Source organism: Opisthocomus hoazin, chromosome 4 (assembly GCF_030867145.1).
Source record: "Opisthocomus hoazin isolate bOpiHoa1 chromosome 4, bOpiHoa1.hap1, whole genome shotgun sequence".
In the NCBI taxonomy this organism is placed as follows: domain Eukaryota; kingdom Metazoa; phylum Chordata; class Aves; order Opisthocomiformes; family Opisthocomidae; genus Opisthocomus; species Opisthocomus hoazin.
The window spans coordinates 58,662,972-58,726,157 of record NC_134417.1 but is presented as its reverse complement, the minus strand read 5'-3'; the positions used below and the strand labels follow the sequence as shown (position 1 = coordinate 58,726,157).

The following is a 63,186-nucleotide window of genomic DNA, read 5'->3' as shown; positions in this document are numbered from 1 at the left end:
GTCACGATGACATCTACTGGAGGGGATAGGGTTGAACACAGAATTCTCTGTCCAAGTCTCAACGCTTCTAACATCATCAGGGTTGGTGCAAATTCACACACTGAGAACAACTACAACTACTTGAAATGTGTGGAAAGCAACGGGACGTTAGTGTTCTAGATATCTTAAAGTGCAACCCCCTCAAGAGACACATGATAAAAAAGGATTAAAGGAAATGATTCAAACCTCATCTAACATGGGTAAACAAAAATGGCCCGGCCAGATAATTTAAAATTATTACATGAAAAGGAAATAACCTTGTTAAATACCTCTTGAAAGATACAAATAAGCATTAACTTTAGAAGAATGTGTATTATTCTGGCATGCCAAAGATATGCAAATCTGAAACACAGATTTGTTAGAACAAACGAGATATTAGAAAGCAGTTATGCAAAATAGTATAAATTGAAAATATATGCAATGCTTTACATGTGAGGTTTTTAATTTTCTCCAGCAAAAAATACCATATGTTTGCACAAAAAATAGAGTATATTCTTGCTACATTTTCACTTCGTATTTGCAAATGCAAATAGGTCCTCACAATAAATGAAAAGAAGAATTGAGAATTAATATGTTTTCTGAAGCATCACATCTCACTTCTTCTGTTGGAAATTAGTTTCTGCAATTTGTTCAAATGAAACTGGAGTCACCAACCATTCGAGATGCTTTCTCAAAAATAAAATTTTGCAGGGAAGCACGCTTGTTTTCTTTTAAGACTATTCATCACTGCTAGACTATGACCGCACCTTGGCAGCCTGCTCCCAGCCTGAGGAGGTCCACTGCCTGCACAAGGAATGGCATGTGCCAAGTCTATCTATTGTCCTCTTGTCCACTGTATTCTGCTCCTTTTCAATGGAGACGAGCAGAGAATAATGATGTGGGGCAAACGCTGTGTGCTGGCAGGTGCTATCTGCAGGCTCAGTCTGTATCTGGGATGGAGAGGGTGCATGTGGATTCTGGCTGTTGCTTCTGAGTAAGTTTATAGAAGAATTTCCGGGAAATAAGTGCACACACCGGGCCAGATTTTGCCACCAAACCAAACCAACCCAGTCCTGGTCAAATAAACTTGCAGCCTAACACTACACAAATCCAGACTCACCGGAAAAAAAAAAACAACAAAAAAAGGCTTTAACAAAGGAAAGTTGTTTGCCTCCTGGAGTCTCCCTTTCCTTCTCATGCATGAAGGGAAAAAATAACAGGTGCCTGCAGACGAGCAGGTGGTCTGAAATTAATGAATTCTTCCAAGAAATCACAATATACAAAGTCAGGAAATTTTTCCACATAAAGGAAATTCACTGCAATAATGGGGAGAGGTGAGGACAGAAGAATAACATGAAGGAATCATTGCAGTTGGCACCAGTAATGAGAGAAAAGTGGTGGAAAGCAAGAGGAGAGGAAATGAGATTTGTGTGGGTATCACAGGGGGGCTTTAACGGTAAGGCCCTGGATCTTAAACCTGGCAACAGGCAAAGATACACTGGAGGATTCAAACTGCAAAAATAGCTCTTGCTACTGACAACAATGGGAGATAACGCAGGACAAATTGGAAAGAAGCAATGTCTGTGGCTGGGGGGCCGACAAGGAAGAGCACTGTGTATGATACGTGCTGAGCAGTTGCTCATGCACGGTTAGGAAGCCTGATGTGCCCTTTGTCAAACTCCCTGAGCATGTGTCACAGTTTAACCCCAGCCGGCAACTAAGCCCCAGACAGCCGCTCGCTCACCCCCTCCGGTGGGATGGGGGAGAGAACCAGAAGGGTAAAAGTGAGAAAACTCTTGGGCTGAGACAAAGACAGCTTAACAGGTGAAGCAGAAGCTGCCATGCAAGCAAAGCAACACAAGGAATCCATTCCCTGCTTCCCATGGGCAGGCCGGTGTTCAGCCATCCCCAGGAGAGCAGGGCTCCATCACACGTTACGGTTACTTGGGAAGACAAACGCCATCGCTCCGAATGTCCCCTCCTTCCTTCTCCTTCCCTCTGCTTTATACACTGACCATGACATCATATGGCATGGAACACCCTGGGGTCAGCTGGGATCAGCTGTCCCGGCCGTGTCCCCTCCCGCCTTCCCATGCAACCGGCAGGCCAGGCCAACATAGAAACTGAAAAGTCCTTGAGTGTGCAGCAACAATTAAAACCATCAGTGTGTTACCAACTTTATTTGCATCCCAAATTCAAAACACAGCACTACACCAGCCACCAGAAAGAAAATTAACTCTATCCCAGCCAAAGCCAGGACAACGTGCCTGTCCTGGATTTCAAGCTGTCTAGAAATCAGAAGAGCCTTGGCAAACTAATTTGGCAGGAGACGACTGCTGCTAAAAGCAGCCATCTACTGCCCAAGGTATTAGGGTTGGCAGACTAGAAACATGTTGTCAATGCTTGGCAGCTTAGAAACGTGCTGAAAGGTGCTAGTCACACGGCTGAAAGAAAACCAATACACCCTCAGTAAATAACGTACCTCTACTAAAAAGAAAAAAAGATGCTTCAAAAAGATTTTACAAAAGGCTTCTTCAAACAACTCCACTTAGCCAACAATTAAGTTAAATCACACTTTTAGGAAACACTAGTGCCTTTTCTTTGAAGGACAATCCCCCGCATAGCTGGAGTAGTAGTTACAAGAACTGCTAGTACATGCAACTATCGAACAAGCCCATACATGAAATATTACACTTAGGACGATTATATGTATCAAAAAAGAGGAGACAGAAAAAGTCACACATATGGAGTAGGAAGAAGACATGAAGGTAAGAATATACTCCAATTCTTTTTTAAAGGGTGAAAGCTGCTTATTAGCATTGCTATACTTGAAAAAAACCTCTGACCTCAGTCTGAGCAGGTTTCTTCCCACATCCCAAGCCTCTAGCTATCATCTTTTATTTGGCGTGTGATGAAATATCATGATGTTTCTGCTTTCTGCTGGGGCCCTGTCTGCACTTTCCAGACTATTAATTATGACTCCCCTAGTCCTTCACCCCTAACTGTACTTCCACGTTCTCTAGTATCAATGACAGAGGCAATGGATGGCCAGTTTAAATCCTATTATCTGTTACTTGCACATGAAAGATAAAGATATCTCTAAAACCGTGAAACTGTCTACAAGTACAACTGTCAGGCTTGCCATCCTCCTGGTCTAGGAAGGCTGGATGTATTTAAATTCTCTTTGCAATCTCTCTCCTTCTGTCTGTCAGTTTGTCTCCACGGAGAGCTTCCGAAAATGTTCCCCTCCTGTGTCCTCTCCAAGGGTTTATAAGTGTTTCGACTCCTTTTGATCTTCAAGGTCTCAGACTGAAGTTTGTTTCTCCTTGGAGACTGCATTTAACGTCCCTGAATCCTGCTAGTTTCACTCATTATCTTTTCAGTGTAGGATTTTCTGTTCCTGTGTGGGAACAATTACCCGTTCTTTGTTTGCTCTTCCCACAGCCTCAGCCTAAGCAAGACGAAGATGGGACACTCCGAATTCATCCTGTACATAAAAGATTTTCCCTCAGTGATTCAGACGTATTTTTCATCAAATTGTTGCATCTCAGTGCTAAGAATTTTATTACATCTCCTCACTTTTGTCAGTTACTCATTGTAAGCATCCCAAATCATAGTCATTCACACTGCTTGGATCAAAGATCAGCCTAAATGTGATCTCTGCAGAAAGAACACCATCCATAGACCCTGATTGCTCATGTTGTGTTATGCTCATGTCAGCCTTAGAAAGTCCGCCTTAGTAATCTGTAAATACTCCATTGTATAATTTAAATGAAGATTAGAACTGTGAACATGCTTACACTATCAGAATTTCTTACTCATAGAAATGTCCATACAGAAACTCATTTTGACTAAATTAAACAATAGTTTTTTCCCCCTGAAACTTGTTGTTTCCTTATCTACCATTTCAACAGAGAGAATGCAAACTCCTGAGACAGACACAGCTTCAATGGGAAGAACTGGAGTGCAACTCCCATGCAGCTACCCTGATCAGGGAACAGGATCAGCACAATCTAACCTAATGTAGACATAGTCCATCGGAAGAAATTTCTTGTGCCGAAGGTCAAACAACTTGCTCCACCATAGTTCAGGCACAGCAGTGTTGGTCTGGAAGCTGGTGCTGAAGCCACTGGGGATCATTATGCCATCCCAGCAATTTCTCCATTTCCATTTTTAGTTCCCCTTCTTCTCAGGAGAACAGAAAAATAGAAGTCCTTGCAATCATCAGTGACTGTTCTCAAGCTTGAACTTCTGCAGTGCTGCCTCTCTACTTTACTTTGATCTGTGTAACTCAAGGTCTATGTCAATGGGTCGAATGTTTTTAGACACTTTGTAAAATCAAGCCAGAGTGGACTGCATCTTCTAAGATTAGGACTATTTTGAGCAGCCCTTTGAACATTATAATCATGCTTCTTGCTGGCCATGCAGGGCCTGCACCTCTCTCGTACGCTTCACAGTTCCTGCATTCTGGGATATCGTGTTTCTTTGGCCCTTGAGATACAGAGCTTTATTTCTCCTTTTACAATCTCCTACATTTTCAAGACTCAGCTAGTTCATCCAGATGGACTCTAATTTGCTTCGTAATGCAGAGAGCTGCAAGAATCACTTACACGGCGCAAGCAGCTGCTTGACAGCACACTTCAGCACTACACAGGAGAGTGAAAAACATATCCATCTAAAGAAAAACTTGGGAGAATTTTAGATAGATTGAATGCAGTTGTCCCACTGAAATTCATCCAGAAAAACACCACAAGCCGGACTCGCTGTTTTACTGAGTGGCTACAGCTCTGCTGACGTCAGTGGATTTGCAGCTGTTCACAACAACATGAATTTGGCCTTGGATCTAACAATCTTATTGTTTGCGGGGGGCGAGAGAGAAGGGTTGTTTGATTCAGATAGAAGTGGGTCGGTAACTGTGTCATAGCCCTGCTCACCGCCCGGTGGAAACCAGTGAAGCTCCTATTACATCCCAGTTGCATATGTATTACTGGGGAGATATTGACCCATTGCCACAACTGAAGAAGTGAGATATCATAGGTCAGTGTGTCACAGGCACTGTCTGACCTTTACACACTCATAAATACCTTTATTAACTCATTTGAATTGCAGATTGTTTTCTAAAGGGATAATAAGATACTCTGTTGAAAGCAGCCATACTAATCCCTGCAACATGCACTCACTTAGCACCATCTGGGCTTGGATCCAGACAGATCTACTGCATCTTGTAACCTCCTATCTAGTGAGTCTTTCAACACTCTCTTGGTCACCTCCTCTGCCACCCCCACCCTCCCTGCCCCGGGGTTCAGCTGTCTGTGCCAAGGATTCAATTCAATATGGCCTAGATGTATAACCTTGGCTCACAGTTCTCAGAATTGCTAGGTTGTGGCCAAAAGCTGTGAGACAGTCCAGGCAAAATAAAGGAAGGGAAAATTACAGAGACAGGATTGTTGAATATGGGCATTTAAGAGCTGCAAGAGGATCCAAGAGGAAGAACATTCAAAAGGAAATGCATGAAATATTACAGGTATGGAAACAGGGAGATGCCACTGTCACTAGAGGACTGAGTGACAGACGGCAATCCAGCAACCCTCATGATCTGCTCCAGAAAGCAGTTACAATTGACTGCAGAACAGCTTCCTTGAATCATCATTAATTGTTTCTTTCAAAACCAGCTGCTTCCTACCCACAAAACAAATATGCAGCCAAATGAACATGACAAATACATCAGTGTCATTCCAAGATGATTCCTCAAAGCTAGTTACTCCCAATAACACACTCGTTACTAACACCAAGGATCACTACTCCTTCAGCAGTCATTCCAAGTCCAGGCTGCTCCCAGGCTCTCAAGGTCTCCCACCTCTGTGCTATAAAGAACCTCCAAAAAACTCAGCCTGATGGGTGACCGGGGAGAGAAGCTTTGGAGAGGCTAGGTATTTTATTTTGTTCAAGTAAATGCCAAAATGATGGAGCTTGTCTGTGTAGTCCCTTTACTTTGCTAACTAACTGGTGTTTTCTGGGTTCCCTTCTACAGCCCTTTTTATTCGTCCTAGGTCCTGTGAATTGTCTGGAGAGTGGGTGAAGTTCAGCTTATCATTTACTCTTCTGCTATCTCCATATGGCACATGCACACTATCCCAGGAACGAAGAGAGCAACAGCACCTCTTCTAGTAGTAGGATGGAACAGCAGAAACAACAGGAAAGTATCACAGCCGAGCAGGAGGCCTGCTGGCTGGACGTATGGATACCATACTCCCTGAATTTCATGCACCAGGTTCACACAAAATGATTTTGCTCCTCCTAAATAAGCCATACCATTTATTCATTATTTGTGAGACCCTCTATCCTGCCCCTGAAACAAGCAGATTCTAACATATCCTTACCTATTCTCAAACCTTTCACTCCTTGCATTAGTTCTCCCTTACCTCTCAGAGTGGGAGAACTAAAAACTAGACCCAAGGTTGGGAAACACAGCCAGCATTAAGCCCATTTATGACTGGAAATTTGTGAAAATCTGTTCTATTATAATATTTTCATAACACAGAAAGGTACACAGAAAAAAACAAACCAGTTTGTGAGTGCTGATGTCTTCCTCACCAAAATCCATAGTGAGTTCTCCACCCACCCTGAGGTTCCCATGAGAATTAACTCTCAGAAAGTATCTTTTACATTCAGACATTCAAACAAGTGTTTAATGAGGAGCAAAAATTTTGCGAGGCTTAAATCATCACAGGCTCATACTTTTCTTAACAAAATCCAGAACAAACTATCACTGAAATGGCATTTTAATCTTCATGTGATGTTATTCTAACTTTTAACTTCAACAACTCAACATTAATTCTTATTGGCATAAAAAACACAGATTGCTTCTAAGGCCATTGGGCAATTATGTGAGTAACATAATACTGTTTATAATTGGATATTTTAGCTGGATATACATGACTTTGTTCCAAAGGAGGTGCCTCAATTGCACGTCTCTTGAGGATGACTCACACATTGTTTCCTTGAAGGCATCCCATTCCAGGCAGCATTTGGAATGGAAAAATATGGTTTGTTTAAAAATGTATATATAGAACTATCATCACGTGTATTAGTGGGGTGTAGAGGCTGAGAGTTCCTTTAAATGATGATAGAATCCAGCATCACTATGAAATCAGTTCTGCTATTTCCTAGTTTGCTGCTACAAAAAAAATTAAAAATTGTGTCCCCCTAAGGGTTTTCCTTCCATGAGGGCAATCCTTTCTTCTCCTTTCTTTGGTCCTAGAACTAGAAGCAATGCATTGGCTTATTTAAGTGGAAGGGTCTCAGGAATATCCGTTGTTCACCCTGGGAAATCAGTAAAAAGCTGTGAATCGGAACTGCTGATACCAACATTTTCTGTTGATGAAATCCAACATTTGTGCACCTTCATTGATAGGTGAGATGGCATAAACTTCGCCCAACGGTTATTGTTATGCTCCTTTTCTATCCCTCAGTTTAGCTGTGGGTAAAGCTTGCAAAGTAATTCAGATAAACTCAGTCCCTGGCTTCACTGTTCCTATGTTGTCCTTTATGTTCCTACTTTAAGAAAAAAAAAAAAGAAATTTAAAGCTACTAAGTTACCAATTCATGTTGAAAACAGTAACATGCAAAGAGTTAAAATACAGATTCTTACTGGAAGGTCAGATAATATGTATTATTTGGCTGAAAATAAATCTCTGAACTGCTGAAACCTTAGTTGCAGAGAGACTGACACTCTCCTAACGCAAGGCGGCAGTTTCACCCACCGATTTGGACTTTTGCGCGAACAGCTCTACTACTCCCTGATCCTGTTGCCAGTTTGGAGGCTAACCTACTGTGAGTTTAAACAAGTTCAGACACTTAAACACATACTGCCCGAATTCCCCTACTTAGCAAGTGGATTAATTAACACTGAGAGCCATCCCCAATAGGACCTACTTAGGTGTGGGTAATCCTTTTTCTGCTAGGTTTCTCCCAAGAAAAGACCAGCTCTCAAGAGGAGAGGACAGCCCTTGAGGGACTCTGATTGCTAGAACATGCAGAAGGACAGAACGTGCTGGAAGAAGACAGGCAATATCCTACTGCATGTTGTCACTTTAAGGTTATGGCATTTCAAACTCACTAGAAAGAATGCATGTTTAAGTCTTCATCAAGTTGATGTCCAGTAACTTCATGCAATAAAATCAAGAAAGGTGCTTTTTTTTGCAATTCATTCCCCTGTGGACTTATGTTTTTTTAATCCTATGGCTATTATGACCTTGCTACAATATCTCCCCTGCTAGGGCTGCTTGCTTTTCCCTCTCATGAGCAAGGAAGCCTTGGGCTTTTGCAGTATCCAGAAACTCAGCAGTAGGTTCAGACTCCACGGGCCCGGCCCCTGGCAAGCTCCCACGGGTCAGCTCCAGAGGACAGCGGCCTGTGCTACCGGCAGACGGCGAAGCCAGCCCCACGTCCTTCTGCTTCAGAGACAGGCTCGCTACCTTCAGCTGCTCTCCTACTATGTTGTTACAACCTACACTATAGCAGTTACTGAACTGGCTTGAAGACATAGCAAATATTTTTTTCCTTGAGGAAGGGGCAGAGAAGTGGTTTGGAATCTAAGTATTGTAGACAGCCCAAATATTTATCAGAGAGGAAAAACTAAATGAAGGAAAAGGTCTGGAATTAGCTCTCAACATTACTAAAACCCAGGAGATGTATTCAGCCTGTCACAGATGTTAATGACTTTGTGCAACGCCTCCTGCGGCAGAATTAACTTCATCCCACCCACTGGCTGGGGTCAGCCAAACAGGGATCCAGGGAGTCCTCTGCTTTCCTTCCTGTCTTGTTTGCTTTATCTGTTCCCAAAAGGAGACTGTTTTCAGAATATTTACAGGCATTTGTCACAGTTCCCTCCGTCAGCTGGCTCTGGTGATAAATCATTCCACAATAAGCTAAAATGGAAGTGGCTGATGGTGAGACAGGACCACTGCCTGACAAAAGGCACGTACCAACCTGGGCTGCCAGGGTAAAGACGCACTGGCTCCTTAACCCATCATGTCCCAAGCCTCACCACTGAAATGCAGATGAGTTGTATTATAACACAACAGTGCAATTAAACAGCATGAAATGCAGCTTGGGAGAATGCCGTAGGTAGTCTTTCAAAACCAAATACATTAGGTGTTGTCTCGCTGGGAAAGCATTAGGTGTTGTCTCACTGGGAGAACCTCCCTCATCCAAACTGTCGGGGCCCTGAGCGCACGGGCAGGCTGCGGTGCCCAGACCATCTCACCCAGGACCCCCAGCCGCTGCCCCGGGCCGGAGCTCCTCATCACCTCACCTGCACCACTGACCACCAGACCTTCAGCAGATCCTGCCACTATCCCAGCCCTGCTCAAACGTGAGGGACAGCGCTCTGCCCACGAGGGCACTGGCACACCAGGCTGGGGTCACCTCAGCCGCCGGCTCCCTGCCAGGGCAGCCCTGCTCCTCCTGCTCCATGGGCACAAATGTGCTGCTTTCAGATAAGCATCACTGCCTGGGTGAACACACAGAGAAAATTAAACAGTACACATAGCAGTTACAGGGTGTGAAAAAGAATCACTTTGCCATTTGGGGATTCGCCTGTAAATTATTTCATGGTCCAAGTTTTTGAAGGGGACCTGAATCTTTAATGCAAAAAGGAAGCTAAAAACCCCCAAACTTCCTTACATCGTGAATAAGCAAATAAACTATAAATCCATTTTAGTCTCTCTTCCCTCTGCCTTCAAAGCTTTAATGCAACTGACACATCTATCAGAATAGAAAATTTGGGATGCCAGGGGATGTTGTAAGCCACAGTTCACAGTACGGTAAGAAAACGAGAGTTCTCCCTCCATTAGTTCTGAAGGCACAGGTCTAAAACATGAGCGGAAAAAAAAAGGAACAATTTCATTAAGAAAAAAGAAATAAAGCCATGTGAAAAGGATACTTGGACTCTAGAAACAAGCAGTGAGAAAGCTTTAATTCCAGGCATTAAAACAACTCTCCAAGCCAAGAGAACAGAAGGACCTCTAGTAAACTGTGCAGGAGAGAGTATCCTAGAAATACTACAAATGCGAGGAAACCTTTCAGACCAAACTCCCCCTCTGTTCTGGCACAGCTTGGAGGGACTGACGAAAGGTGCGACAAGGCGTCCTTGCTCAGAAGAGGCCACTGGCACCCAGTAAGAGCATGCTCCTAAGAAGACCAGCAACAGTTAAAAATGTGTCAGTCAAAATCAGAATATTGATTTCGGGAAGTCTAAGTTCTTCCACTGCTCTTGAGAGTACAAAGAAATGAACATTTGATCTCCTTAATGCATGCAGTAAGGCACCCTGGCTAATGTGGCAATAAACCTATTACGTCCTTGAAGTTTATGGCTCCCATGAGCATCAACGCTATGACCTGTCCTGGCGGCCCTTCTGGCATAACGCAGTTAAAATTCCTATATGTAGCTGTATGGCAAAAAATGGACTGGTCTGGGATAAATGAAGAGCAACCTTGAGGTTCTTTTTTTAAAAAAACAAAAATCTGGGATGCGCTAATATGAAAAGAATCAGAAACATTACAATTTGGAAAGTATTTTGCCACTTTGTTAGTTAACATACCCGAGACCCACACGCAGTCCACTTCAAAAAGTCAAACCTGCTGACAGTCCCTGGCTGAATACCAGTTTAATATTTTCACCTTTGATGTCATATTTCCACCAACCCAGCAGTGTCTGATCTGAGTACTTGTCATTGATCCTTTCGCTCTCTGCTGTGACACGTTGGCTTGTATTTCTCTAATCCACTGAATATGAATTGATCACAAACTCAAGAAGAGAACTGGTTTTAAAAGCGGTGTCTGTTAAATATACAACTGGGGCCTCACCTGGGCAATCTTTCTTTCGTGCCGAATGTGCCCACTCCTCTTCAGTCAATATATACTGAACAAAGCCGGTTAGCGATCCCAAGTCACAGGTTTCTGTTTGATTTCCTTGCTTCACCTGGGTTGTCGGCTCAACTCATGACAGCAGCATCTGTGCCGTTAAGTCGAGGGCACCCGACGGGCCACAAAGGCCAACCCAAAGCATTCGACTCTTTCGGTACAGTACTGCCAGAAATAGGAGCGGAATACCACTAAGTGTCACAATAGCATTAAAGCTTTCAGAGAGGATCACTGTGCCTTTGAAAGGCGGTAGTTTGGTGTGGGAAGGAGGGATTTCTCCTGGTCTCCATGGGAAGAGCACAGGGCTTCCTTGGGAACCTTCTTTTCATGGCAAAAGCTGCACTGCAAGTTGGCATGAAATGTTCTCCATGTCCAGCACAACCCTCCCCTTCTCTCTCACGTTCCTACTAGGACCCACAACTCTCCTCAGCTTCCCCATCTTCCCAAACACGTACATGTTGCCCACAGAAGGCAGAGGCACTGCTGGGAAGAGGATGGGAAAGGAAAGGGAGAGGCCTTGCAAGCAGTGTTGCTTCATCCAAATGAAGAAGAGGCATGGGGAGATGGGTGAGTAGACCCAGGCTCAAGAGAACAAGACACAAAACCAGAATAACAGATGCATCCACATTTGGCAGCAGTTTCCATATCAAGTCCATATCATTGTGACATAATGAGACATCACATACGTTCAGATTCAGAACTTCTACTCTTTCTCTCGCTTCGTGAATCAGAAAAAACAAGACACAGGTGAACTGTTATCATTTATAAACAGTAAATAACAAAGTATTGATGCCAAGGGGAATTCATCTCACCCCAATGCCAAAGTAACTGAGAAGCATTCCTCCTGCCCAAAGAAGCACATGCTGTAAATATTTTGGATGCCGTAAATATTTTCAGTCCCAGGCTAGCATTAAATGCTGAACAGGGCTGGTACCCTGTGTCATTCCGCATCTGCACTGCAGAGCCCGGCCTTGCTAATCTTCTACATTTCAGCATGATACACTTATTACTTCAGCTTCTTGATGGAAACATCTCTACCACGCGATGGATTAGAGATTATTAGATTAAGCAAACAATGTTCACTAAAACGTTTCAGGATATCCAGCCGTCCTGCACCAGCCTGTTTAGCAGCATCAGCTGATTGCTCAAAATGTAATTTGATACACTTTTGAAACCACAACGGATATGATTTTTTTTGTGCTAGGCCAATGGTTTCCCTGTCAAACTCAGAAATAAAATGCACTTTAGAGAAGAGGATAATCCTTTTCTATTTTTAATTTTAACCTCAGTTTGTGAATCGAGGGATAATATATCATTAAACTGTTAATGTTTCTAGAGTGCTTTGAGAATAACAACGTATTCAGAAGAGACATAGCACATTATGATGCTTTCATTTGTAGTAAATCTGTCATAAACTTCCAATTCATTTAAATGATTTTAATTTAATTTTTGGATTTTGAATAAGAGATATTTGTGCCTGAGATTACAGTGTTCTCTGCCATCCCTCCAATATTCTGGTATCTTGGACCTGAAATCTAGAACCCAAATATGTTCAGGGATTTTTTTCATCTTGACATGTTCTTCCTGTGTGGCTTTGTTAAATTACACATGGCAGTGCATGTATGCACACATATGTACACACACACACACAAACAATAGCTGGTTTTCATAAAAAAAGGAATATAGAATCTTAGCTAAAATTATGTCTAATCTTAAGAGCATTTAAATTTATAGTGTATCTAGAATTCTTACATAGCATGCTGGCTCCTTGCTGGTGAGGCAACTGCTCCCACCTGCCTTGGTATCATGCTCCGCTCCCGGCTGACCATCCCTGTTGGAGCAGCCAGCCCTCGCTGCTCCCTCACAAGCTGTTCATCTCGTGCTGTGGCACGGAGTAGCGACAACTCAGTGAAAGAAACTTGCTCTGTGGTATGTTGCCCCTTACAGAGTACAGAGGTTCCCCGCACCACAGGTTACCCTCAGCCTGAAATCCCACCACAGCTGCTTGCAGGGTTTGGGTACGGCTGACCCCTCCTTTGAGCCTGATCCAGATACGGACATCACGTTAGCTGCCTGCCTGTGTCACAGGCACCTCCCTGCATGTCTCCTCTAATGCTATGACTAATGCTACAGGACTACCCCACTATGCTGTATGACTAATGCTATATACTAATGCCAATCATTAGGTCAAGCAACCCAGCCCACCCCGGGGACAGGGCAGTACAAAGGAAGGTAACACACGAGTGGTATCCGTGCACCGGAGTGCTCACGTGATGTCTATCGGTGTAACAGAGAGGAAATGAGAAAGGCAAAAGCCCAGCTAGAACTCAGGCTGGCTACTGTTGTAAGGGACAACAAACAATGTTTTTACAAATACATCAACAACAAAAAGAGGGCCAAGGAGAATCTCCATCCCTTATTGGATGCGGGGGGAAATATTGCCGTGAAGGATGAGGAAAAGGCTGAGGTACTTCATGCCTTCTTTGCCTCAGTCTTTAATAGTCAGACTCGTTATTCCCAGGGTACTCAGCCCCCAGTGCTGGAAGATAGGGAGGGAGAGCAGAATAAACCTCCCATAATCCAGGAGGAAGCAGTTAACGACCTGCTATGTCACCTAGACACTTACAAGTCTATGGGGCCAAATGGGATCCACCCAAGAGTGCTGAGGGAGCTGCAGAGGAGCTGGCCAAGCCACTCTCCTGTCAGTAGTCCTGGCTAACAGGGGAGGTCCCAGATGACTGGAGGATCGCCAGTGTAACACCCATCTACAAGAAGGGTCAGAAGGAGGATCCTGGGAACTACAGGCCTGTCAGCCTGACCTCAGTGCCGGGGAAGATTATGGACTGATTCATCCTGAGTGCACTCACCAGGAACATGAAGGACAACCAGGGGCTCAGGCCCAGCCAGCATGGGTTCATGAAGTGCAGGTCCTGCTTGACCAACCCAATCTCTTTCTGTGAGCAAGTGACCCACCTATTGGATGAAGGAAAGGCTGTGGATGTCATCTACCTGGGCCTTAGTAAGGCCTTTGACACTGTGCCCCACAGCATCCTCCTGGAGAAACTAGCTGCCCATGGTTTGGATGGGTGTAGTCTCTGCCGAGGTCAATCATATGAGGTTCAACAAGGCCAAGTACCAGGTCCTGCACTTGGGTCACAACAGCCCCATGCAACGCTACAGGCTTGGGGAGGAGTGGCTGGAAAGCTGCCGGGCAGATAGCGTGGCCAGCAGGAGTAGGGAGGTGATCATGGCCCTGTACTTGGCACTGGGGAGGCCGCACCTCGAATTCTGTGTTCAGTTTTGGGCCCCTCACTACAAGAAGGACATTGAGGTGCTGGAGCGTGTCCAGAGAAGGACAATGAGGCTGGTGAGGAGTCTCGAGAACAAGTCTTATGAGGAGCAGCTGAGGGAGCTGGGATTGTTTAGTCTGGAGAAGAGAAGGCTGAGGAGAGACCTTATTGCTCTTTACAACTACCTGAAGGGAGGTTGTAGTGAGGAAGGTGTTGGTCTCTTCTCCCAAGTAACTAGCGATAGGACAAGAGGCAATGGCCTCAAGTTGCGCCAGGGGAGGTTTAGACTGGATATTAGGAAAAATTTCTTTACTGAGAGAGTGGTCAGGCATTGGAACAGGCTGCCCAGGGAGGTGGTAGAGCCACCAATCCCTGGAGGTGTTCAAAAAAACGTGTAGATGTGGCAGTTTGGGATATGGTTTAGCAGGCATGGTGGTGTTGAGGTGATGGTTGGACTTGATGATCTTAGAGGTCTTTTTCAACCTTAATGATTCTATGATTCTATAACAGGAGACAGTGGTGAACTCCCTGCTTAACAGCAGCTCCCAAGGAAAGCAGCTTTTCAGCTTCCCTCACCACAGCTCTCAGCAGCAAATGCGTTGACCTTGTGCTGAGCGAGCTGAACTCCTTAACTCGGCCAACTGAGCTCCCAGAACAGGGTAACGCACGCAGGGGCCCAATGCAGCTGGTTTTGTGCATCCCACACATAAAGCAGGCATTTTACGATTGCTTTCGACCTGAAATTAAAACTTTGTGGGTGAATTCTTTACACTGTGAAATTTGAAATTGGCCAAATGTATATTCCCAGTTTTCTCAACTCATCATCACTAAGATAGCTGCACTAAGATTTGCGATAATAGGCTGTTACTGTGGCAAGGGAAGTGTAGATTTCTCATTTTTACAGTTATGTAATAAAATCTGGGCAATGACAGCTTGAAATAACAGACAAATGTGTTAAAATTCTTGCCACTCCCATGTAGGAATGATTATTAGAAGGCAGAATCACAGCCTATCAGAGTATAAAGTCCATCTTGCTCAGGTTTACCACAAGGTACACGGTATCAGGAACAAAACTGCTCATTCCTTCCACTGACCCAAGCAAGCCGCACTCCACGCACACATCTCTCCCGTCCGCTCACGGCATCAGGCTGCTCAACGCCTCGCCATCCCCGGGACTGAAACTGCTAACAGCGCGCCAGCGCTCAAACAGCAGCTTCACGCTAAACCGCTGCTCTGGCTCTAGAACGCCGTTGAAAGACCCCGGCCCCATGGCACCGAGCACGGCGGCCGACGCCTTACTCCTGGACCAGGCGCACGGCCTCCCGCCACGGAGCGCGCGCCCGCCTGAGGTAACGAGCGGCCCCGGCACTGCGCAGGCGCGCACCCCCCCCCCCCCGCTGCGTGACGCGCCCAAGCCCCTACGCTCTTTGTTTACCCTGCGTGGGGGCCGCGCGCGGACCGATGGCGTCAGCGCGCCTCTCCCCGCCCTCAGCGCCGAGGCTGCTTCCGCCGCGGCCGGCGTCGCCCCGGTGTCGGCGGCGCGGCTGGGGCGGGCAGGCAGGGCCCGCCCCGCTCTCCTTCCCTCGCCTCCCGGTGCCGAGCGTCGGGAGCCGGTGGTCGCCGCCCGGCAGCGCATGTGCCCGGCGGGGGTGAGGGCGGGGGAGCATGGCCGCCCCCGGGTCGGAGAAGAGCAGCAAGAAGAAGACGGAGAAGAAGCTCGCCGCCCGCGAGGAGGCCAAGCTGCTGGCGAGCTTCATGGGGGTGATGAACGCCATGCGCAAGCAGGTACGGCGGCTGCGGCGGCCGCTTCCCCCCGGCCCGGCCTGGAGGGGCCTGGGGCCGCCCCGCGGCGGCCGCTCGTCGCCCGGCTCCGCCGCGCTTTGAGGCTGCCGCGGAGCGGGGGCGAGCGGATGGGCGCCCGCCGTCGTGATCTCCGAGCCCCGCCGGGTCCCGGCCGAAGGTCTGCGTGGGTTCCCCGCCCGCGGGGTTCGGCTGCGGGGAGCGACCCCGCCGAAGGGCCTCGGGAGGGCGGTGCCGCCGGGCAGCGCGGGGTGCCGGAGCCTCGCCGTAGGCCCTGGCCGCCCCGGAGCGCTGCCCTGTGCCGGCGCGGCGAGTTCGGGTGTTCCTCGGAACGGCGTCGGGTTGGTGCTGAGAGCAGAAGACGGCGGATCTGCTGCTTTGTCTAATAACACCTTGCCTAGGGTAGGGCAGAAGCTGAGCTGCGATTGATGGCCAAGTTTCTCCGGTTGCAGAATTCACCTAGCCCTTTCCAGGCAGAAACCTGAGGGGAGTCAAAAGCTGCTGATGCTGGATTTCACCCAGGAACTCTGCTCTGAGCAAGCTGACGCTGTACCCCCGTGATGAGCACTGTCAGTATAGCGAAGCTGCAGCGGGAGGAGGGGATGGCTAACCCTGGTCTGGTTTCACAGGTAGCATTTTTTCTCGTACTGCGTGCTGAATGCATCTGGCCAGCTTGTGAAGAAGCCGGTGGCAGCACAGGGGGCTGGCGGCCTCGTCTTTACAAACTCTGAACTTTTGGCTGGATCAGCTTCCTAGGCCAGTAGTCTGATAATTATTAATGATGACTCTTCTGCTTACCAGTAGAGCAAGAGTGGTAACCAAAGTTATAATCATACAAGTGTATTTTAGTCGAACTGTCCGAACTGAAAGAAATGCTGTTTTTTATTTTTTTTTCTTAAAAAGCTTAAACTTCTTGTGCAAGAGCAGAAAGATGATCCGTGTAACTCCTTGCGTATGAAGAAATCTTTCTCCTCAGAGGAGGAGCGTTAAGGGAGAAGCCGCTGCCCGAGCATTCACACACCACTCAAGGAGTCACACACATGCCACCTGAGACTTGAACTGCTGGGACCGGAGTCCCTTCACAGCGGGCGGCTCCAGTGAGCCGACGGGTGCCCCTTTTCGACTCCTTACGCACACACACTCACTCTCGGGCGCTTTTTTCATCACTCAGGCTCGACCCTAGGTGTCCCAAAGCAGAGTCTCCAACATGGTGTACGCCAGACAAAGTTATTGAGTGGTACAGCGGTGTAAAACAGCTTGAGCTAAGTGCCTCCCAAGAGGGACCCTGGACAAAGAAATCCCTGAGCAATTACACCCTTACAGTCTCAGTTCCCTCTCCGCCCCCGCCCCCCCCCCCCCCCCCCCCGGTTCTCCACGTGGTGTCCAAGTGGCAGCTGATGGTATTATTTGGGTCTGGGGTCTTCTGTCCCTCATTAGGGCCCTCTATTGTCTCTGGGCAGGCTGAAGATTCTTCCCCGATTTCCAAAGAGACCCTGCTGCTGTCAATAGATGACTTTATTTTCTTATCTTGTAGCTGCAACTGAGTCCTTGGGGCCCTCCTTCACTGAGCTTTGCAAGGGTTCAGTGAAAGTTCATGGTATTCAGGTGGCAGATTCACAGCAGGAGGCCGAAAGCTTCAGTGAAGTTGGCCACTCATGCTAAGCAAGTTAGTTACATGAACATATATGTGAGTACTATACCAAAACAAAGCAGCAACTCTTCTTACATTTTGGCTAATTTTTTCCATAACAAGGAGATGGCTTGATGATGATACTAGGGTTCATTTAAAAGCACTGATGTGGAGCTAGAATTAAAGCTGACTGAAGCCAGCTGTTGAAGAACATTTAGGTACTTTGTGCTTGGCACTGTTGTGTGTTGTATCCTCTGGGATGTAGTTGCCTGTCTGCCAGTTTCAGTCTTGCCAAAGACTCAGTCCCGCTTTTAATGCGGTGTTTGTCAGTAGTCTGGGTCCTGGCCTAGCAAGTGATGTCAGAGTGTTGGTTCTGCTATTCTCCAGCACTTCAGCCCTGTTCTTCTCTCACTAATACACAGTTGTGTTGTCTGCATAAACCATTTCATGCAACTAAGCTCCTATGTATGAAAACCAAAATTGATTTCAGTGACCTCAGGGAGTGGAGTTGGGACTTAAAGCCTATGATCTACTTTTTTGATGTAGGCTTTGTTTCTGTTCTAATTGGGTAAACATAGTCTAAGGTGTAGCTGAGTTCATAACTCGCCTCGTCACTGTTTAGCTCGTACCTCTGTCCTTGTTGACAAGAGGATGCTAGATGCTGTTATGCTTGGTAAGTAGATAGAGGAAGTACTGACCTCCCCTAGGTGTGTGTACAGCCCCTAGCACAGGGAAATCAGTGTCACTACTCCAGTGTGTGGCACCACGTTGTTATTCCATGTAAGTACCTCATATTAGTACACTGCCAACTCTCATCTAGTTACAAGTTACACTAAACAGGGAGAGAGAGGGTGAGGATTAAATGCCCTGAAATCTGTGTGTAATTCAGATTCAAATTTCAAAATCTGCTATGCCCAGAGAGGTGCAACTCTGAATTCTACCTGCTGTCAGAGTTTCCTGGAAACTTCTACTCTGACCTCAGATGGTGGCTTTGCATATCCCACTCAGTGCTGACCACTCCAGAAAGTCTTGCATAGTTCATTACTTTCATGCTTCGTTTAGGAGTTGTTTGTAGGAGGAGGTTAACTATTAGTGGAAGGGCAGGGAGAGGTGTGATTATATAGGATAAAAGTAGGAAGTCAGCAGGAGCCAGAAGAATATGTACTAATTCATCTGATTAACTATGCTAAAGTTTAAGAGGATTTATAGGCAGCTCTTTCTTCTTGTCTTTGAGAAGTCAAGGGCTATGCTGTGGTTATAAAACCTAAATATGATGTGAGTTCAAAATTTTCTGTGATGGAAATAGCAACATGCATGTAGAGCACAAGCTATTTAAATGCATTTGTTTAATACTGTAGGAAAAGGGGCTGGCTGGAAAGTACAGCTAATTTTAAAGAGTCTGCTTTTTGTGTGAGCTGGGATCTAGAGGCAGCCTCCATGAGTATGGGAGTTTAGGGTAAACGATAGACGTATCTGCCCTTAGTACTAGTAACATGTTGGGGGCAAGTATGTTTAGTGCGTGGGGGACTTCTTGCTCATCTCCAACATGAGATGGCCCACGTCTTTGTGGGTTTTACAGAGCTATTTGTCAGCATGTGCATAAATCCTGGGTTGCAACTTTGCAGCTGGGTGGAGGTCAGCCAAGAGTGAAGTAATTGAGAATGAAGCTGGGGCAGAGTTGCAAGGTGTTGCTGAACCTGTTATTTGGAAGGTGAAGCACCCTAATGCAAGCTCACGCTTGGGTGTGTCCGTTGGTTGATGTAGCACCAGTCATCTGTTGCCTCATTGAGGTGGCTTGGTGACACCAGTGGGTCCTTCTGGGAAGAAGTACAGAAATCCTCTGAAGAGCATTAGCTGAAATGTAATGGTCACACCCAGAAATGTCCCAGGGAAAGAAATGAAAATGATGGTCTGTTCTGGTTGGCAAATGTTTCTTCCCGCACCCAGAGAGGCCTTAAAATACCTGAGGCGCTTCAAATGCTAAGCTGAGGCACTAAATGTGTCTTAGAAATGCAGCGTGGAATTCAAGCAACAGTTGCAAGTCTTAGCAAAGCTTGGCCGCAGGATTTTATGGCATCTTGTACTACTAGTTTCCAATGCTTGTTTTGAACCAGATGTGCTAGGCATTTCAGCTTTAAGGAACTTCCTCTGAAACTTTTCTCAGATTATCTCTTTTTTTTGTTGTTGTTCCAATCCTAAATGGTTTAAAGCTACGGATGTACAAACGAAGCTGTATGACACCCACCCCCCATCTAACTTCTAATTAAAACATTTTTTTAAATATTATCTATGTTTTGTCCAACACATGCTTCTGAGTGTCCTTCAAGAAACTAAAAAATAGGTTTATTTGAAGGGGCTGCATATATGGATTATCAGCCCTGTTACTGTCTGTGTGTGGAAAACATTCTCACACTGTTCTAATCAAGCATATGCTTCCCACAGTAGAAATGCTCTTTTCTGGGTTTAGTGTTCGGATGGGTGTAGGTAGGTGCTTCCATGAACTTAAGGTAGCAGCCAAAAAGGAATTCCTGTTTTTAGGAAGCAGTGCTGCTCAGTTTTTCTTTCTTAATAAAGAGGATGTTATAATTAACTGTAGTATGGTGTGCGTTTATTTGAGTTAGTGTGTTCTTAGAAAGGATGCCATTTGAGAATCTATTCAAATTATGTGGGTTTACCCCAATCCCTTACTATCCTCTCATGTCTCACAACTTTGTAAGTTCTGTCACTTTCTCCTTCTAGTGCATGACAGTTCACGTGTTTGGGAGAAATTGCTTACATATAAATGAGAAACACTTTTTTTTTTTTTTGTCTGGAAGTTAGTTAGTTGCTCATCAGGTGTGACCAAACCCTTCCACAGAAGTGGTATTTTTGGGATACATTTTCTTAAATATGTTCCGTTGAATGTTTTGAACTTGTTCATCCCTTTCACTGTAGTTGGGCAATATGATGGCAGTCTTCAGGTTTCTATAAGGTTTTTTTGAAAATCAGCAGCTGAGTGGAGAAGAGAGCCACTGATGGATGAAGAGGGTGTAATGTAAATGCAGCCCCTGCTAGATGCTGCAGAGCCTACTGGAGGGTTATTGGAGCGTGATGTAAATGCCACAGGAAAAACTTTATTAAGAGTTCATATGTTATTTGTGACGATCCTTAAGGTGTAAGTTACTGGATAAACTGAACTTAGCGAGTTCTCCAGGTTACTGAACTTAACTTTGACTTTCAGAAAATATTTTTATTACATAATACTCTTAAGTTATGTGAATTAAGAAAAGCAATGAATTTCCATAAGCTGTTTTTAAAGAAATATTGTTGAGTTTTGAAAATGCTGATCTTTGTGGTTGTTTTTTGTCTTTTTTTCCTCTGATTTAGAAAACTTTATGTGATGTCATTCTTATGGTTCAAGAAAGGAAGATCCCAGCTCATCGTGTTGTGCTTGCTTCAGCCAGTCATTTTTTTAACTTGATGTTTACTAGTAAGTCTTTTCAAAATTGATTGATTATAAGCATTTGTGATGATACCCTGTTAGATTTGTGGCTGACAAGCTGTTTATTTTATGGAAGTGATTAATTTCAGGGAAGAGTGTAAACAAAGATATCCTCATTTTGTGTCCTTCTCCCATTCATCTCCATTCACTGTTCCCCTCATTTTCCCTTTAACTCTCTTGATCAAGTCAAGCGTTACTTCATGGGTAAGCTCTCTTATAAATTGGGGCCCACACACTATGTTAGAGTTGGTCTCCCTTCCTTAACCTGAAATTTGAGAGTTTTTACTCCTATGACAGAATTTGCCTGCCCTGTTGCTTCCCACCATTAGGCACTTCCACATATAAAACAGGCTTTCAGAAGTGTCAATATTCTTGCATTTATGCTGTTCTTTACAAATTCAATTATGTTGTACCAATCTTTCTTTCATATGCCTTACCTGTGAATTGTAAAATTACTGTGCTATAAAACACACATTAAAGTGAAGTAGAAGTAAAATAACCATGCTTTCCAGTGTTCAGCGTGTAACCATCTGTGGGCAAACTTACAGTGCTGTGCCTGGATGTGGGGAGCTCGGAGCTGTCTCTGTGGTTATCAACTTGAAGGTGGAAATAGCTTTTGACAGTGCATTGTGTGCCTTCTATTTTTGGTAATGCTAACTTGGCAGTCTGCACTCCACTCAACAGCATCTATGACCTTTTCTTTTTAATACAGTTTATCATAATTTACATAATACAGGCATGCACACACATCAGTTATCTTGTTTGTCCCATGGCCGCCTTTCTTTCCTGACTTGCATTAGTAATCCCGGCAAAACAGCAATCAACTGTGTGCAGTTTTTAGCAGGTTCTCACTTTGTATAATCACTTTAGTTCCTGCTGTTTGCAAAATGTACAATAACTAGAGTGGCTTATTGATGTAGTTTGTCTTTTAATCTGTTTGCAGCAAATATGCTGGAATCAAAGTCCTTTGAAGTGGAGCTAAAAGATGCAGAACCTGACATTATTGAACAGCTTGTGGAGTTTGCTTATACTGCAAGGTAGTTTTGTTATTTAAAGCTGACACTTTTTTTCCCAGGAAGCTTGCCAATTGTAAATGATAAGATCTTAAAATAATGCTTTTAAGACTCGTCAGTTTTGTTACCATTACAATTCTTTACTTTGTTTAAAGCCTATGTGACTAGACCTTCTATCCTTCTTCCCTTCTCCTTTTATTTAATCAGTAGGAAGCCCTACAGACTAAAGAGAGTGGTGGTTGTCTCCAGAAAGCAATTCAAAGCACTTCAAGCTTTTAACTTCAGTGTTGGAGTGAAATGAGATTTCCCATTGTTCTGAAATTCAGGCTCTTATTGGTATCAGCCGGGTTTCTCTTGATGCCGTGGTAGCTATCGCACAGAACCGTTTCCAGAAGTTATACCTTCCTCTCCAGACAGGCAGGGTGGATAACTGTTCTGTGAACAGCATTTCTCTCCTATCTCAGGTTGTCCATGTGTTTGTTGTTGTGTTGGTTTTTTTTAAACAGAGCTTGTGCAGATGTCTAGGATTGTAAACAGTACTTCTTAATCAGCTCTTGTGACAGATGGATGGCCAGCCTTTCATCTTTGTACTAATGGGATTAACTCTTGTTAGGAAGGCTTTCTCCTTTCTTTGAGAGGAGTCTTGTTGTGTGCTCCATCAGTGGCGGGAGACAGTGTCAGCACCCCAGCCATACGGTTGCCTCCCCGGCGCCCAAGCTCTTGTCTGTGGGCTCTGTGCCTGCTCTTGAAGCACTGCCAAGCTGGTGGTTCTGCATGTGCACCCTGGGAAAATCAGCCAGAGCAGTCTTGACAATGAGTTTAGACAGATTTTACTGATGCCTGTTTGGGAGTGGGAGGCTGTCAGAAAAAAGGTTCTGTTCAGTTTCTGTTTTGCGAAAGTGGCTAATCACACAAGTCAAAGCAATAGTGTGGTACTGCAGAGGGCCTGTGCTAAAGGCTTATTTTCCAGAATCCAGGACTGTTTACTCTTTGCCCTTCCTCAGTGAAGCAGAGGAAATGAAAGCAATTTGGAAAGATCATGAAGGGAGGTTGTGTCTTCAGACCGTGTGTGAGAGATTCCTGGGCAAATAGCAGGGGAATAATTTTGCCATTTATGTGAATTGGTGTAAGTTGCTTTTTTTTACTACAACGAAGTAGGTAACTTTAGTGATGCTAATATTAAACCTTCTGTTTTGCAGAATCTCAGTTAACAGCAATAATGTCCAGTCTTTACTAGATGCAGCAAACCAGTATCAAATTGAACCTGTGAAAAAAATGTGTGTGGACTTCTTAAAAGAACAAGTTGATGCTTCCAATTGTCTCGGTAAGAGAAATGCAAACTTAAAAGCAAACTTTTTAACTTTGCTGTTCCTGAAAAATAGGTAGTATTGTCTAAAAGACAGTAATATTTGGCTAAATACAGGCACTTAAAAATACTTTTGCTCTGAATCTGAACTGTTGTCCCTTGGCATAGACAAAACAATCTGGCAATTGTCTTGCCAGTATCCAGGTCCACTGACTCTACTAGGTCTCATCCCAGCTTGGCAGCACCCTGAAGTTGCTTGTTTGTGTAGTAAGGTGGAGATTTCAGTTGTTACTGTACTTGGAGACAGAATTTGACAGAGTTGTAATTCCTACAAAACTAGCATATCTTCAGAAAGTATGAACAGTGTAAGTTTAGGTTACTTTTGTTTTTAGTTGCTCTTCATTTTGACTGAAATCCATGACTGTCATATGGGTAGGTTTGATATTTAGTATGTTCTGTAGCCCTAATGTGAACTCAGTGCTACAGCAAAGGTAAACAAGAAGTAGAACTAAATGCTTTTTCATGCTTAAGATTTGGTGCACTTTATTTAATCAGAGGTTGTTCATAGGTTTTCTTGTTGACTTTTGTCATGTAATTCTCCTAGTAGCATTTTGATCGTGTTATAGATGTTTATAATATCAATAGTAATGTTTTGCAGAGTATCCGAATTATAATGATTCACCTGACACTTCAGTGTAGTACAGCTGTGGCTCTGAAACAACTGCTGGAAGAAAGACGTTACCTTCTAAGGAAAATGCCACTTATGCTTGCTTTGAGGCATATTCCCTCCTCTGGTTTCTGTTAACTAAGAAATTAATTATGGTCCCTAACACTTGCATATTTTGTTGCTAATTTATAGCAAAAAGGGAGAGAAAGATTAAATCAATTCCTCAAGGCATTGTTTATAAGTTGAAATGTGTTCTGAGCAGATTCATAGGCAAGTCCACAGGTCATTTGAAAGAAACCATGGCTTCTTTTGAATCTCTTGAAATTTTGTCAAGAGGTCGTACACTTGGATTTTGTCTTTCTAGTTTGCATTTTACTACTTAGAGCAGCTCAGGCTAGTTGCACCCTGTGGGTTGGTGAGCTGCTTTTACCCCACTTGCCATCTCCACAGAAGGAGGAGGAAGACCATAGCATGATGAGCAAAAGTTGCTGCTGAAAAGCTCTGTGCTTACCTGGTTACTAATCAGAAAGTTGAAAACAGTGCTTCTCAGTAGCAGCTGCCAACCTTCTGCCCTTGCGACAGCATCAACTTGACTTTGTTGTGTTGGTCTGCAGCTGACCGTGCTACCTGTAAAGAAAAGTCCCAGTTCAATGTCACTCCTGAAGGAAACTGGGCTTGGCTGGCGGCTGCTGCTGCATGAGCAGATTGAGGGAGGTCACAAAACCTGGATCCAGTTTCTTAAGCTGTTCTGGTTAGACTTTGTTGTTGTGATATGGCTCAGACCTGCTTAAGGTAGTGTTACCTGCTTTGCAATGGGGAAAGAAACAATGAGGGAATAGTGCTGAAGAAATAGTTAATACAGCAAGTGCTGCAGGTCTGACCCTCCAATTAATTTGGTAGGGAACAGGGATCAGAAGCTTATGCTTATCTTAGTTTGTCTTGTGTTCCAGATGAGTTAGAATCATAGAATGGTAAGGGTTGGAAGGGACCTTAAAGATCATCTGATTCCAACCCCTCTGCCATGAGCAGGGTCACCTTCCACTAGACCAGGTTGCTCAGAGCTCCATCCAACCTGGCCTTGAACACTTCCAGGGAGGGGGCATCCACAGCTTCTCTGGGCAACCTGTTCCAGTGTTTCACCACCCTCATGGTGAAGAATTTCTTCCTAATATCTAATCAGAATCTGCCCTCTATTGTGTTTTAAAGGAAAAAAAAAAAGAGCATGGTAATAAATATTAAACTGGGGTTGCAAGTAGCACTGAAATTACAATCATTTTATTCTATTTTAATATACTAAAGGTAATTGCAGTTCAAGTTTGGAAAGTTTTTTTTCTGAATTTTTCCTTCATAGGTATAAGTGTGTTAGCAGAATGCCTAGACTGTCCAGAACTGAAAGCCACTGCAGATGACTTTATCCATCAGCATTTCACTGAAGTTTACAAGACAGATGAGTTTCTTCAGCTTGATGTTAAGCGTGTGACACATCTCTTGAACCAAGATACCTTGACAGTGAGGGCAGAAGACCAGGTGAGATCCCTGTTTCGTACCAGCTAAGAGCACTGAACTTCAGTATATTTTGCTTAATCAAGAGCTGGTTTAAAGTGTCTGACTTCTCATATTCCTACAGTAGGTGATGCATGTAGTGCTTGCTAAATTGTAGAATAAAAGGTGCATCCTAACTTGGTCAAAACCAGATATTAATGAATATTTTAATGCTGGGTGCTTCTTGTAGCTTCTCAGTCAAATCCATTGAAACCATACTGAAATCTTTCCTTTCTAGCTATGCTGTTCTGGTGCTGGAACTAGGTAATTTAAGTTTCTTTGGGTATATTGTCATACCCCATTGTCGTGAGTTGACTCATACATTTGAAGTGCAACAGAGTGATCTCATAGTCAAGATGGTATGTGTATTCACTTAGATAGAAACGGATGTTTTCCTGACTGTGAAGTTTACCTTTCACAGAATTAATGCATTTTCTTCAATGTATCTCTTGGAGTAAAAAGCTTCAGTGAAAATAGGAATTGCTGAGAGAGGGATAATATGACTAGAATATGATAGTTGGCTATTAAGAATATGAGTATAAATATGAGATGTCATAATTCAACATTCTTAACAGGTGCTGAGAAAAGTTCACGTCACAGGGTAACGTTCTCAAAGTTGGAAGTGTTGTTTAGCTTGCAGTCAAAATGACACTTTGGAATTCACATTCTTGAAATTCTGTTGGTGAGGTAGGATGGCATGCTTTAACTTGGCAGCAGTGGCAGAAATGTTGTGTAGCCAGCATGGCATCGTTACAGTTACTTTAGGAAAGTGGCAGTGTGCAGTATGAAACAGCAAAAGTTTGCCAGCAGTACTAAAGGAATGTTATTTCTCAAGAGTACTGCTAGAACGTTGGCATTATAGTATGACTTTTGTATGGGTGTAAAGCATATTTACATTGAGCAAAAAAGGGAGGTAGCTTTAATTACTAGCTGTCCTATTTTTTCCGGTATGCAAGTAACTTTTCTTTGATAAAGGGCTACAACTTTCCTGTCCCAGTCATTCTGTTGAATTTTCTTAGCTGATGGAATTGAGCCTTAAATATATTTTTTTTTTTATTTCTTTATTCTCCCTTGCTCCCTGATCATTTTGCAGGATTACAGCTGAGGGGGTTTAGCAGTCCTTCTGAATAACTAATTCTGCCATTAAATATCTTTCCACATGTTGTATCTCAGTCACTCACCACTGATCACTGTGATCAGTTTCAGCTACAGGAGTAGGTATTGACTGTGCTATCGCTTGTAATGAAGTTAGGGCTGGCTCTGAAGTGGCAGCGTAGTAGATAAGCTTGCTGTGTCTGAGAGCAGCACTGAAGTATCTTAGTACATAGGTAGTACTGGATTTTCGTTTCATTCTTCCTGACCCAGAGGACAATCATAAATGTAGCAGATTTCTTGTTTACCTTGCCTGTTCTGCCCTCCCTGCCCCCTAAGAAAACCCATTATCTTTTCCTGTAAAGAACAGATGGAGAGGAGGCTCTCTGAATGGTAAATTTACAGTAGTCTGAAGCTAAAGCCTTTAATTTAAATGGTCTCCTAAGACACAACAATAGCAATGTATTTGGATCCCCAGTGCTGATTTGGTAACAGAAGCAGTTTGTCAGCTGAGGAGACTATATCAAATAGAAGCTATTTCAACATTTCTGGCGAAGTATTACCTGTTATGACATGGAACTTGAAGCATGTTAATCTTAACCTGGTATAGGACCCACCTGCGTAGATGTGAATTGAAGATTCATGCTTCCCATTTTTTTTGGGGGGGGGGGGAAGGTTGAATAGCAGAAGTAGTGGTTGTTTTTTCTTTTAAAATTTGTAGATGCATTTTATTCTGTGGTTGTGCATGTGATTTACTTCATGTTTGAGCTGTGTCTTTTTGGGGGTTTGTTGGTTGTTCTGGTTATGTTTTTTTTTTTGGAAGGTAGTGATGGATCCCCACGTATTAAAACATTAGTATCAGTTAACCTCCAACAGGCAGAAGAATCAATTTGGAGCATTAAGGTTTAGTTATTTGTTTTGCTGTGTGGTGATGTACCTTTATCCTTCTCTTTCCTTTTCTCTTGTTTAAGGTTTATGATGCAGCAGTCAGATGGCTGAAGTATGATGAGCCAAATCGCCAGCCGTACATGGTTGATATACTTGCTAAAGTCCGATTTCCTCTTATATCAAAGAACTTCTTAAGTAAAACAGTTCAGGCTGAACCACTTATTCAGGATAACCCAGAATGCCTTAAAATGGTGATCAGTAAGTTGACCTCTATATGAAGTCTTCTATGTTCTGTATAATTTAAAAAATGCTGTGGAATTTTTGAAAATTGTTTGCTTTAAAATGCTCTGACAACATTTTCACATTAAATTGATCTGACTGTTCCCTCTAGGATGCTGCATTTGGTTGAAGCTGGATTAGCAAATTATCATGTAAATAAAACCCAGTTTGTGTAACAGTGTGTGACTTTCATTTCTTTTCTCCTAGCAAATGACATGAACTCCATGATGAATAATGGAATGGAGATTTTGTCAATGAGTTGTTAGAGTAATTGGAAGTGTTAGTGTGCCTTTGGGACAGGGTAGTAACTTCAGTATTGTTCATGTTCATATGAATTAATAGAAGTATTTTATGTCAAAATTTTGAATATTATAAAGCTTTCCTAAGCAAATTAGAATGTTAAGCATATGTTGCACTGTTTTCATTAGTAATATATACCGACCGGTGAGCCTACAGACAGTTGCATTCTCAAGGTGCAGATGAGATGGGGAACAAGCTTCCCTTTTGTTTTTAGACATAATTTGTGAAATTTTATCATGTAAGAAAGAAAAGCCTAGATGTTGATAAATATTCTGGAAGGAATTTTTTTAATTTCAGTAGCGGTTAACTAGTTGGCTTCATTTTAGTGTAAATCTGAAAAAACAGTATGCAACTGTTTTCCTTCAGTCAATGTGCAAGATTGAAATTAACCTATATGTTGGTAAGTATTTGACTATCAACATCTCAGTCATACTTCTTGTGTGACATGGAGTTGGGTGCATTGTTTAAGAAATAGGGATTTTTGTTTGTCTGGCTTTCATGGTTTGTAATGTCACTAATATTTTTGTATTCTTGGGAATGTTTCGTAGGAGAATGGTATAACAAAAATAAGCAATTTTAACTAATGTTTTGCATTGTCAAGCTAAGAACAAGAGTGAGGGGTTTTCACGAGGTACAATGTGCTAGCAATGCCTTGCTTATTAATCAGAAACTGGGGGGTGAGGCGGGCGGGCATGATCGACTCCTCATTGCTTTCAGGTCCCTTCTTTTAATGTTAGTATTGTCCTCTTTAGGCTCCCAGTTCTGCCATTCATTTTGCCTGTTTCAATGCAACAGACTTAGTTGCTTGTTAATATTGGCTAAATAAGCAGATCGATAAATTGGTGTGTAATGTGAGTCTAATATCCATGTCCTGTTTTTACATGGAGCAGGCATTTTGAAACAGGGTGTAAACCTGGATGTATGCTCACATCCCCATGGGCTGCTGTGCATTCTTCCCTTTTAAATCAAAGCTGTGTAGGTGTAATGTAGAAACTCGATTTCCCCCTTTTCCCTCCCTTCCCTCGCACCCCTATCCCTGCCTCTGAAACATCCCTTTCCGTGTATAAGCTACACTGGATCTGCAACATTTGTTGTCTTCCTTCCAGGTGGGATGCGATACCATCTACTTTCCCCGGAAGACAGAGAAGAGCTAGTGGAAGGTACACGGCCAAGAAGAAAAAAACATGATTATCGCATTGCTTTGTTTGGAGGGTCACAGCCCCAGTCCTGCAGATACTTTAATCCAAAGGTAATCGTTACCTCAGAATGCATGAAGATACAGTGTTTGTAATCTTCTGTGTTTTGTTTGCTGATGATATTAACTAAGACATAATCATCTACAAAACAGTATTAGGAAGGATGTGTTCCCTGCCTATTGCGTGTACAGTTGGAAGAGTAAAGTATTTTCAAATCTGTGTACCTAGATGTAATACTTCATTTTGAATAGAATGATTGTGCGCTTGTTTATTGGCCGTATTAGATACGGAGTTCTGATAAATCCATCTGAGCTGAGAATTGATTGGTATGTGCATCCCACAGCTGGAAATAAATAGAAGGTCACCAAAACATCAAGCAGTCAGTTTGGACTATATGAAAATCTGTATGCATGTACATGCACATACGTGTTCAGTGAGTCACTCAAAGTAATTTCTTTTTAGCACAAGTTAAATTATTGGCTCGTATGTTAGTGTAGAACCCAGTTTTAGAGTGCAAGGTGGGTTCTAGTGCATTTATTGTAACTATGCAACCGCTTCTAAAACTTTAACAATTCACAGTTTTGTTTGTTCTTAAGAGTATTTAAGGAAAAGAATTGGGAGCCAAGTATTACATAAGTAGAAAAAAGTGAGTTTCTACAATAAAAAACTGGCTAATTTAGAGCAAGCAAGCTTTGCCTGAAATTTGTTTCTATGTTTTCTGAATAAAATTAAGCCACAGGAATGGTGTATATTTCAGCTGTGCAAACTAAATGGTCTAGTAACATCAGCTGCATGCAGAAGGATTATCCATACCCTGTTTTACCAGGCAAGCACATTCAGAAATGCAGGAAGAAGTTGCTACGTAGACATCTGGGCTCTTTAAGTTGTAAGATCACATACATGTAGTATTTTGTTGCAGAAATTCTGGTTGTTCTAACTAAGCATATGAAATGCTTGTTACAATTTGAAGAAGTTTTTTGTGTTATCTGTGTGAACTTTATAGCCAATGTGAGCCTTGTCAAATCTAATTCAGAATTAATGAGCCCTTGGAATGTGTTTTGAACTCATCGGTCACATTCCCTTATGTAAGATAAAATTGAAGCCACCCTCTTTGAGCACCATTCCAGTTTGGGGGAAAAAACCTACCAGTTTTGCCTACTTAGTTTGAGACACAGATAATATGTATTTTTACTGGGAATTCCAAACTCCTAAGTAATGACAACCTTTTTCCTTCATACACATACTCAAATAAGATAAGCAGTACTCCAGCTGGGGAGAGGAGGTGAGGGGAACAGAGCAGATCATTCTTTCGTTTCCAAGGTCTGAGCTGAGGAAGCCTCTGATCAGGGCATTCATCCTTTTCAAACAGTTACTCGGTCTTGGCATTTTAACAAGTTGTAATTCACCCAGTATGCTCTGACCTTTCTTTTATTAGAAGGAAATCAGATCAGATCTTTCTCTTAATCTCCGTTACTTATGTTTGAACAAAGTTAATTTTAGACAGGATGGAAACCAGCTTTGAGACTTACTGTCCCAGTTGTTAATTGGCAACGGTATTATCAGCATAGCATGCATGTGGTTCTTTACTAACTGGTAGGTTAAATTCCATAAGTGCCTAATGTCAATGGTGATTAGAACTCAAAAGATAGGAGTTGTTGCTTCATCAGTCTTTATAAACAAATATAACCCACCCACCCCCAGTTATCATTATATATTTTCTGAAAGCATTATCTTGTTTGAAAAATAATAATCTTAGTGCATGCTGAGTCGGAGTGACAGGCAAAGACTTACAACTAAAAGGATAATTATGTATGAAGTTAGGTGATCTTCAGTCAAACCTAAACTATAACATTACAAAGAAATCTATATTGTGGACAAAGTCACACCTATATAAGTCCACATGAAGCATAGGATAAAACAGCTTATTTTTTTTCATAGACTATTTGTCCAGGCATCAAAAAAGAATTGAGTTTGGAAGAAGTTTTGCAGAACTGCCTCTTGATCAAGCTTTATGGCCTTGCATGTTGATTGATGGGGCAGGGAGGTTGGGGGTGGGCCGGGAAGGCAAAGAAAAATGGTGGGTAATTGGAGATCTTGATTCTAACAAGCATGTCTTCCTTTAATGTTTTCCTAGTGCTTCTGTGCCTTCTTGGGTATTCTTAGCTAGCCTGTCCTGTCTTGTTGAATAGCTTTTACTTACTTCATTTCCAACACTAAGCTATTTAAAGGTCCGTTTCTGGATGTTTTGCTTGAGTATCTGAGTTTGATCTTTAATTAACTGTGACAGTAGCTGCTTAAGTGTAACAAACCAAGGATCTAGAACCCCTGTTGAATTAGCGTCGTGTCCATGCAAAATAAGTGTGGGATGTAAGGCTCCAGTGCTGCAAAGACTGTATCATGTTTAACTCACTTTAAATAGTTTCATCAAAAGATGATGGGAGTGTCACAGTGCAGAGAATTAAGGTTCTGTATGTACTCTTGCAAGGTTAGGACCTTGGGAAAGAATTTAAATTTTGTTTGTTGTCTGTTGAATTGATTGAACAGTGAGTGACCTCATCCTTCACTTTTGATTTTAATGAAATTCAATAATTTAATTACATTCTTACATGTCAGCTAAAGAAACGGTTCAAAGGTTATGTTTTTCCTGAAAATATTTTCTCAGTTTTGATATAAATTTCAATAATTCTAACACTATAAAACTAGTGGAAAAAAAAGTAATTTTGTTTGATTGCTTTGCATGCAAAATTAGTCTCTAATGTTGATCTTAATTTCCTTGTTGTCAAAAAGGGTTCTTTAAATAAGAATGGATTGGGTACTGTGTGTTATTTGTTGAGATTGTTAGCAGTATTACTTTAAGTCTGTATTTGTTGTCTTTGTCGCACTGTAACTGATATTTCTATTGATGCATGTACTTCATCAAGAGAGCAAAATGATGCAACAGGACAGATGCAGACGGGCATAAAACTTGTGGAGCAATCTGGCACTATTTTGAGTAGAGAAGTTTGTTTTCAAAATGCTACTACAAAAACTAGGTGTCCTGTTAGCAGTGGTGGGAAGCATTTTCTTGTTGAATTTTCCACAGAATACTTTTTAAAAGCTGCTGGTTTTTGGTTTTTTGGGTTTTTTCCCCCCAAGTTGGGAATAAAATTTTCTGTTTTAAGAGTTCTTGATAAAAATGTATACATTACTTCATGGGCTTTTGAGGCAGCAATGTGCTTATTCTTTTGAAATTGCTGTCTAATGACCAGAAATGGCTGAAAATGTTGGCAATGCAAAATCCAGTAATGGCAAGTGAAAAGTAACAGATGCCTAGCAATGCTATTTCTTGATTATTAAGGGAACCAGCATACCATTTATGAGGAGACAGAGCTGTAGTCAATAAGGTGTTAGTGGAGAGGTTGTCCATGTTAGGCATGTCTGCTGTTTTCCCTGACAAACTTGGTAGAGGAGATATCAACTGAAAACGAGGGAAAAGTCTTAAACAAAAGGAGGTACTTTTTCATATGGCCCATAATTGCATGTGCCACACTTGTCACAGGGTCTTGTGGCTGCTATGAATTCAGATAGCTTTAATAAGTGATTAAATAAACTAATGAAAGAGAAAAAAGCCTTTCAAAAACTATTAAATACAAAGGTACAGCTTCTGCCTCTGGTGTCCTGCATCACAATTTGTTGAAAACAAAGATCAGCAGGGAAAGTGTCACCATATACCTATCTTGGTCTTTCTTTCCCTACTCAGCCCCCCCAGAAATGAGGTTTGCCACTGCCCAGAGCTGTGTGGATCTTGACTGTGGCATACAGCAACTCTTCTGCATAATTCTTAAATGTGTAAACTGCATAAATGGACATCAGTTCTATGTGGTGCAGACTAACATAGAAGAGCATTACAAGAGAATGACCTAAATTGCCTCCTGCTGAAAGAGGAGGATACTGCTGAGTATGCTCAGGTTATGGCTTTTCATTTGGTAAAGGTGTGGATGAAATGGTAGCTATGAACTGAAGCCATAAAAGTGGGTCAGATCAAAGCCCTTTATAACAGTAAAGGAAAACAACAGGATTTTTTGTAAAAGTGCCAGAAGTTTGAGCTAGAAAGTATGTTGATCTTGCACAATGCACTAAGACATTTTCTTAAGATTTATGCAGCTATTTATTTTGCCATGCTGTAGTATGGCTTTCCTTTCTAGGATGCCCCAGGACCTGTTTCTCACCATAAAGGGCCACATGCACCTGCCAGCTCTTCTTGATATGGGGGATGCTACAAGAAAAGATTGTAAGATGTTTTGGACTATAACATGCTCTGCCTCTCTTTCTTTGAACCCCCATGTAGGAGTCGCTGTTCTTCCTCATTGACCAAGGTGTTTGAAGTATGTCCTTGATAAGAAAATGTAATGATGTAATGTCTTGTGTGAACCATTACAATGAATGAAGGTCATTCAGCAGGCTGAGCTAGACCATCCTGAGGTGGCACAGATAAGTTAAGGTCCCATACTTTCCTGTTCAGTATAGGATACAAGCAATGCTCATGGAATATGTGACATGCTATTACTCAAGAAGTGTCTCTTGTACTGTATGCTATCCTGGTCTGCCATCAGTTGCTGAGTTTGGTGTTCTTAAGGCTTTGGGTAGCATTGCTGCCCGTATTTTATACTCTGATTTTGCCAATCCATGCAAAATCAGTTTCTAGGCAAAATGACTGCCAGTATTTGTGATAGAGCATTACGCTATTTCTCACGCTATCAACTGTGGATAGCTATAGATCATTTGTGTTTTGTAAATTCTGTAAATAAGCTTCTAGTTGTCATGGTAATAAAGTATGTATCAGAGCTTTTTAACTGAGTTGCTTGTCAATTTGGATATGATCTTCTCCTTTTTCCATCGCCTTTGGTACATTCTGTATTTTTTTTTTTTAGAAAGAATCTGTTACTATATGTAAAATGTCTTTTTCTGTTCCTATAAAAGAAAATGCAATCCTGCTTTATTGATCACATGCATTATTTCTGACATGACAGCAGCAGGAGGTTAATTCTGTTGCGGAAAAAAAAAAAATCTGTTTTTCAGGGAAGCTGTATGGGGTGCACACAGGGAATGAGGAAATAGAAATTCATAATGTCATGGTTCATTGCAGCTAACTATGTCTGTGTCTAAGAGAATTTTTCAAGAGTGCGCCTGAGGAGTATTCTTCAATAAACAGTATTCATGTTTGTTTTGAAAAGGAACTTTAAAACTGACCATATCTAAATCTCTATGAAAAGCTCTGTTTGAAAAACACGCGCTGCGCAGGTAAGTGTTATAATCTATTAGACATTACCTGTTCTTTGTAATGCAGGATTACAGCTGGACAGACATCCGATGTCCCTTTGAAAAGCGCAGGGATGCAGCTTGTGTCTTCTGGGACAACGTAGTTTATATTTTGGGTGGTTCCCAGCTCTTCCCTATAAAGCGAATGGACTGCTACAATGTGGTGAAGGATAGCTGGTATTCCAAGCTAGGACCTCCAACACCTCGAGATAGCCTTGCAGCCTGTGCTGCTGAGGGCAAAATTTATACATCTGGTGGTTCAGAAGTGGGTAAGACACTAAAAATCTTTAAAACAAACCAAAAAACAAAGCACAAAGAAAGATACCTGGAAATTTTTCTGGTTTTTGCATGACTGTTGAAAAGAAACTGCACGTTGCTGTGTTAGCCTAATGAGTTTATTTTCCCATATTTAAGATTTTATCCTCCCCATAATCCAACAATTATTTCTGTAGTGGTTTTAAAATGGTTTCACTGATTGAAATTATTAATATTTACATTAACTAGAACATAAAGTACACTGCAACTCTTAAGAGTTAACTAGGGACAAGCAAATATATTCTGGGAGTCCTGCTCTGTTCTTAGCTTCCTTCTATAAATCTACAGAACTGTGTGGTTTAACATCTTAGGCAATGTATGGCCAGAATAGCTGTATTTTAACAACGCCATTCCTTGTATACAATGTATGTTGGGCCTAATAAGGTTTTTTTAAGGGGGGGTGGGGGTGGGGTGGAAAAAAGCTTTTGAAACTGCTGCTTTTGGTGAAATTATACCTGGCCCTGTAAAGGAATTTGTCTAATTTTTCTGTCCAAATGACAGAAGTTGTCTTCTGTTTATTTGCTGTTCTGTTGGTTTGCTTCAGTAAATGGAGAAGTACTACTTTCTTTACATGTTATTATTCATCATAGAAAAAAAAAAGCCCATTGGGGTTTTTTTTCCTCTCCTCAGGAAACCTACCTAGTGGTTTAATTATGCTATGTGTTATAGCAACGTTTTAAAATTTATTTTTTTCTAAACCTGATACATCATCAGCAAAACAAAAGTTGGAATGTAGATATGCTATATCCATCAAAATATAGAGCTCAAAAAAAAAAAAAAAAAAAAAAAAAAAGCTGTATTCTAGGAAAAAAAGGAAAAACCCCAAACCCTAGAGTCAGGCAGAAATTTAGTAGATTCTTTTGAGTTCTGCCTTGCTGCAGAGGGAGGTGAGCAGAGGAAAAAAAGGTCATAATCGGTTCTTAACGTTGACAAAGTCGCTTAATGGGAAGTTGTGACATTTAGGTAATGTTAACTGACTCCTAAAATATTTTAAGCGGTCCGATGGTAGCGGCAGACTAGACAGTTCGCAGCCGCCACCTGGTGTGGTACATGTGCAATAGCACCTTTCCAAGCCCTTGAAATAGACTTCACTAGGGCTGCGTTGGAAAACTTGTAACACTGCAAAATCGCATAAATCTTCCTAGTTTCCCACATGTCAGTTCTTGAGGCAGTGAGATATGAACTTTGATTGTATAGTCTATTTTCTAATACATTGTAATTGGTTAGAAATTTTAATTTGGTTTTATTTTAAATCTACCCTCACATTACTGCACAGTTTCACTTCGTTTTCCATACATATTATTCAAGACAGAATAGCAAAAGCTAAGAATTAATAATGGAGTTTGTTTTGCCTGTACTTTTTTTCTTCTTCAGAATCCAGTGAACACTGCTTGTTTAGAAAAGTCTGTCTATCCTGAATCTAGTCTTTTCTAATTTGGAGTAGGCAATTGTGTGAAACCATTAATCGGAGAAAATGCTGCAGTGCGTTTAGCTGTAGAGAAATCTAAAAGTTGCATGCTTTTTGCATTGATTGAAGAGTTTGGAAAACAAATTACTGTGACAGTCCATTACAGAAAATAGGGCTCGTTTCCCCTTTTTGAACTGATTGAAATACTGCTTTGTTTGCAATAACTGGCAGACTTTGAAAGTTAAACATACTAAATTCTTCTATATTAACATACTAAATCCTATATTTAGGTGCAGGAAAAATATTTAACGTTATAGTGACAGCATACCGAAAGTGAAGCCCATACCTTTTTTTTTTAAAAAAAAAACACATTAAAGACAGTTCTGCTGTATTTCCCATGGATGAGAATTTCTGTAACTTTAAAGCAGTACGGATGTGTATTTACACCAAGGAAAAAATATGTCCCACTCTATACAGTTCTTCATGATACTGAGAATGACATGGTAGGAATAAACGAACACACTGTTTATAGAAGTCTGCTCCTGTATTTTGGGTCTGGAAATGTAGCACTGTTTTGAGAGTTCAAATCCCCAGCTGGCAGCAAGTGCTGCTAGTGCGACACACTTCATTTGTAGAAGTAGAAAGCAAAGGAAAAAGAGGCATAAGAAAAGGCACCTTTTAACTGTTCTACATGAATATATCTATTGAAACAAAAAGGAGAAGGATCCTGGTTCTTTTCTGAGAAAGTTGTATCCGGCCTTCTCTGCTTTGGCTATAGTTCAGCTAGTTACCTGAGCACAAGTCTTCAAGCTCCCATCTATCTTCATGAGAAAAACTGCCTTTGATTTCAGTAATAGTTTTATTGTCCCTTGAGGGAGGAATAAAGAGACTTTGCACTTCCAGAAAATAAGTATCTGCCAGTCCCCAGGAAGAAAGTAAAATGGTGAGGGGTAGCTATCTTGTGGCTCCTAATAATTCAGGAGTATGTTATGACATAATCAAGCTATCTAATTCCAAAGGCAACAAGCATTCTGGGAATAGGGCAAGTCCCTTTGCTTAGAGGAAAAAGACTCATGTGAATCTGTACGAAGTTTACAAAGCTGGTTTCATCTTCACATCTGAAAATTCAATATATTTCCAAGTAGTGAGCGTAGCATGAGATGATGACAGTATGATCAGTAATTTATATACATCTCTGTTCAGTCTTTACCCCCCCTTGCAAAAAAAAAAAAAATTATCCTCATCATTTTTTTGTTTTTAAACACAAATAGCAGTTTTATAAACTTGCATATTTTCGAGCAAAAGAGTCAAAAGAATTACGAGTATGTACTTTTGAAATAGTCACAAGTTTCAAGCTGGTTAGATCTGCTTTTGGAGGCGGGAAAGCAGCTTTCCCTTTTCAACTAACAAAGCATCAATTTGATAATTGCTGTTAGACTCTTCACTTGAAAGACAAACATAAAAATTAACGCCACTTTGGTGGGTTTCTATTTTTTTAAGGAAATTCTGCACTGTATTTATTTGAATGCTATGACACGAGAACAGAGAGCTGGCACACAAAGCCCAGCATGCTGACTCAGCGATGCAGCCATGGAATGGTAGAGGCGAATGGTCTCATTTATGTCTGCGGCGGAAGCTTGGGAAACAATGTTTCTGGAAGAGTCCTGAATTCCTGTGAAGTTTATGATCCAGCCACTGAAACGTAAGTATTGTATCAATTCTGATTATTTTTGGTCACTTGTGGCTTTGCCAGCTCTGTAAATAACAGAAGTATAGATGAACAGGAAGAATTGTATGCAGTAAGGAATTTTCCTGAGTTAAGCAGTATTAAATTGGTTATTTGTAGTTTTTCTTAAAAAACAGTTTTTCTAGAGCAGCTTTCTTCCGTATTGCATTTTCTTAATGCTAGGTTTTATTTACATATTTTTGTACTTACTTTCTAGGAACCAAATAGTGAGTTTTCATGTTTTGTTTGATTTTCTTTTTCCCCAGGTGGACTGAGCTGTGTCCAATGATTGAAGCCAGAAAGAATCATGGGCTGGTGTTTGTAAAGGACAGAATATTTGCTGTGGGTGGACAAAATGGCTTAGGTACTTCAATTCCATTAATTCCCTAGCTGGTCACACAAGGTTTCATGGGGGGCTTTTTTCTTTTTCAAAGAATTCATTGTACTCTGTTCAGCTGAAAAACATTGAGCAGTACCATAAAACGCGTCCTGTTGTTGTCACATCATTGTTCCCTTCCTTCTTTTACCTCCCTACTTCATTGTATCTTCTTTTTCAAAGTCTTTAACTAATGACAGTCCTGTCAAATTCAGATAATGCACCCATACCGTAGCCCAGTTCTACAGTAGTTAATATGGCTAGACCAGTCATCTGAGAAAAGATGGTGTATTTTTTTTCTTTTAGTTGTTAATGTATTTTGAGATATTTTGGCATTCTTTTGAGAGACAGGTAAGCGTGTAGCCACTCTTTTAGGAACGTCAGTCTAAAGACCTAAAGCTAGTCAGCTATTTGAAAGTGGTGAAAAAGTGAGAACTTCTTCGACTGCACTAATTTTGAAATATGACTTACTGTCATGGGCAGGTCATTTATGATCTGCCTATCTCCTTGTCTTTAAAACTAGAATAATAATAGTTTATTTCCCAGGAGAACTGAATTTCAATTACACAGGGTTTCTGAACTGCTTTTCAAAATAGAACATTCTCAGCTATGAGGTGTATGAATCACTATTTATGGTAACTGGAATATTTGATTTCAGGTTAATGCTATTTTAGACTATAGCTTTTATTTTAATTAGCTGCTAAAACTATTCCAGCATGATTGATTTCTAATGCAAAAATATCAGTAGATGCATTTTTTGTGCAAACATTTTATCAATCAGTTATAGCCAAAGCTGCCATTTTGCAAGACGTTATTGTATTCACTGAATGCTCATTTTAGGAACATGTACTATTGAACCATTAAGTTAAAGAATTATTTTGCTGTTCATATTCTGTAGCCTGACTGATTAATTGTTCTTATTGTAATATAATGGGGAAGAGTTATGTCTGGAGTGAAATATTCGTACCTCGTTATGTGAAGGTTTCTTAGTCTCTCAGATCAAATAATTCAGGACTGGAAGTGAAAACTCTGACTCGCATTACAATTGTTAAACAGGGATAACAGGATGTTTGTAGATACCATAAAGTGTAATTACTAGGCTGTTCCCTAAAGAAGCAAATCTTAGTCACAAAGTCTACTCTTATCTAATAACTTTTGATTCCCTTGGCCCTTTTCAAAGGGACTTAGGCTTTTAAACTTCAATGATTTTAATATCATAATGAAAAGAGACTTTCTCTGTCAGTAAATGATCAGCTTACATAAGGGTACTGGCAACGCCTCTAGAATAAAATGCCCTTGCTATAGGGAAGTTTCAGGTGGATTCCTGGGGTTTTTTTAGTCACTAGCCACAAATCCAGAAGAAATTGGGCATTGTTAGTTCTTCTGTTCATGAAGTTTAGGATCTCTAGAAAGCATAGTGTGAAATTCGTTACAACACATCTCACTTTCAGTCTCCATTTTACTTTTCTCTGTTTCTGTATGTATAAAAGGGTAAACTGTGAATTTAGAAACCTACAGCCTTTTTTCAAGGTTTTTTTTTGCTCTAGGATTAATGTTTTTGTCTAAACCTTGATAATAAAGACTAAGTTTAATGAAGGATTTGTATGCTCTAGTTCAGTCCGTATGGTATAATGTAATAAGCAGTTATCTATTTCATTGCTTTGTAGGTGGCCTTGATAATGTAGAATATTACGATATCAAGATGAATGAATGGAAGATGGTGTCTCCAATGCCATGGAAAGGTGTAACAGTGAAGTGTGCTGCTGTGGGATCTATAGTCTATGTCCTGGCTGGTTTTCAGGGTGTTGGTCGATTAGGGCACATTCTTGAATATAATACTGAAACAGACAAGTGGATAGCCAACTCCAAAGTCCGTGCTTTCCCAGTGACAAGTTGTTTAATCTGTGTTGTAGACACTTGTGGGGCAAATGAAGAAACTTTAGAGACCTGAAGACCTGTAGGAGATGCTGAGACATTCTTCGAGGACTTGGGGAAAGATGGCTATTGGTGCTTTGCTTCCATGTTTTACTGAATCTTGTTAAACCGAGTAATAGGAAAAACTGAGATGCAGTCTTTCGATTTGTATATACAGCATATTGTATAACATGGATTTTGTCATGCCCATTTTCTTGTCTGTTATAAGAGGTGGGGATGTGTTTTGAGAATCCACTTACCTAGCTCAGATCACATGGCATCTTCCTTTAAAATGACTCTGTGTGTGGCCTTGTCAAAAACAGACCAAATCCAATTATCTAGAAGAAATCAAAGCATTTGATGAAGATTTCTCGTTAAATGACATTTTACTGAGCTCAATTGCAGAGTTTCTTCATTTAATAAAGGTGAGTAAATGTAGCTTGAGAACTATGATCAAAAAAAATTCTCATTTATACCTACCTGCAGAAATTTTACTAGGATGCAATGAAGATTTTTCCTTGAGAAAGACCAAGGACAGCAGTATAATAAGGATTCCCATGGTGAATGGGGATAGGTTATACAGCTCTCTAGATGATGATAGCTGCGCTCTTCCAGTGACCTTCTTCCATCATTTGCATGACTGCAGATCAATTTTTAAAGTTTGACAGGTCATATATAGGGAGAAACACTTTGCTAATGACATCTTTGGCATTTTGGGGAGCTTTCACGGAAAGATTTCCATTTATTTTTATTATGTCAAGGTAGGGGGATGGTGGGGGAAGTCCACAATAATTGTGCACTATAATTAGCAAGTTGGAAACTTGGGATTAATTTTCAGTGTATCTTCCCAGGCATCAGACTGTACATACTATGGATGCCAAACCATTAGCAAAGATGGCAATAAGAATGGGAAAGCAAAGTCAATACAACAAATGTATTGATTTTCTTCTTGGAAATGACTGTTTTAAAATGGCATGAACCAAGTCATTAAAGATACTTTATAGAAGTCTTCTAAAGTTGCACATGGTTATTAATCTCTGGTTCATAAGCATATAGTTCTGTAAATGTTTCCAGCCAACGTGATAGTATTCCTTCCAGCGTAGAAGTTAAGCTTGTCAAGCTGTTGGTGTCAATACTGTGTACATCTTCCAGCTTCTGGAAAACTATACAAATGATGTATGTATGTCTGTCCTGCTCCCATGCTAGTTTATTAATGTCTTCATCCTAATTTTGTCACCTCTCTTCTAACTTGCTAATTTTTTCAGATCTGTTTCTATGAGACTATTGAGTTAACTTAAAAAATTGGTGCTTGCCTACCTTTACCTTGCGCATTGCTGGTGGTGTGGACTTTTAGTCTGTTTTATTTCTGAAGATCCTCCCAAATTTTCCTAAGTAGTATAAATTCCAAAGTCAGTGCTTCTTCGTTGGCTTCCTCCTGGTGTTCTTCCTCACCCTAACAACTCTGCACACACAGAGAAGTAGTAGGTGCACGCATGGGCTTAACAGTGGTTCCTGCAACTTGCTTCTTCATTCAGGAGTAAGTGAATGCTGTAAAACTTTTTCTGTTCCCTCTTGCCTTTCCCTTTTTCTGAGCTGTGAAACGAACCGTGTCACTGGTGTCTGCGATCAAGAGATGTAAAATACTGTGAAAACTGGAGTGAACTGCCTTTTCTAGGTTGTACAGAACTTTATTTTCAACGGATTAATAACGCTTTGTAAGGTCCTGCTAAACTTGTGCGTGCGCAGCAGGAGCAGCCTGCCATCTTGTCCCGGTGTCGGCGCTCCGGCCCCTCAGCCGCCTCCGCGCCTGGTAGCGGCCCAGCCTCTGCGCAGCGCTCGGGGCGGGGGGTGGCCTCGGCTTTTCACTTCCCGGGTCCCGCGCTGTTCAGACCCGGCTCCGTGCCCCGTGCGGAAGGCGATGCCCCCCCTTTCCCGGGCCCCGCCGCCTATCGCGATGTGCGGTGACAGAGATCGCTGGGCCGTGGCTGGTCTCGTCACTGATGACGATTTCCCGGCGCCGGCCCCGCCCCGGCGCCCGCTTCTGGCGCCAGGCCGGCGGTCGGCGGGGCGGCCATGGCCATCTGTCAGTTCTTCCTGCAGGGCCGCTGCCGCTTCGGCGAGCGCTGCTGGAACGAGCATCCCCGCGGCGGGGGCGGGCGCTGCGGGCCCCCCGCGCCCCACCACCAAGGTACCGCGCGGCCGCCCGCGCCGCCTCCAGACCACCGCGGGGCAGGGGTGGGGGGTGCTCGGCGGCGGGGCCTGCCCGAGGGCGCGGCGGGGCCTGGCGAGAGGCGCGATGGGGACCCGCGCTGCGCAGAGAGGTGTGGCGGCGGAGAGGCGGGCGCTGCACGGCTGCTCGCCGCGGCGCCTGCTGCAGGGGCTGCGGAGCTCGCCGCTGCCGCGCTGCGGGCGTCCCGGGTGGTAACGCGTGGCTTGGGAGGCCTTTGCTGCGCGGCGGGGCCTCTGCGGTAGCCGCGTGAGCCGGAGTCCCGGATACAAATGTACTGCGAGTTGAACGGAGTGTTTTGTTGTTTTTGTGCTGGGATAGTGACTTTGTGAAGTAATGTAAGCAAAACTGCAGTGGTCTCTCTTCTGCAGTTCCAGGAGTTGCCGGCGTGGTGACATGAGACATTCACGGTTAACTGACTCCAGAACTACCCTGGGTAACTCACTATGTTCAGCTCACCAAACAATCAGGTTAACTCGTTAGGAAAAACCTATATTTTCATTTCAAACTTATTGTCACCGTAAGAATATGCATACAGTTTTTGTTGATGTTGGTGTTGTTATCTTAAGAAATTAAAACTTTTGTTGGGTTTTTTTTTTTTTCATTGGAAGGTACTAGCAGAGGAGGAGGAGGAGGAGGATGGAGTACCGCTAACCAGAGATACACTAATGTTATCCAGCCATCTACCTTTAAGTCTAATACGTGGGGTGGCAGCAGAGATCACGGAAGAGGATTTTTTGGCTCCTCTGATTTTGGATCATCAGGCAGCGGCAGCAGAAATGCAGACTTTTCGCAGAACAGATTCTCTGCGTTAATGAACAGTCAAAATATTTCTGAAGGCTATAAAGATGAAGAGGAGAGACTTCTGTAAGTCATAGCCCTGTCTCACTGAAAGCATTTGGAATGAGCACTTTAAAAGCTTACTGACTTACTAGAGGTAATGCAGAGGAGACATGATCATGACAAGGAAGCTGGAACGTGCAGTAAGAACTATAGAAAAAACCACTTCATCTGGTTCTCTTGAGTTATGCTGGCATGGGAAGAAAGCGATCCTTGTTTTGAACCTGGGTTGGGCAGTCAGACAACTGTGACATTAGGAAGATAGTATGGTATTTCAAGTTGCGGGCAGGAGGATAATGAAGAAAACAAAGAATTCAATACTTGAAAATAAGGGGTCAGAGCCCTATGAACAGCATTTCAACTGTTAAAAAAAAAACCAAACTCTTTGAAAAAATGAACTATTTGACTTAGTTTTCCTGACACTTAAGCTAACAAGTGCCAATAGCAAAACTATCGAAACCTGTTTTCACCCATGTGTGTGCTATAGTCACTTGAGAGTGACCAGCAGGGTCAAGGCAATGACAGGGCAGGTGATGAGAAGGAACAGGCAGTGTGATTTCCTGAAGAAGCAAGGTTTTCGAACCACTTTCCATTTTTTCTTTTGAGATTACATTAAGAAAATGCTTAACAGACTATTCAGATTCTTGAACATGAATGTATATTGTGTTACAAACATCTGAAATATTTGTTTGGTTGTTACTATGTGGTGATGTGCTTGTCCACTTTAGTTTTTACACTTTCACTGTTTGTTTACATTTGGGTTTACTTTAGTTGATGTAGCTTCTATTTCTCTGCTTTTGAAATGTCTGGATTTTTATGCTTTTGATCCTTTTCAAAAAATTTATGTGGAACACTTATCTCTTCTTTTCTCTCTGTTTTCTTTTTTTTTTTTTCCCCAAAAACATTTGCTATTTAATACTGTGCGTGTTCATTTATATTGTAAAATCGTCTAGCATTGAGAAGGTTTAAATTGTATTGTCATCTACAGCTTCAGGGAAAATCATGTGACAGTGTATGCCACACAAGGATTAAAAATTACTTTGTATATTTTGGGATTTTTTTTTTTTTTTTTAAAGATCTGGTTTGATTTACTTGCAGTTAGATGAGAAAATAAAATGCTTTGAAGGGTCATTTATGCATCTTGCTGAATAAGTGGATTTTTCCACAGCGAACTGAGTGCTTCTCTTGTTCATTCTGACTAGTGTCACACTTCATTAATTATCATGTTAGCAGGTATTTGAATCTGACTTTGGATTCAAACTAGGCAATTGCTTCATCTTCATCTGTGGCTTGGTATGGTTTTGTTTTCTAGTGAATGTGTAGTGAAAGACATGGAAATTTGGGAATCTTCAGGACAATGGATATTTTCATCTTACTCGCCAATGAAAGAAAAGCCGAATGTCTCGGGTAGGTAATGTTTTTTAGGTAGGTAATGTTGCTGCATATTGCTGCTACTTAGGATGTCTCTTACACTTGTCCACACTGTTGTGCCTCTGCGGAATCATTTGCAGGATGATGCTTTGTATTGTGATGCAACAGAAATTAATATTGGATTACGACAAATTCATTTTGGACATTCACATCTTTGAAGTTCTGTAGTGAATTATTTGTGTGTCTTCAGCTATGACTGACTTACTACAGCTAATGTACCAAGGCCCATTTTTTCATAACTAGAGAGGGAAATTGGAAGTTGGGCGAGAGGAACCTGAAGAAGTTCAGCAAGGGCAGTGCAGGGTCCTGCACCTGGGGAGGAACAACCCCATGCACCAGGACAGGTTCAGGGCTGACCTGCTGGAGAGCAGCTCTGCGGAGAGGGACATTGGACTGCTGGTGGATGACAGGTTAACCATGAGCCAGCAGCGTGCTCTGGCTGCCAAGAAGGCCAATGGTGTCCTGGGGTGCATTAAGAGGAGTGTGGCCAGCAGGTCGAGGGAGGTTTTCCTGCCCCTCTCCTCTGCCCTAGTGAAGCCCCGTCTGGAGTACTGTGTCCAGTTCTGGGCTCCCCAGTTCAAGAAAGTTGAGGAACTACTGGAGAGAGCCCGGTGGGGGGCTATGAGGATGATGAGGGGACTGGAGCACCTCTCCTACGAGGAGAGTCTGAGGGAGCTGGGCTTGTTCAGCCTGAAGAGAAGGCTGAGAGGGGACCTAATAAATGCTTATAAATATGTTAAGGTTTGGTGTCAGGAGGATGAGGCCAGACTCTTTTCAGTGGTGCCCAGTGACAGGACAAGGGGCAACGGGCACAAACTGAAGCACAGGAAGTTCCGTCTGAACATGAGGAAGAACTTCTTCCCTCTGAGGGTGATGGAGCACTGGAACAGGCTGCCCAGAGGGATTGTGGAGTCTACTTCCCTGGAGATATTCAAACCCTGCCTATATGAGGTCCTGTGCAGCCTGCTCTAGGTGACCCTGCTTTGGCAGGGGGGATTGGGATAGATGATTCACAGAGGTCCCTTCCAACCCCTACCATTCTGTGATTTTCTTGGAGGTTTTTGATTATTCCTCTCCTTACAGGCTTTTCAGATTTCTCGCCAGAAGAGTTGCGTCTGGAGTATTATAACTGCAGAGCAAACAATAACATTCAAAACTATGTAAGTATTTAAAAAATGCTGACTTATGTAGACACATTTTGGGATAGGACTTGTTACTATTCTTCAAGTGGCAACTTTTGACTCATTTAATTATCAAACTCTAGGAAGTTATCAGAATTCCAAAATATTTTTAAATTACTGTGCACTAAATAGAATGCAAAAATAGCTGCTAGTCTGTATGCTCTACCGTAATCAGCAAGTTTGCTGATGACACCAAACTGGGAGGTGTGTTAGACACACCAGAAGGCTGTGCTGCCATTCAGCGTCACCTGGATAGGCTGGAAAGTTGGGCAGAGAGGAACCTGATGAGGTTCAACAAAGGCAAATGCAGGGTCCTGCACCTGGGGAGGAACACCCCCATGCATCAGTACAGGCTTGGGGTGGACCTGCTGGAGAGCAGCTCTGTGGAGAGGGACCTGGGTGTCCTGGTGGACGACAGGTTAACCATGAGCCAGCAGTGTGCCCTGGCTGCCAAGAAGGCCAGTGGGATCCTGGGGTGCATCAAGAAGAGTGTGGCCAGCAGGACGAGGGAGGTTCTCCTTCCCCTCTGCACTGCCCCAGTGAGGCCTCACCTGGAGTACTCTGTCCAGTTCTGGGCTCCCCAGTTCAAGAAAGATGAAGAGCTACTGGAGAGAGTCCAGCGGAGGGCTACAAGGATGATGAGGGGACTGGAGCATCTCTCCTACGAGGAGAGGCTGAGGGAGCTGGGCTTGTTCAGCCTGAAGAAGAGAAGGCTGCAAGGGGACCTTATAAATGCTTACAAATACCTGAAGGGTGGGTGTCAGGAGGATGGGGCCAAGCTCTTTTCAGTGGTGTCCAGTGACAGGACAAGGGGCAATGGGCACAAACTGAGGCACAGGAAGTTCCGTCTGAAGGTGAGGAAGAACTTCTTCCCTCTGAGGGTGACGGAGCACTGGAACAGGCTGCCCAGGGAGGTTGTGGAGTCTCCTTCTCTGGAGATATTCAAGACCCGCCTGGACAAGGTCCTGTGCAGCCTGCTGTAGGTGACCCTGCTTCAGCAGGAGGGTTGGACTAGGTGACCCACAGAGGTCCATTCCAACCCCTGCCATTCTGTGATTCTGTGTAATTTCTTATTTCTGTCTGGGATCACGGACCCACACTCTCAGATCTGGGCTTCTAAGACTGGTGGCCTGACCATCTAAGACACATCAGCTGCTACAAAAAGTGGTGACAGTAGACTTTTAGCTAGTCTCAGTTAAACATATGGTCTTTCTAAACGTAGGCACTCCTTGTCATAGTCTTGTCCATGCTCTTGTGTGTTATTCGTAGAAGTTATTTGAATCTTGTCTCAAAAGTTTAGTACTTTGTATGCTATTAGTCAGTTTGATTGTTATAGCTGGATATATAGCGCTTTAGGCAGAACACTAAGGAAGTGTATTTGGCCTTGTTCTTTTGCATACCTCCATTCCAGGGAATTAATGCTGAAAATAGCAGATACTTCTAAAGCAGTATGTACGTTTCTAGAATAGTAGCATATAAGTTTTTTTATGTATCTCTCTCTGAATTTTTATGTATTGTTCCTCCCTCATAGTCCTATCAATATCAAGGAAGCGAGCACAGTTCAATGTTGTGCCAGGAAAGAAGGCAGGCTATTGGATAGACACAAGTTCAAACTAACTCAGCCTGCATTGCACTCTTTCCTCTTCCCCTTGCCTCTGTATTCCAGAAGGAATGCTGTTGTTGCCACTCTTGCTTCACATGTTTAGAATTACCAGAATTGCATTTTCAGAGACAGGAGATAGATAGTTTTTTTAAAAACCTCAATTAAAAAATAAACTGAAATGATTAAACAATACACTATGTGTGGCTAACAAAAAAAAAATTGTGGCCTCACTGAAGCACTGAATGCAAGTTCATGAAAGTCTTTGTGCAGATGAGAACTGTATGATACAGTTCTCTCACAAAAGGTTGAAGTACAACATGTCTTTTTGCAAGCATGTTTCTATTCTTTTAACTGGGTCAAAATCTGAGGTTTCCAGTCTGTTGTGTAAGAGCTGATACCAAGCAACATGATCTTCCAGCATGTGACCAGACACAAAAGAATTATTGATGTTTGTGATGTAAGACCCTTCTGAAAAATTAAGGAATTCATTTACAAAAAGATTACTCATTCCGCTTTTACAGGCATTTGGGACAATTATATGTTTTACTTGGTTAGTTCTTAAGGAAAATTCAACTAGGCCAGGCTTTGAATAAGGTGTGTTGATAAATTAAATATAGGAAATTCAGGTTTGAAATTCCAGAAAAGTCAATCATTGAATGACTTTCCAGTTTCTTGTTTAATACTTTAATCACAGTTCTCAGACAGACATAGGTACTATTTATTGCTGCATATGTTCTGTGCAGTAATCTGTTGAATCACGCTAAAGGGACTGATCTAAATTAAGGAAGTTAATTTCTGCAAAGCGAAGTGTTTTACGATGATACTCTTAAAGTGTTCTGAATTACAATGTTTTGCAAGTGGCATTATTTCCTGAAAATGCAGGAGAAACTAAGACAAATCTTAGGACTTCAACTTAATGAGCGAGCACAAAAGTGGACAAGACAGAAATAAAACCAGGGTTGATGAGTTTGTTCTCTTATACTTAAAGCTACATATTTTGTGTGTGGTTTAGTGTTTTGTTGTGTTTTCCCAAGCACCTAATTCAGACAGTGATAGAACTTCAATTTAGAAAGCCTCAGGACTTTTTTTTAATCTCATTGTTACATGAAGTAAAGAAGTTGATTAAAGGGCAATAGTAAGAGAACTGAAAGGAATTCTGTGTTAGTAACAAAAGTTTTAGCTTCTCACCTTGAAGTTTCAGGAAAGCAAAAATCTTGTCGTCTTGGCTTAATGAATTCCAGAAATCTTCTTTCAGTTTAGTTGTCAGATCACTCTATCTTCATTTTTTTTTTGTCTTCACCAATAATAAAAACATGCTTTTCCTTTCCCCCTTTTTAGATAAATTCTGTCCAACAGTTAGCAAGCCAATGGAAAAATCGGCTGCTTCAGTTGAAAGCTTTAAATGCATCGACAAAAGCAGCTTTGGTAAGTGTTAATGAGAGTTAAAATGTTTCTGTTCCTGATGTCATTTTCTTACTAGGCCTGGGCAAATGTTTTTCTTAGATTCTTGCTTTTTTAGACACATCCCACCAAACTGTCCTGCAAATACCCAATGTTAACTTCTGGTACAAAGATTTCTAAGATGTAATAGTTGTAATATGCCACCTTTTTTTTAATGAAGACATCTTGCTTGTAAATGTTCCATAGAAACTTCAGCTGTTGTGAAAGCACTCAACTACACTTGTACTAACTTTATATAAATAGGTGGTAGGTATTGCTTTGAAGATCACAGGATACTGTATTTTGCAACCAAATGTACACGATTCTTTTAGGGCATCCTTGTTTGCACCTAAATAGCTGAGACATGTAGATGTTTGATTCCTAGATTCATTGGAAATTTTATGGTACATCGATGAACTGTTCTGAAAGTCTCAACTACGATGTGTTATGTTCTGGTACTGCAGCCTTGAAAGACACCTGGCATGAAAGTGTTTGGCTGACTGGCGACACAAAGACCTTGGCAGTAATCTTAGAATTCCCCTGGGAACATTAGAGACAGTGGAAGGGGTGTAAGGAGGAATTACACGAGAGAATAGTGATTGCAGTTTGAGAACTGCCCCATCTCTCCACTTATGTGTTTTTTATACGCGATAGAAACATGACTGAGTATTCTAGCACTGCATGAGTCAGGTGACCATGTGTCCTGGGTTCAGCCAGGACAGGGTTGATTTTCACCGGAATCCAGGAAGGGGCACAGCCAGGGGGGCTGACCCCACCTGGCCAAACAGAGCAGGGTATTCCATACCATGGGCCGTCATGCTGGGTTCCTGGTGGGGGGGAGCTGGGGGGCGGGAACTCACTCGCAGCTCGGGAGCGCGGGCGCCGTTCCGGTCCAGGAGAGCGGCTCTCTGGGTCGTGCGATTTGTGTTGTGTTTTCTCCTTATCTGTATCGTTGTTGTTCCTGTTCCCTTTGTTTGCTGTTCTGTTAAACTGCCCTTATCCCGACCCACCAGTTTCTGCCTGTTTCTTTCCATTCTCCTCCACACCCCGGCAGGGGGAGGGGTGGCCGCGTGGCACTTTTGTTACCGGCCACAGCCAAACCAGAACATTAAATTTGGCGCCCAAGCGTGGGGTGGGGATAACGGCAGGGCTGAGCAGCGGGTGTTGAAACAGCTTTCTTAGATTTTGTTAAAATTTATTATACGCATTTACTGTGTTAGTTAAATAGTTGCTGGTGAAAAATGTTTCTGACTTTGATCAGATGGCTGTGGTGATGCCGTGAAAAGCTGGAATTGAAGACTCAACAGTCGGGAGACTATTAAGCAGATATTCTTTATTATGGCGCCGGGCACACGGGGGATCTCTCCTCCAAACGTGTGCACCAAAGAGACACAGTTACTAGGTATTTATGCTATGTTAACATACATATTAATTACATTTCCAAGAAATGTTTATCATAGTAATGGTTTTTCCGAGAACTCATTAATATATGGTAATGTCCGTTGCACATGTTTGTTTGGCGTCTCTCGGCGAGGTCTTCAGATTATCGTGCAGCCTCCTTATCTCTGTAGTTTGCATGCCTGTTCTCCCAAGGCCCAGGCGCCTAAAGGCATTATTCAGGAGTCCCTTGTCTTGCAACCGTCCCAGTTATTCACAAAGAACCAAGACTTGTTTTGGTTGTGCAATGATTCTGACCACCTGAAGTGATAACATCCCCTACATGATACATTTGTTACATTTACAGTTATCAGTGGTATTTCAGTCCTTACTTGCAGTATGTATTCAGTGCTGTGCTCTTCATTACCTCGGGGAAAAGGATCAGGATGACAATTTTGCAGTACTGTATGATATCAGCTTATGACATGATAACATCTCTGTGCATGAAATTAGGCTTGTATTTGGATGCGGCACTGCGGTCATTTCCATACCTCGGATCCTATGTCTTAGAATTTGTTAATAATCAAATCCAATCTGTGGGGAAAACCGGAGGGGATACCTTCCCCCACTCTTTCATCCCCCCTCTCTCCCTCAGGCTAGTCCTAAGGGCTTTTGAGAATTTCGAGTACCTGTGGGATGCTCAGGCCAGCTCGCTCCTATTGTTCTGCCTCCTGAATGGGTTTTGGGTCTTGTTTAAGGTTAAACAAGTCGTTAAGAACATCGTGCAGAGACCTGCCCCAGGGCTGGATAGCTGTGAGTGGCTGGGTGTGTGGGACAGCGTGGGCAGGTGTCTAGGGCAGTGCACACCCCAGGTGTGTTTTAAACTCACCGCTGAGCAAGTACAGAATCCGGACAATCTGGTAAAATATCTGCAAAAAGTGTGCTGCCACCCTGGGAACTCCAGAGAGACACAGATCACCGCAATGTGCTGGGGTCTGGCCCACGCCTACCGAGCCCTGTTGAACCTGATTCAGTGCCCTAAAGGGGAAAGGGGGGGGAAATGAAGCGGCAGGCTCTGCGACTGGCACTGCCCCCCAAGCCGGCCCTGCAGCCCCTCCAGCCCAGCAGGCAGTCACAGCCCCTCTGACTGGCACCACGGCTGCTGCTGCCACAGATGCAGGGTCTGCCTCGGTTTCCCCGGTGGGCACGGCAGCTGCTCCAGCCCCAGCTCCAGCTGCAGGCATCGCAGCTGAGCCCAATGACCAACCTGTGCCGGTAGCAGTCACCCCTGTAAAACTAAAGAAAGATGCAAAGAGAGCAGATCGCTCCAGGAGAGATGACAATGAGCCGGGGTCATCACGGGGGATAGAGACAGAGATCATCATCCGGTCCTTGTCCCTGAGTGAGCTGCGAGACATACAGAAAGATTTCAGCTGCTACCCAGGCAAGCACATTGCCACCTGGCTGCTGCGGTGCTGGGATAATGGGGCCAGCAGCTTGGAATTAGAGGGCAAGGAAGCCAAGCAGCTGGGATCCTTGGCCGGAGATGGGGGCATTGACAAGGCCGTTGGGAAAAAGGAACAAGTCCTCAGCCTCTGGAGGAGACTTCTCTCAGGCGTGAGGGAGAGGTACCCCTTCAGTGACGATTTTGTGTGCTGTCCTGGCAAGTGGACCAATATGGAAAGGGGTATTCAGTACTTGAGGGAATTAGCTGTGCGGGAGCTGGTTTACTGTGACACAGATGATGAGCAGGTACCCACAGACCCAGATGAACTCCAGTGCACAGCATCTATGTGGAGGAAGTTTGTGCGGAGCGCACCCTCCTCATATGCCAACTCACTGGCAGTAGTAAACTGGAAAGGTAAGGAGGCACCAACAGTGGATGAGGTGGCTGTCAGACTCCGGCAATATGAGGAAAGTCTCTCTTCCTCCCTTGTCTCAGTTGTGGAGAAACTGGCCCGGGAGGTCTGGCAAATGAAAGAGAGTAGGTCCTACTCCCCACCTGTACAGGCCAGTGCTTCAGCTATTAGGGGCAAGCGTTCCTCTGCTCAGGAGAGAGAATACAGAGGCTATACACCCCGGGGCACCCTGTGGTTTTACCCACTTGACCACAGAGAGGACATGAGGAAGTGGGATGGAAAACCCACCTCAAGTCTAGAGGCACGAGTGCGTGAGTTGCGAGGTAAAACAGTCACCAAAGGGGATTCTGTTAGGAAAAATGCTGCTCCAGTTTCCAGCAGCCAGCTCTCCAGACCAGGTAGGCAGGTTGATCTTGATTCTGATCCTCTGGAGGGGACCTCCAAGTCATTTTTACAGCAGGTGAGCAGGAAATTCTCTGATGAGGATTAGAGGGGCCCTGCCTCCAGCCAGATGGAGGAAAGGGACAACCGTGTTTATTGGACGGTGTGGATTCGGTGGCCTGGCATGTCAGATCCACAAGAGTATAAAGCTCTAGTGGACACTGGTGCACAGTGTACTTTAATGCCATCAGATTTCAAAGGGTCAGAGTCCATTTGCATTTCTGGAGTGACAGGGGGGTCCCAAGAGCTGAGTGTATTGGAGGCTGAAGTGAGCCTCACTGGGCAGGACTGGCAGAAGCACCCCATTGTAACTGGCCCCGAGGCTCCGTGCATCCTTGGGATACACCATCTTAGGAGAGGGTATTTCAAGGACCCAAAGGGTATCGGTGGGCTTTTGGCATAGCTGCTGTGGGGACTGAAGAAATTAAACAGCTGTCCATTTTGCCTGGTCTCTCGGAGGATCCTTCCGTTGTGGGGTTGCTGAGGGTTGAAGAACAACAGGTGCCAATCGTGACCACAACGGTGCACCGGTGACAGTATCGTACCAACCAAGACTCCCTTCTCCCCATTCATCAGCTGATCCGCCAGCTGGAGAGTCAAGGAGTGATCACCAAAACTCTCTCACCCTTTAATAGTCCCATATGGCCAGTGAGAAAATCTACTGGAGAGTGGAGACTGACAATAGACTACCGTGGCCTGAATGAAGTCACACCACCGCTGAGTGCTGCCGTGCCAGACATGCTAGAACTTCAGTATCAGCTGGAGTCAAAGGCAGCCAAGTGGTACGCTACAACTGACATTGCTAATGCATTCTTCTCCATCCCTTTGGCAGCAGAGTGCAGGCCACAGTTTGCTTTCACCTGGAGGGGCATCCCGTACACCTGGAATCGACTGCCCCAGGGGTGGAAACACAGTCCCACCATTTGCCATGGACTAATCCAGACTGCACTGGAAAAGGGTGAAGCTCCAGAACATCTGTGAACACCTACAGTACATCGATGACACCATTGTATGGGGTGACACAGCGGAGGAGGTTTTTGAGAAAGGGGAGAAAATAGTTCAGATCCTTCTGAAAGCTGGTTTCGCCATTAAGCGAAGTAAAGTCAAGGGACCTGCGCAAGAGATCCAGTTTTTGGGAATAAAATGGCAGGATGGGCGCCGTCAAATCCCAATGGGTGTCATCAACAAAATAGCAGCTATGTCTCCACCAACCAGCAAAAAGGAAGCACAGGCCTTCTTAGGTGTTGTGGGTTTTTGGAGGATGCACATCCCAAATTACAGCCAGATTGTAAGTCCTCTGTACCACGTGACCCGGAAGAAGAATGATTTTGAATGGGGCCCTGAGCAATGACAGGCATTTGAACAGATTAAACGGGAGATAGTTCATGCCGTAGCCCTTGGTCCAGTCCGGTCAGGGCAAGATGTTAAAAACGTGCTCTACACCGCAGCCGGGGAGAATGGCCCGACCTGGAGTCTCTGGCAGAAAGCACCAGGGGAGACTCAAGGTCGACCCCTGGGGTTTTGGAGCCGGGGATACAAAGGATCCGAGGCCCGCTATACTCCCACTGAAAAAGAGATTCTGGCAGCATATGAAGGCGTTCGAGCTGCTTCAGAAGTGGTCGGCACTGAAGCACAGCTCCTCCTAGCACCACGATTGCCAGTCCTGGGCTGGATGTTCAAAGAGAGGGTCCCCTCTACGCATCATGCCACCGATGCTACGTGGAGTAAGTGGGTTGCTCTGATCACCCAGTGCGCCCGAATGGGAAACCCCAGTCGCCCAGGAATTCTGGAGGTAATCATGGACTGGCCAGAAGTCAAAGATTTTGGAGCATGGCCAGAGGAGGAGGTGACACGTGCTGAAGAGGCCCCACTGTATAACCAGCTGCCAGAAGATAAGAAACAGTATGCCCTGTTCACGGATGGGTCCTGTCGCATTGTGGGGAAGCGGTGGAGGTGGAAGGCTGCTGTATGAAGCCCTACACGACAAGTTGCGGAAACTGCCGAGGGAGAAGGTGAGTCCAGCCAGTTTGCAGAGGTGAAAGCCATCCAGCTGGCTTTAGACATTGCCAGTCGAGAGAAGTGGCCAGTGCTCTATCTTTACACCGACTCTTGGATGATGGCCAATGCCTTGTGGGGGTGGCTGCAGCAATGGAAGAACAACTGGCAGCACGGAGGCAAACCTATCTGGGCTGCCCCATTGTGGCAAGATATTGCTGCCTGCCTGGAGCAGTTTGCTGTAAAAGTCCATCACGTGGACGCCCACGTCCCTAAGAGTCGGGCCACTGAGGAACATCAAAACAACCACCAGGTAGATCAGGCTGCCAAGACTGAAGTGGCTCAGGTGGATCTGGACTGGCAACAGAAGGGTGAACTGTTTATAGCTCGGTGGGCCCATGACACCTCGGGCCACCAAGGAAGAGACGCGACATACAGATGGGCTCGTGACCGAGGGGTGGACTTGACCATGGACACCATCGCACAGGTTATCCATGAATGTGAAACATGCGCTGCAATCAAGCAAGCCAAGTGGGTAAAGCCTCAGTGGTATGGAGGACAATGGCTAAAATATAAATATGGGGAGGCTTGGCAGATTGACTACATCACACTGCCACAAACCCGCCAAGGCAAGCGCTATGTGCTCACAATGGTGGAGGCCACCACCGGATGGCTGGAAACCTACCCTTTGCCCCATGCCACCGCCCGGAATACCATCCTGGGCCTGGAAAAACAAGTCCTGTGGCGACATGGCACTCCCGAAAGAATCGAGTTGGACAACGGGACTCACTTTCGCAACAGCCTCATAGACACCTGGGCCAAAGAACACGGTATCGAGTGGGTGTATCACATCCCCTACCATGCACCAGCCTCGGGAAAGATCGAGCGGTACAATGGGCTGCTAAAAACCATTCTGAGAGCAATGGGGGGTGGGACTTTCAAAAATTGGGATACCCATTTAGCAAAGGCCACCTGGTTGGTTAACACCAGGGGATCCACCAACCGGGCTGGTCCTGCCCAGTCAAAACCTCAGTGCCCCGTAGAAGGGGGTAGAGTCCCTGTAGTGCACATGCGGAACATGTTAGGGAAGACAGTTTGGGTTAGTCCTGCCTCGGGCAATGGCAAGCCCGTCCGCGGGATTGCTTTTGCTCAAGGACCTGGGTGTACCTGGTGGGTAATGCGTAAGGATGGGGAAGTCCGATGTGTACCTCATGGGGATTTGATTTTGGGTGAGAATAGTCCATAAATAAATTGTATAAAGTTAATTGTTAAATAACCCTGTCACTGTCTGTTATCACTGTTATAATTGTTATGTGTTATACCAGTAGCAGCATAGTAAGAATCGTTCAGATTAAAGAAGGATGGACTTTTTGATGAAACCTAGCAGAGCACAGCGATGATGGGACTGGACCTGGTTTTCAACAACTGGCATCCAGCAACTTCATCAAGATCAACATCTCCTGCAGACTGTGGGCACGGGCCGCACCAGATACACCAGCCGTGAGCTCCGGATGCAGCAAGTGACCGCCCATCACCACACATCACCTCTCCTGCCATGGAAGACCATTACGACAGATGGAGCCCGAAGTCATGGATTAAATGAACTCAATGGACACTTTAGAGTGATGATCCATAGACTAAGGCAATGATATCTGGAGACAGGAGAAGTGGTGGTGATCAACTGGACAATGGGGGACCTGGGCATGACGTAGATGGTATGGAATAAGGGGTGGATAATGTCCTGGGTTTGGCCAGGACAGGGTTGATTTTCACCGGAATCCAGGAAGGGGCAGAGCCGGGGCGGGGCTGACCCCACCTGGCCAAACAGAGCAGGGTATTCCATACCATGGGCCGTCATGCTGGGTTCCTGGTGGGGGGGAGCTGGGGGGCGGGAACTCACTCGCAGCTCGGGAGTGCGGGCGCCGTTCCAGTCCGGGAGAGCAGCTCTCTGGATCGTGCGGTTTGTGTTGTGTTTTCTCCTTATCTGTATCGTTGTTGTTCCTGTTCCCTTTGTTTGCTGTTCTGTTAAACTGCCCTTATCCCGACCCACCAGTTTCTGCCTGTTTCTTTCCATTCTCCTCTGCACCCCAGCAGGGGGAGGGGCGGCCACGTGGCACTTTTGTTACCGGCCACAGCCAAATCATAACACCGTGAAAGTCTGTGAACACAGTTTTGGGTCTTGCATCTACCTTGCTCTGGAATTGTGAAACCAGTGAATTGCAGGCAAGTGTTATAATACCCTTTAGTTAACTAAGGAAAAGAGTGCATCAGGATGGCTCCATGTTAGCAAGGCAGCAGCTGGATCCCACGTTTGGAATGCTATCATTGCAAGCCACGTGAAAGTAATCGTAGCTTAAGGTGGGAGCCAGTCGAGTACATGTATAGTAAGAGGCAGATATCCACCCCTCTTTTTCTTCTGTGTGCTGATGTTGACTCTTCCAAGGTGTAATCAGCAGACAAGACCAGAATTGTCTTCCAGGCCATCTTAGGATAAATAGAGTGTTTTGGCAATGCCAGAATGCGAAATTGATAGATAGGTGGGAGAGAAACTGGATAAAATTAAAGAGTAGTTGTTCCCGGGAAAATGATAAACACTTGTGAACCTAGATGTGTCAGAAAAGAACGCTCATGTTAAAGCCAGTATTAAATAATTAGGGAGACAGAGTAAGTTGATTTAAGTGGAGATTGCATGAAATGCGTTAAAGTTTTAGTAATATGATCATAGCCCTTGGTATGTAAGCTTATGGGTAAGAATCAGAGAGAGAGGCAACAAAGGGAACCTAGTGGTCGGTGTCTACTACAGGCCGCCAGATCAAGAGGAGCTGATAGACGAAGCGTTCTTCCTCCAACTCCAGGAGGCTTTGCGCTTGCAGGCTCTCGTCCTACTGGGGGACTTCAACTACCCCGACATCTGCTGGAAAAACAACACGGCAAGCTGTAGGCAATCCAGCAGGTTCCTAGAATGCATTGAAGACAACTTCTTAAGCCAGGTAATAAGCACCCCTACCCAAGGGGATGCGATACTAGACCTGCTGGTCACCAATGCGAGTGAGCTCGTTGGGGATGTCAAGATCGGAGGTAGCCTGGGCTGCAGCAACCACGCGCTGGTGGAACTAACGCTACTGAGGGAAATGGGAATAACGAAGAGCATAGTCAGGACCCTAAATTTTAGGAGGGCAAATTTCCAGCTTTTCAAGGAGATAGTCAGAAGGACTCCCTGAGAAACGGTCCTCAGGGACAGGGGAACAGAACAGAGCATGCAGGTCTTCAAGGATGTATTCCAGAGAGCGCAAGAGCTCTCGATCCCCAAGTGTAAGAAGTCGGGCAGAGAAGGGAAGAGACCGGCATGGCTGAGACAAAAGATGCTGGTCAAACTAAGGAAGAAGAGGGAACTGCACAGGCAGTGGAAGCAGGGACTGGCTTCCTGGGAAGAGTATAGGGAAGCTGCCCGGTTGTGTAGGGATGGGGTCAGGAAGGCCAAGGCACAGCTGGAGCTGAACTTGGCAAGGGATGTGAAAAATAACAAGAAGGGCTTCTACAGGTATGTCAGCCGGAAAAAGATGGTCAAAGAAAGCGTACCCCCGCTCATGAGCGACACTGGCAAACTGGCAACAGCAGATGAGGAGAAAGCTGAGGTACTCAACAACTTTTTTGCCTCAGTCTTCACTGGCAGCCTCTCTCCTCACCCCTTCCGAGTCAATGAATGTCATAAAGGACACCAGGAGGGTAAAATCCCTCCAGCTGTAAGTGAAGACCAGGTTCGGGACCTCCTGAAGAACCTAAACGTACAGAAGTCCATGGGACCTGATGAGATGCATCCCAGAGTCCTGAGGGAACTGGCTGATGTAGTTGCCAAGCCACTCTCCATGATATTTGAAAAGTCATGGTAGTCAGGGGAAGTCCCCAGTGACTGGAAAAAGGGAAACATTGTGCCCCTTTTCAAAAAGGGTAGAAAGGAAGACCCTGGGAACTACCGATCTGTCAGCCTCATCTCTGTGCCTGGCAAGATCATGGAACAGATCCTCCTAGAAGATATGCTAAGGCACATGGAGGCCAGGGAGGTGATTTGAGACAGCCAGCATGGCTTCACCAAGGGTAAGTCCTGCCTGACCAACCTAGTGGCTTTCTATGATGGTGTAACAACAAGGGTGGACAAGGGAAAACCAACAGATGTCATCTATCTGGATTTTTGTAAAGCCTTTGACACGGTCCCCCACAACATCCTTCTCTCTAAATTGGAGAGCCATGGATTTGATGGGTGGACCGTGCGGTGGATAAGGAATTGGTTGGATGGTCGCAGCCAAAGGGTAGTGGTCAACAGCTCAATGTCCAGATGGAGACCAGTGACGAGTGGAGTACCTCAGAGGTCCATACTGGGACCGGTGCTGTTCAATATATTTATCAATGATGTGGACAGCGACATCGAGTGTACCCTCAGCAAGTTTGCAGATGACACCAAGCTGAGTGGTACAGTTGAGACACCAGAAGGATGGGATGCCATCCAGAGGGACCTGGACAAGCTGGAGAGGTGGGCCTGTATGAACCTCATGAGGTTCAACAAGGCCAAGTGCAAGGTCCTACACCTGGGTCGGGGTAATCCCCGCTATCAATACAGGCTGGGGGATGAAAGGATCGAGAGCAGCCCTGCTGAGAGGGACTTGGGGGTACTGATAGACGAAAGGCTGGACATGAGCCGGCAATGTGCGCTGGCAGCCCAGAGGGTCAACCCTGTCCTGGGCTGCATCAAGAGAAGCGTGGCCAGCAGGTCGAGAGAGGTGATTCTGCCCCTCTACTCTGCTCTGGTGAGACCTCACCTGAGTACTGCGTTCAGCTCTGGAGCCTTCAGCACAAGAAGGACATGGAACTGTTGGAGCGGGTCCAAAGGAGGGCTACAAAAATGATCCGAGGGCTGGAGCACCTCTCCTATGAGGACAGGCTGAGAGAGTTGGGCTTGTTCAGCCTGGAGAGGAGAAGGCTGCGGGGAGACCTGATTGCAGCCTTTCAGTACTTAAAGGGAGCCTATAGGAAAGATGGGGACAATCTTTTTAGTAGAGACAACAGTGACAGGACGAGGGGTAATGGTTTTAAACTAAAACAGGGTAGGTTTAGGCGAGATATAAGGAAGAAATTCTTTACAATGAGGGTGGTGAAACACTGGAACGGGTTGCCCAGAGAGGTAGTGGAGGCCCCATCCCTGGAAACATTCAAGACCAGGTTGGACAGGGCTCTGAGCAACCTGATCTAGTTAGTGGTGTCCCTGCTCGCTGCGGGGGGGCTGGACTAGATGACCTCTAGGGGTCCCTTCCAACCCAAAACTTTCTATGATTCTATGATTCTATGTTCAGTGCTGAAGGTGAAGAAGTGGGATTTAGGCTGTAGGACAGAAGAGTAGATGTGCCAAGGTGAGAGAACAGACTAAGGCAAAGCAATCATAGAATCATTAAGGTTGGAAAAGACCTCTAAGATCATCAAGTCCAACTGTCATGACCATCCATGACATAGGTAGGGTCATAAAGCACTAACTGACATAGGTAACAAATGAGAACGAGAGCTGGAAAAGGTGTGCCGATCATTGACTGGCAGACAAAAATCTGTAAATTCTAATATATTTGTATTTCTGAAGTGTTTTACAGAGAACAGTGTACAGCCTTAAAGCATTTTGTTCACAGCTGCAAAAGCATGCAATCATGATGGAAGTGATCAATGTCTACCTTAGTCTAAGTTGTATTAAATGGGACTGGGCAGCTATATTTCTGCTTCAGATATTTATTTAAAGACATTTCCCTGCTTTGGAATCTACTTTTCATTTATGTATTTGAATTTTTTTTAAGCTATCTGAATTAAAGAACACGGTCGTTCAGCCAGTGCCTTCCTTTGGATTTGGAGGACAGCAAACATCAAGCTTTGGGTTGTCAAGTAAGTTCCTGCATTAAGAACCAACAGTTCAATATTTTCTTGAGTTTTTCTCCTTCTGCATTATTAGAATACAGCAGTGGTTTAGTATCACAGCTGTGCACATTCTAACTTTTTTTATAAATTTTGTAATTTCAGACTTCCCTGTGAACAGCGGCAGTGCTAGCAGTTTCTCCTTTAAAACAAGTTCCAGTCTCATCAGTGCATCATCTGGAAACACCCCTGCTTTTGGAAGCTCTTCTGCTGGTTGTAATCCTCCTGCATTTGGTGTGACGTCCTCTCCTAGCGTATCCCATTCTGTTGGTTTTGGCAGCCCGGCGGCTCCGTCTGCAGCCTCCTTCTCCTTTAAAACTTCGGAAACAACTCATGAGCTTGGAACTTCTGGGTTTTCAGGGTTTGGCAATTCTGCTGTGAACTCTTCAAGCACTGCTCCGCTGACAGCCTTTGGAGCTTCTAATGCAGCAGCAGCCCCTGCTCCCTCGCATTCAAGCAGTGCTTTATTTGGACAGACTGCCAGTGCCTCTGGACATAACGTAACGTCAGCGTCTTCTGCAGTCACAAACAGTGCTACCTCAGAAAAGTTATTTACACCAAAGAACGAACTATCAGCTGAAGAGTTGAAACAATTTGAAGCAAAAAAGTTTACGATTGGAAAGATTCCTCTTAAGCCGCCACCATTAGAACTTTTAAATGTTTAGGACTTTTAAGTTTAAGTTTAAATAACGTGGTTTTGTTACTTCTCTTGTACATCAACTACACAATTTTGTGGTTGAGTAATGCAATAAAATGCTTCCATTTGTATTAATTTTGTTTTCATCTCTAAGTCTTATGCAGTAATAAACTCACAATGTTCAAGTGTTTATACCTGTGTTTTACTGCTTCTTGGTTATTTTGGAATGGACTTTTAGATCCAAGAAATGAACTAATGAAAATAAAATTTAAAGTTTCCCTTTTTATATTCTGTCCTGTGAAATTCTGGACAAAAACTATATTAAAAAGGTTTTGTCAAATGTAAGAATGCTTCAGTGAGATATTTACAGCCTGCAGTGAGTAGAATGCTAGGAAGAAAGGGAGGCAGCACAAGGCTGCCCGTTGTTGGACCACCTTGTCTTTTGCCTCTTCTTTAAAGGGTTCGGGCAGCCTTTGACACTGGTGTCTGGAGATAGAGGGCTCCTGCGTAGCCTGTACCCAGCTCTGTGCCTCCGTCACCCAGGAGGCAGTTGCCTCTTCCAGCTGATGCAATTCAGCTTGTGTTAGTTGTGCTACGTGAGGTTGTAATATGCATGCATTAAAGTAAAGCAGTTGGGGGAGGACAGCCTTGAAAGCAGTCACCGTGAATAAGGTTTGCTACTTTGACACCTCTTAGATAAAACTTTGCAAGCAATTGCAAAACTACTTCCTACATTTATATCAATTGACAAAATTTTGGTTTTTGCTTCTCAAAAGTTTGTGGTGCATGTATTAGCAGTACCTTTTCTGAATTTATGCTACTGAGGTATGCATTTTGCCAAGATGCTATGAAGCAGGGGGTCAGAAATCTTCCACAGGAGGTACTAGAGTCAGGTGAAGAGAACATTTGTTCTTGACCAGGCCCTCGCATTAATGATTTAAAAATCACTAAGCCTCATATTTAACAGAAAAGCAGAAGTTTACTCCAGGACATAAATAAATAAATTGTTTCTTTAACATTTGAAGATAAGATTTCAGTTCTTGCTGGGGGGCCCCATGGTCCTGCTGAATGCTTCACTCTAGCTGTGTTTCCTACCAAAGGTGCATAGCATCCCGACTTGATGAAACTGTGTGAACGAGCTTAATGTTTGGGATGACAGGCCACAGGCAGGCGGTCTGCAGGCTTCATAGAAATCCAGGTTCCTCAGGCCATGTGCTCAGTGTGGATGTACCAGAAGCTTGCTTATGTTATATTACAGTACTGGGTTGCTTATATGCATTTTTCTGATTATTGTTTTGTAGATTTTTTGTTATTGTTGTTAATGACCCAGTGCAGGCTTCCTGAAACTCACAAACAAAATACTGATACGTTGGCCCAGAGTTCCATTTAGTTCTTATGATATGTGGTTTTTCCAAGTGGGGTCACTGGAGCAGTACTAAGACTTTTACAAATTAAGACATGTACGTCTGTCAGGGCTTACTTCGCTCTGGATCGTTTATGCCACTTACTCAGATTTTGACGCAGCAACCGAGGAACATAGCAAAATCTGTTGCAGGAATCCTTCATCTTTACAGAAGTTGTTAAATATGAACTTTTTTAAAAAGTGAGTTTCACAACAAATATAAAAAGCATTTGTGGCTTGTCAGATGAATACCGTGACTGCCTGAACTCATTCTATCACATGCCCTACCCTTTCCTGTATTTCATTTGTGAAGCCTTAGTGCTTCTCAAACCCAACTGTATC

General features: G+C 43.6%; 2 protein-coding genes across 4 annotated transcripts; both read left to right on the top strand.

Moving 5' to 3' along the window:
• The first annotated feature begins 15,719 nt into the window (after positions 1-15,719).
• On the top strand, positions 15,720-42,106 carry KLHL7 (kelch like family member 7). Of its 2 annotated transcripts, XM_075419163.1 has the most exons (11): positions 15,720-16,019; positions 21,031-21,133; positions 22,089-22,182; positions 23,358-23,482; positions 25,483-25,658; positions 27,737-27,911; positions 29,339-29,481; positions 34,755-34,995; positions 37,950-38,151; positions 38,442-38,539; positions 40,219-42,106. In XM_075419163.1, the coding sequence occupies exons 1-11, from the start codon at positions 15,900-15,902 to the stop codon at positions 40,500-40,502; spliced, it is 1,761 nt and encodes a 586-aa protein (XP_075275278.1). In that variant the 5' UTR covers positions 15,720-15,899; the 3' UTR covers positions 40,503-42,106. The 2 variants fall into 2 exon arrangements, with proteins under 2 accessions (XP_075275278.1, XP_075275280.1); XM_075419165.1 differs by lacking the exon at positions 15,720-16,019 and having other exon boundaries at positions 21,045-21,133; positions 22,066-22,182.
• A 363-nt stretch (positions 42,107-42,469) lies between these two features.
• NUP42 (nucleoporin 42) lies at positions 42,470-61,692 on the top strand. Of its 2 annotated transcripts, XM_075419166.1 has the most exons (8): positions 42,470-42,653; positions 43,064-43,128; positions 43,304-43,559; positions 44,845-44,939; positions 46,047-46,123; positions 49,086-49,172; positions 60,691-60,775; positions 60,911-61,692. In XM_075419166.1, exons 2-8 carry the CDS (start codon positions 43,089-43,091, stop codon positions 61,468-61,470), a joined length of 1,200 nt encoding a protein of 399 aa, XP_075275281.1. In that variant the 5' UTR covers positions 42,470-42,653; positions 43,064-43,088; the 3' UTR covers positions 61,471-61,692. The 2 variants fall into 2 exon arrangements, with proteins under 2 accessions (XP_075275281.1, XP_075275282.1); XM_075419167.1 differs by lacking the exon at positions 43,064-43,128 and having other exon boundaries at positions 42,491-42,653; positions 60,911-61,691.
• Positions 61,693-63,186: the final 1,494 nt, after the last annotated feature.

Coding starts and splice junctions, on each gene's coding strand:
- NUP42 (XM_075419167.1), top strand. CDS start 42,539: ATGGCCATCTGTCAGTTCTTCCTGCAGGGCCGCTGCCGCTTCGGCGAG. Junction 46,124..49,085: donor ACAATAACATTCAAAACTAT/GTAAGTATTTAA, acceptor CCCCCTTTTTAG/ATAAATTCTGTCCAACAGTT. Junction 49,173..60,690: donor CATCGACAAAAGCAGCTTTG/GTAAGTGTTAAT, acceptor ATTTTTTTTAAG/CTATCTGAATTAAAGAACAC.
- KLHL7 (XM_075419163.1), top strand. CDS start 15,900: ATGGCCGCCCCCGGGTCGGAGAAGAGCAGCAAGAAGAAGACGGAGAAG. Junction 25,659..27,736: donor CAGTGAGGGCAGAAGACCAG/GTGAGATCCCTG, acceptor CTCTTGTTTAAG/GTTTATGATGCAGCAGTCAG. Junction 34,996..37,949: donor ATCTGGTGGTTCAGAAGTGG/GTAAGACACTAA, acceptor TATTTTTTTAAG/GAAATTCTGCACTGTATTTA.